At 31.2% G+C, this 72,089-nt stretch overlaps 2 protein-coding genes across 2 annotated transcripts; both read left to right on the top strand.

Moving 5' to 3' along the window:
- Positions 1 to 13,754: 13,754 nt before the first annotated feature.
- Positions 13,755 to 15,602, top strand: LOC125069908. Its single transcript, XM_047679519.1, has 2 exons — positions 13,755 to 13,972; positions 14,125 to 15,602. Exons 1-2 carry the CDS (start codon positions 13,886 to 13,888, stop codon positions 14,488 to 14,490), a joined length of 453 nt encoding a protein of 150 aa, XP_047535475.1. The 5' UTR covers positions 13,755 to 13,885; the 3' UTR covers positions 14,491 to 15,602.
- Positions 15,603 to 57,993: 42,391 nt separating this feature from the next.
- Positions 57,994 to 58,796, top strand: LOC125069980 (enhancer of split malpha protein-like). The gene has a single exon (XM_047679631.1). It carries the CDS (start codon positions 58,047 to 58,049, stop codon positions 58,518 to 58,520), a length of 474 nt encoding a protein of 157 aa, XP_047535587.1. The 5' UTR covers positions 57,994 to 58,046; the 3' UTR covers positions 58,521 to 58,796.
- The last annotated feature ends 13,293 nt before the right edge of the window (positions 58,797 to 72,089 follow it).

Below are 72,089 nucleotides of genomic sequence, written 5' to 3'. Positions count from 1 at the left end.
ACACTAAACATATAATTTATTTAGTCTTGAATCTAAACTAAATAAATTCTATTTTTAGCGTAAGTTATATAATCATTTATTTAAAGCTTTTATTCAATAAAAATATAAAGTTTCATACCTTAACATATACTTAACATTTTAGTTTCAAACTTTGTTATAGATATAGTTTTTTTAAGTTTACCTAAGTAAGTAACTAAACAAAAAAAACTAACCATCAATTTTTTTTTCACGACTTATAAATTCTTTACACTCAATTGCATAATGTATTTTATATAAAAAACATAAAAAAGGCCTTGACCAAATTTTGTTCGAGTAGTGCCCTAGTGCCTTCCACACAAGGAATACAAATGCGAAACCACGAACAATAACAATGAAACACCTGTGACGGTTTTATTTTTTGTCAACTAAAAAATTTTAGCCCCGATTTTACCTAATACATTTTTTGCTACACTATTGTAAAATGAAATGGGCAAATTTATTCATATAACAGATTATATTAAATAACAGATAAAAAATATCTACCTCCCTTTTTTGATGTAGGTTTTATTTAAATTTTATTATAAAATAAATAAAAGGATATTATTTAAAATTATTTATAGTTTTAAATTTTATTATTCGGTAAATAATCTGATAAATGATAAAGTTGGAATCGTTTTCCTGAAACCAAATTCTTTATTTTAAATTTTATATTCACAAATATATAATCTGTGTTTTATTTTAAAATTAGCCACTTGACTATGTACTTATAAAATTAAATAGGTGTAAGTATATTACCGTCAAACGTGTTTTATTACAAAAGTATAAGGTACCTACTTCTAAAGTATAACCCTTGTTTATTTGGTTGTTTACCCAAATAAACAAGAGTTATAGAATATATATTATATATATATAAACATATTATATATATTTATATAATATATATAAATATACAATATATTATTTATATGTAAACATATTCGAATTAAAAAATATTTTGCATACAATAATACTTACGTACCAATGCACTATTTATTGTTCACTTGCCCTCATTTATTTAAGGTCTGCAGAGGTTATTTATCCCCAATTTTCCTATAATGATTTCAAACATGATGTTAGCTATATCTGCAGGTACATATTTATAACTAAACTTTCTAAACATAAACAAAATATCATGACTCATCGAAGACCAAGAAGTTCAACCGGTCCACGTTTTAACTATTAACTTCTTAATAAATCTCATGAATCGTCAGTAAGGTATTATGATTCATAGTGAGTTGATTGATATTGAAAAAGTAAAAGGCGTTATATTAAAAAAAAAACATACAAAGAGGTCATTACCCAAGAAATGTGTAACGGAACATTAACACAAACAAATTATACTTGAATATGAATTACGAATGACAAAATATACTATATTAAGCGGAAACCCATTTATCGCGAATATATTTCAATATAAAAAAGAATGACCACAGCAATATAACCTTATTTATAAGAAAACTACACCACAACTTTGGTACTTACATTATTATTTAATAATGAAAGACATAGTACCTTAAAAAAACAGCACTAAAGTAAAAGTCGTTTAAATAAAATTTTAAAATAATAATATTTAAAAGACAATTTAAAGAATGCACACAAATATAAAAAAAAATCACGAGCCAAGAAAACTTTTACTCAAATATCAATCAAGAACGTGCATAAAAATATTTATTTATAGGTAGTAAAAACAGAACGCATCTGTCAAAAATCGTGCCAGAAGATGAGAAACGAGGTGTAATAATGCTATAATTTTAAAAATGGAAGGAAAGTTACTTAAAATGCAAAGGGAAAAAACGCAAAAAGTCGCAAAAGCGATGCTACACCGTGGGAGAAATAGGCAGGTGCACGCAGCGGGAAACAACGAGACACCGTATCGTAGTTTTTGCGGTCATATTGATTTTTAATTAACGCTGAACTTGTTTAAAAAAAATAATATAAGCAGACTAACTCGGTAATCGTGTAATGCGACTTATTAACCGGAACTGTTTGAGCAATCACTTGTCAAGCGTTCATTATAGCTTTCTATTTAGGAGGGTTGTTTATGTGTACCTTAAACATAATTATAATTACAATTATATACAATTCGCAATTCATAAAATAAGAAATTGATAATTTTACATATTAAAAAAGTACTCGCTAATTATAGAAAACCTTTTTTAACATTGCATAGAAAAATAAAAAAAGATAAAGTTCAAAAATGAATACAATACATACAGCTTATTATTATTTAAATAATACTTACATACAGTAATAATTTAATGCTCATCATTGACATTAAATTTAAAATAAAATAAGACGAACCGACCCAACAAGTACTTGTAGCTCGTATGTATCTAATTAAAACGGACAAACAAACATATTCAAGGCCACAACATTCACATGTATGTTTTGTTCCAACAATATCTCCACCGGTACATACAACGGTACTCAACGATGCAATTTATTCCGTACTTATTTGGCCTACTAATATATTGTAAACACCCGACCAGCCATACCAGTTGCGAACAATTTCGTTTTATTTTCTATCTACTCTTTTACTATTTGCCACGCTGTGCGTAAATACTTATTCTCTTTTTAATATAACGGGGACACGTTAATGTTACAGTAAGTTTATATTTTTTATCGCTCATCGTATAAATACACGCATGATGTTTTTCTTATATGGAAATTACTATTTATTTACTCCTGCAATAATACTATAAATATATACTTATAAGCAAAGGAAAATATTAAATTAAAAAGATTGTATTATTTATTGACACTTATTAAAAACTTCACGTAGTAACTGAGATTTACTGTTTCGGGATTAATTGACTTATATCAATAAATCATAATTTAAATGGATTGTGTTATCAATCACGGGTGTGCTAGAGCACGTATTCCGTAAAGCGTTTGAACCGTGCCACAATGCATTTGACGCGTGACAGGCGATAGAGTAGAGGATGCACACATTGCTAACTCTATAATCAATATGTAATTTGTATGCATAACACGCACGAACCCGACCGCGCCCGACTTCGGCCGAAGACGATCGAATGCAATCGTGGGAAAACGCGGCAGGTGTTACCGATCCGAAACACTTCTTACTGAGTAAACACTCAGCGTGTACAATATTATAACCGCCTCGAAGCGTCTGTGTAAATGGAAAACATATTTTGTGTGCTTAATGATACTGCTTACTTTTTTGGTACGCCTCGGTTATCAGACGACAGGCTTTTTTTGCGACGCTTTTGAGATACTAAATGTGGCGTGTTTTATTTTTGTTGAATTTATTGAGTCACCCTTAATTGGTGCGCTTAAATGAAGTGAAGCCGAGAAGATCGATGCGTGACCTTTTCTGTCCCTGAGGTTATGTGGATTATTTATTTTGCATAATGAGGAGAAATAAATTAAGCGTTCACGCGTAATCTATCTTATTAAAAAATGCATATAATTGTCCTTTAGTTGGCGTTTGAAAAATATCGCAATTAAAACAGATTAGATAAGGGTTTCATTTCAGGCGAAAATAATTGCTATGTTTATTTAAGTTCTAATTAATTCTAAATTATTGTATGTAATATATTTTATTAGATGAAATAAAAATGACATAAACTTCCGATATAGCTAGTAAATATTTAAATCAAGATGGCGATTCGGTTAGTAAACATAAATTCCAGGAATATTCATTACCTATCCATAAAACAGCTGAATGACACCCACGTACGCCTACATAGTTGTAAACGCATCTCACATCACCGTTGTGGTAGATTTTATCTCAAAATAAATAAAAGTATTTTAACAATTACCTTCAATGTTAAACGTCAATATAAGAATTATATTAATAGTTATATTTTTAATTTAAAAGTTTCTTAAGTTTTTAATCGTCCATTACCTACTAGAGATGATAATCGCGTTTATCGAATCATAAATAGATTCGTCTATTATTATTTTTATTTAAAGTTAATTAATCGAATAATTAAGGGCTTCCATTCGAATTATATAACTAAGTCTTCTTTTTTATATTAATCGAATATTGACACGGTTACCTATTTATAATATTCATACAAATGTTTTCAGTGTAGGTGTATTTGTTGCTATTATATACCAACGAATATATAGTAATAATTACGGTTAATAGTTCGATGATAAGATTGCAAATACTAGAATATAAATATGTGTTTATATATGAGTTAAAATATATTAAATTAATAGAATAAATATGAAAAAAAAAAACATATACATATTATACAATAATTCGATAAAATGTAAATAACCATATAATAAATTATTTTGAAATAATGTTATTAACAATGCTAAGGACATTAAACTACTATTATTGATATAATGGTTAAAGCCCCAAAAAGTTTGTATACTATAATCAGCGATTGCTAGCAAACAGTAGGTAGGTATATTTTTTACATTTCTACGATATATTAAGTAACATACACAAACTTGAATTTATAATAGAAAAGCGAATAGTAAAAGCAAGAGCCTGTAGTGTCACTAAGTTAAGGACTCTTCTCCTATGATGAGAAGGTTTGTTCTTATCCCACCACGATGCTCTAATATGGGTTGGTAGTTCACATCACACACGTAGCATATTATATACGTGAAAAATGCAAGTTCCCTCGCGATGTTGATTCTGAGCACAAGATGAATTAAAATTAAAAATTAAGGTCATTAAAATTCAATATTGCATTGATCCGCAATTAACATTTGAAATTCACACGATATAACCACTGGCCCACTGGGCCAACTCGGATCTTTTTAAGGTACATCTACGCTTAAAGATTAAGACAATCATATCACGAACAGCTAGCTATTATTCCACCCAGGTGTTTCATGTAATGATTACTTATTATTTTCATACGCACGAGGTGGTTGCAGGAGCCCTTATTAAACGTGAACCAGATATATAGTAAAATCTGAAAATGTAATACAAGGAGTATTACATATACACTAAATAAATGTGCGCGTCTTACTTGTACTATCTTACGAATACCTTAATATGGGCGAGCATCAAGCTATTGTTCAATTTGATAGACGATGGGTCTTAATTGAGAAAGAGAGAGAGTTTTCTCCTATTTAATTTCGCCAAAATTTGATAATTATAGATTTTCATATTTATAATTTTTACTAATAAAAAAAAAAAACACTTCTTACACTGTACAAATATTCGCTCATTTAGGTCATTCTCATCTATAAATTAACGCAAATAGACCAGACCACGGAACTCGTAAAATATTTTCGACAATGAAAACAAAAATCAAATTAATTTTATACGTATATTTTATATCATACGACTAGGATTAAGGATATGTTATTCAGTGAAATCAAAATACTTGCACCAATATTTAGCGAATGTAAATTGATCACGAACTAATATTTTTTTGTAGAAGTAACTACATGTAATCATAGTTTACAAACACAAGTAGAAAACATTAAGGTAGAAATAACAGAAATATAGGATTTTAAAGGCTCCATAATAATGGACGTATGAGTAATTACGAACGATTCAATATGAAAAAAAAAAAGAAATAATTACACAGAAATCTCCCGTGCAATGTAATTCCGATTTGCTATGTGCTACGCAAATTAAAATGGACGACGTTTTATTATTTAAAAACTTTTATTCTGTCATTATTATTAAAATGACATTTAAGATACTACCTATAATCACTCTAGGTTACTTTAGTAGCTTTGAGCTTTTTGTAGTTAAATTTAGTTCAAACGAAACCTACTTAAACGTTTAGCATACATTTATTGTACTTGTTGAGTATGAAAGTAAAACATAAGTATTATACACGATCTCAAAACTATACTTCTCTTTCTCTCAAATATATTTGTAAGTTTACGTTATTTCCAAAATTACGACTGATATAATATTATTACTCCGGTAGTCTATATAGTTTAAGTAGGTATACAAAATGTCTAAGTGTAAATTATAGTTTTATGTACACTTATATAATTTAGCTTTGCACACAAAACAAAGTAATATTTATTTGCATTTACAATATTAGTTGAGGTAACTATTAAAAACCTCAACAAACATTATTTTTATTATATTTTCACAATTAGTACGAAATCCTATCGAAATATAGAATTAATTAAATAAAATCAAAGAGATACAAATCTCAAGTATGAGGCTATAACTGCAGAGACAAAAGGCGACAACATATTTGCAGTACAAAAATAATTAGCTAAATATAAATTAAATAACAAAATTCTATTTATACTGGTTTATAGTAACTTGTTCTGGGTTTATAGTATTAATTTTAAAAAATCTGAGTCTTTCACATTACATTAGCATTAGCAGCCCGTAAATGTCCCACTGCTGGGATAAAGGCCTCCTCTCCCTTTGAGGAGAAGGTTTGGAGCATATTCCACCACGCTGCTCCAATGCGGGTTGGCGGAATACACATGTGGCAGAATTTCGTTGAAATTAGACACATGCAGGTTTCCTCACGATGTTTTCCTTCACCGCCGAGCACGAGATGAATTATAAACACAAATTAAGCACATGAAAATTCAGTGGTGCCTGCCTGGGTTTGAACCCGAAATCATCGGTTAAGATGCACGCGTTCTAACCACTGTTTAACAAATAACGACGAAGTATAAAGACTGGTTAAAATAATAGTGTAATCTGATGTAATGTTAGTTTTTTCTAAATTTAAATAATATACTTACAAACTGTTTTTATAAAGAACATTAAAAAATGTGTCACAATTTCGTAACTTCAAAAGAAGCTCCGTCCTCTGTGAAAAAAGATTTCTCTTGAAGTGTACAGTCAGCGATAATAAAATGTTTCTTTTTATTATTAATGTTCGTATTTACGTGTAGGATTTATGTGTCATAACTATCTATAGATACAAAAATACAGCGTCTTATAATCATTCTTATATTTATTAATATTTTTGCAAATTGAAGGCAATTGTTAATGAACATATTTTTATAATAAAATGTTATATCAAATACTTTATATTTCTCTAAACTTGGGAACTTTACACGATCAATAAAGTTAAAGAAAGGTTACTTACTCATTAATTTGATAAGTTATCACAATAGAAATCAAATAAGTAGTAAGATGGTTTAATTTTTAAGAAAATAGTTACTGATATAATATGTCCCGTCGTATCCATATTAACCACAAGATTCAGTCTAATAAAACAATGAGAAAATATTAAATTCACAACCTACATAAGATTTACATTTAGTTGGTATATTTCTGACTGAGCTCATTGACGATATAATTTGACGGAATATAAATGTGCTCTTAATGTTTTGTTGACTGTACCATCTCACATAACCGCTGATTACCGCCCTTCAGAACGCTACGCCCACAATAATATTTAACAACGCGTTCGTAATTACTACCCGAAGTGACATTTCGCCCGGGGCATATATCTGACATACGATTTAATTGAGGCGTTCTTGCCACTGTTTTCCGAATACGGTTGCAACTGACGTTGAAATGAAAGTAGCCACGATTGCGATTATTATTTCAATGAGATAATTATTTTCATGAATACAAGTAAAAATTTTTTCTCATTACATTTTCAGGTCACGAAATATTACCCCAAGGCACGATATCCACTAAAGCGGAGACGGGTGGAAATGAAGGAAGATGTTTTATTTTTCCAACAAGAGACTCACACAATAAATTCATAATTAACGTTCAAAACAAGTATTAAAATTGTTTTCTTTAATACCGATAAATAGTTAGAAAATAATCAAAGCTTCCATATAATATAATAATAATTATATCACTATAGAATATTATGAATATATGTTTATTATGGAATATATGTACGTTATGTTAATTAATCAAAATAGTGAAAACCAATGACCTACAGCCGCTGACGTCACTAACGGCCATAAACCACGAGTGCTGCTAAACCCAACGAACTGGAATATATACGTATTCATATAAAATTATGTGGACAGGTAACACCGGAACAAGTGACGCGATATGGCAAAGGTCAATTGATTGTCTGTTACTATCCATATGCTGAATAATTGAATATAATAGGGATGGCGTGTGACTCGACCCTCGTAACTTAAGGTGTGAAATGTGCCGAAATCACCGTTCAGTAAAGTTTAATTGGCGGCACTTTTGTTCTTTTATTTTTATTCACTTGTCACAAAAATGGTAAACACAATTACTTCAGTAATAAAAGATTTACAAAAGGTTGTCTTAAAATGCATTCCAAATCTAAATTGAAAAATGATTATGAATGTTTTTATTTTAATTATCTATGTTGTTACATGAAAATATAAAATTACTTTATTTTGGTACGTTTTTAGTTAAATTGAATTTTGAGGTAAATACTATAGGTATTTGTTTTTTTTTTAACGTAAATGTTAAAATAATTCATGTTATATCAAGATTATATAACACGGGAAGTTCTACTCGGTCAGACTTTGATGAAAGGTTATTAAGCAGTCTATTTCACAAAATGTAGACACAACTAATATTATATATTTCTCTATTGTAAATGTTAATTTGTTAAATTTATATTATACGTGCAAATGTAATGAATTCAGATTCTGCCTTAACATAAGTAAAATAATTATATTGAGTTCTTTATGAAGTAATGATGGGCGTTATAAACTTTGCATGATTTCTCTCTTAATATATTTATTTTAAACAGGTGATAATTAAATATCGCAAAAAACTAACATTGACAAATTGTCGGCGAGAGTAATTGATATAAAATCAATTTTGTAGCACTCGTCCCGTAACCGCTCCCTGCTTCTTGTTTTATAAGAATTTACAATGACATTTTTACAATTTGATTGATTAATTTTGTTATTGAATTCGCCATTAAAGTAATTTAACATGCGACACCGGTTGCGCGAGGAGGCGGTCGAGAAATATAATTATAGATATTATCACGATTCCTTAATCTCTCAGAGACATCATAGAATAAAGACTGAAGCCAGCTAAGTGATTAATATTTTATTATCCCAAGTATTTTATAATAGGTTTTGCATGTAAAGTTATCAGGACTTAATCGATTAGCTTCAAGAAACGTCCATCAAGGCACCCTCGGCTCATCGATCGAGTCGCGGTGCGGTATCATTAAGATAAAATTAATTGGGCTCCACCGGTCTTCCGCGTCCCCGTCGAGATGAAAAAAGTGCACACACGTGGTCACTACCGTTCATTTACGAACGCGAATTATGCGTAGTACGGCAGGTGGCAGGTGGCGGCGATCATGGGAACTCGGGGTTGAGTCGAGTTCCCACGGCCGCGTCATTCACCACACCGCACCTGCGCCCCTTAACGGGGATGCTACACACACGACTGCCACGCGAAGGAAAGCGTCGATTAGAAGTTGTTCGCGTGTGTGCGCTCTGTGCTCGCGCCTCGCGTGTGCGTACGCATGCGATCTACGCGTGCGTATACTCGTGCGTCCGCGTGTGCGTGCGCGATGCGCGCATACGGGCTCCGATTTCAGGATTTATTTAACTAAGTGTCCGTAAAAGGGCTGTTTACGTTTCTGCATTTCGAGTCTATGGTTGTGTATGTAACACCTTAGATTTATGCATGTTTGTGCTATTTTAATTATAATTGACATCGATAATAGATCAACGATTTGTTGTTTCTTTTTTATTAATACTAAAATACTTTAACTACCTTTACAGTAATTTCTCATTTAGTTCACACTTGCAATTTCCATTTTAAAAAAAATATTCGACGCATTTGCTATAAACACGCTCAGTATCATTACCTGATGGGAATTACTAATTAGTGCTTTGCAATATAGTTTTATAAAATAAGAGTATTTACTTTTAGAACCTGTTTATAATTTTGTACGAGATTTAGACTTATATTTACATACATCCATTGAGCTAACAATACAAGTGTGATAACATTTATAACAATGAGCAATGAGTAGCATTGTAACAGACACGCACGCATACAAATAGAGGGACTAGTTCAAGCATAATAGACAAGATAATCAAAATGAGCAGTGCGTGCGGTCATCGGATACATTCAGACCAAGCACGCTTAAATAATTGTATAATTTTACTCACCCTAAGCCCGTACAAAGGTATTTTGGACTTTTCACCAATGACAAGCTTATAATAATTACAAAATAGCTTCAAAAATATATTTCAATTATTGTATTGTAATAAAATTTATACAATATATTTGTGTTGACTGTTGATTTCCTTTATATAATGAATGATAATCAATTTAGTCGAAACAAGTAATTCGAGGTTATTGTTTTTTGTTTTTTAATAAAATGACATAAAACAAAACAACTGTAAGTATAGTTAGGTAATTATATAAAAACAGCTCCTTTTGATATTCATCAATATATTATATACAAAATAAAATGCAAATACCTATACATCCACCAATTTAAGCATTTAATATATTCAAGCATCAATTTATAATAAGTGGCTATTAGCCCGCATCTACACTGCTGGAATGCATGCATTGTCGTCGTCGTCGACGCGTGGCGTGCGTACGCGCACTTATCTATGCACGTGATTGTTTTATTCAACCCTTTCCTGCTCCTACCAATATTGTTATGAAGTTATAAACTACCTATTGTTGCTAAGTGCATACATATTATACATTGTTATTTTTTTATATTGCGCTATTCTGTACTAATAAGAAAAGATAAAATAAATTTAATTTCAAATGATAATTACACGGATTTGTAAAAAAAATCTGTGTTATAGAAATTTATAGAAATTAATATATTACTGTATTCTAAATTCAAAATATCTATTATCGAAATGGGGCGACTAGATTACAATACAACAAAACATTTCCTATTTTCATCACCCCGAAACACAATAAATACATACACACTTTCATAATTGACGCCTCGAAATACCCCAAACTTAAGTCAACAATACAGAAACTCTACGCGTGTAGTGCACGCTCCACGCACACTACAACAAAACTTCTATTCATACAGGGCCATAGACTATAAAACATAATGTATACTTTGATACGTAACGTTCCGAATACAAAGTCCCATTTGTAACCCTACCCTGTGGGGACGCGGCAAAAAGGTTAAGATTTTATATTCTTTTTTCGTAAGCTAAAGGCTGCACGTGGTCGGGTTGTGGTCTAACTTTTTTTTCTTTTAATGAAAGTATTATGTTGAGTAAAATTCTTCAGTGGAGAGCGCAAGGGGATCAGTTACGACAGCTTTCGACGTCGGTATCAATTTTAGAGGACTGATGTAGCGTCATTAAATTATTTAATTAATTACGAAACAAGAGTGTTACTTTCGATATTATTAATTAACTGAAATTTAAATAAGTTTTTTACACGAACATTTTCCAATAAGAGTGGTCAGATGATCAAAGTTTTTTTTTTATAATTAACATAGAAAACTATATAGCGTAGATTAGAAATAATAATTAATTAGTATTTGATAGTATGGTTTATCTTTTAAAGTGGAATAGTAATAAAAATATGGTATTCATTTATTCTAATAATTTATATAATTTAATTTTAACTTTACCTGTATAACACAACAATCACAATAAAAATAAAGATGATTAATTTGTAATCGTACATTACATAATTTTTAAGATTTAACATTTATAAGAAAAAACAAAGTTTACAATAATGACTCGAAAAAAGGCTTTAATGCGTTTCGCGCACTTTTTTCTAACAAGACATATTGGAAAAAATTAAATACAATATGTATATATGTATGTAATATGTTAAAAATGATCTCTTATCTATTTCTCTATGGGTCGAAAAACATTGGATAGTGTTGAATGAGATCCCCTTAAATTATTTATACCTATATCTAGATAGAATGTCGCACTATAAAAGAAACAAACCAAAGGAGCCAACTTTATTATCTTTGTGTGCGTGACAGCTTCGGTTTGCACTCGCCATCATAGAACTTTACTAATGTGCGTGTGTCTTAACTTAGTGGTCTGTGTGACCACTTAACTTAGTGGTCTGGAGTTACCAACTATTTTAGAGAGTTGACAGTCTATCTAGACATATTGATAATCAAAGGAGATTCCGTGCATTGATACCCGGGTACTAAAAAATTAGAACTCTTAACTTTCAATTTTAACAGAAGAAACTGTTTTATCCTTTCTTGACTTTGAACATATTTGACTTCCTGATATTATTAATGTGGAAGCTTCTGGATGTTTGTTGCAAAATCACTCTAAGACGACTCACTGGGCAGCTTGTAATAAAATATTTCGAAGTCAATATGCGATAATTATTTAAATTTATAAAATAAATGCTTACACCACTAAACTAAATGAAGATTTGCTAGCAATTTGTTAAGATTAATTAAGTATACATATAGCATAACACAATTTGTCGCATTGGTTGGCTTATACAAACTTAAATATCAGTACTACCTACTAATATGATTTTATTTAAAAATATTATTCATATTTTGCTGTTTGCCAGTCCTCCACCCCTTAGGGCGTTATATTTCCTATAACATTCATCAATAATATTTATTCAAATCGGTATAGTTGCTTCTGAAATTAGCGTTTTGTTGTTAACGACACAAGCTCTTCAGCTCTATAATACATATGATATTATGTATTATAGATTACAATTATACTACCGTTTTAGGTCAAAATTTGATTTACATACAAGCTTATATATTTTGTGAATTGGTTACTATTATATTTAAATACGAACGCCGCGTAATATATTACTGACATACCTTATGCCATTTCCAAGTGGCGTCATTACTTAAGTGTGAAATTATGTTAACCACTTCGACGCTCCGAACCAACCAGACCAGTACTTTATTTTCAACTTTTTTCTAATATCTGGTCGACGCTTAATAAAGTACGCCTTTTTCTGACATAACATAGTAGAGATAGTATTTCAACCAATTAGATTTTCTATCTTTAGTTTACTCTCCATGTTCAAGCGTACCATATATGGTATCATTTTCCTGTTTGATGTCGATATGACGCAAAACAATATTAAAATTAAGGACAAATGCTAAAATAATGATATCATTCGAAATAATATTTCCGTTAAATATAACTTCAACAACTTATAAGATACAAAATAATAATTTTTAAATGAATTATCATTAAGTGAAATCTAGTATTAAAATAATTCATCAGTGTATCCTTAGCAAGTGACCGGAGGAAATGATTTATCAGGGTGTAGTACGTGATTTGCGAGCGCCGCGGAGCCGATGTAATCGCAGGAAGCGACACCGGCGCGGGCGCAGACGCTATGATCAATCTGCAGCGGAACTTATCTATCCACTGCTGCTAGCCAGCTGCTAGCCGTGATTCATAATAGTGCGATAGCCTTGTTTATTCTACACCGAGTTGCCTTCGGCAACCTGAAATGCCCGGCTCATGCAAATATATGCAAGTCACGATTGCGATGCAGGGAAGTAGAGACATATCATAAAACAACATTGGAATTAATAATTTCGCTAACGATAATTATAATCAAAGAAGAAATGAATCATCACACTACTCTAGGCATGTGGGAATGTCAATCACGAGACGATTAAAAAAATTATTAAGGAAATAACAAAAAGCTCATGAATCTAAAAGGCTTGCCTGCCTCTTGGAATGATTAAGAAGGAATTATAAACGCAATCTAGTCTGTAACTATTCTAAGTCGGCACATTAAAGCCTCTATTCGTAGAAGTCTTCGTAAAAACCAGTCTGTAGGCGCGCGCTACTGCTCGCGTGCTGAGCGCGCGCCTCCCGCTCCGGGACGCACGCGCGGGCGCACACGTAGCGGGGACCCGGTATATAAAGCCCGCCGCCCTTCCTGATTCAATCATTCCCTTCGTACGCTCCGTGTGTGCATGTCGCTTGCTATCACGCAACCTTGTAAATACGTAGTCGTAGTTCGTCGGATTAAGTTTATCATAGTCATAATTAATTAAAAATGTGTCTCGCTAAGGAAGATTCACCATCGCCGCAAAAGGAGGTTCAGTCACCTCGTTCCCCTTGGATGAAGCTCTTAAATCGTCAGGTATAAATCACATATTTTTTTTTTTAGATTCATCATTCATTTCTAGTTATTTTGTATATGTACTCATATTGTTGAAGTTTCTTTTGATTTTTCTTCATTTGACCAAAGTATAATTTATAATAAGTGGTTAATATTTGTTTCATTTATTACAGAGCTCAAAACCAAGACTTCCACGAAAAGTGACAAGCTCCACGCGAGTGAATCTAAACAAGTGCTGGTCGAAGCTTGGAGAGTTGATCTCTAACTCTTCACCTCGCACTGACCTGCCATCGCATAAGACTGTCTATCCCGAAGAACCCGTTTTAGTGCCGTTCTCCGAATACTTCTATCCCGTGGACCCGGTCAAACCGGTTCCGGTCGAAGACAACGAAAACGCCGAAAATCAGAATATCCTCAACTCTAGCCGGTTTGAACTAATCTCCGAAGAAGAGATCAGTGACAACATGGCCAATGAAGTCCGGGAAATCTGCTATTCGGCGACCAAAACGAGCTGCTTTGTATGTAAGCTTTGCTACTAACTCGTGCGTCTGCAAAATCACTTTCGTCTTCCAGTAATTTTTCAAGCAGTTTTAATTTTGGTACTAATGCAGTGAAAACAAAATCGTGTCTTCCAATATTAGATTTAGTGAGTGCTTTGACAGCACATCCATGTCTTCCATTAGTCTTAGTGACGCGTAATTCTTGTACATCTTCACTCAAGTTGATATTGTGATTTCAGTTTATGTGATTCTAGATATAAGCCATAGATATATTCGAGTTGATATTTAACAGAAAAAGATGTACTAGAATTTCACGTAAATTAGTGTTTGATATTGTGACCATATAAATTGTCCGTCATGTTTTGGTAGACAGCTTTAATGTCAACTGCACTGTAATTATCAATGCACCGATTTCCACCTAACTTCTTAACTTTGCTCCTTGAAGTTCATATTTTCAATTATGATATATCTATCGAATGTCTTCCATTAGTTTGTAAGGATTTCGCCTGTGATATGAAAAGTACATGAATTGAAGCTTTAATTAGAATAGGAAAAATATAGATTATATAAAACTATTAGAGAGTTCGGAACACTAAGTTCAATCGAAATAAATTGTATTTAAACTGGATTCGACATCTTCCATTGTAATTTGGATTCATGTTTTAATACCAAATATTGCATCAAATGTATTCCTTCGATTGACTTTAGTGTTATCACCTATTGTAGAAGATAAAATATATGAATCACAAGAGCTTTAATAGAATTAAGTTAGTTAAGGAGAAACATTATAATTTTCTATACTTATCTTTCTTTTCGCTTGTTTATTGTCTTCGATGTTTTCAAACGTGTATTCGTGCAAAAGTGGGCCGAACGTGCCAATCTTAATCTAAGATCTTCCGTAGTAGTAACTATTACTTTAAGGCTTGGTAAGTTAACTGTAAGTTTAGGCTTTAATTTTTATTTTGTCTTATTCTTTAGAAAATTTTGTCGATTTTTCCCTCGTATCAATTACTAAGTTAAGTTTATCTTTTTATTATTCTTACTTCTATTCTTGTAGTTTAGTTTAAGATTAGTATATAAACCATTTTGTAGACTGATTGTTAAGTAACTTCATGACTTTCGTTTGATCTCCGAATCTTAATAAAGATACTTATTATTATAATAAAACATATTTTTATTCCAATGTCTATATCCCATGCTATCATAAGTACATGAACTGATCTAATTAAATACATTATTAAATATTCCCGTCTCTCAAAAATCTTATGAAATATTATGATAATCAACAACAAAAGTATAGTAAAATATTTCATAATAACTTACAGAAAAATGCAATTCGTTAACCAAGGACTTAAGAATTATTAATAAGAATCAAAACCTACTAAGGTATTTTCAATTGTACGGAAGGCAATAAAAAATGAAGCCAATTTCGTTAAAATTGACAAACATCACAACTCAGATTGATATCATTAAAGGCACGACAAAATGCGTACTATTATTCCATGATGGGCAACGCATCGACATTACTCTAAGTTGGACACAGATCATATGTCTATATGACTATATCATGTCTCATATCAGCTTATATCATTAGTAATGTTTAGGGTTAAAGACCCTAAAGAAGATCTTGACATTTGCAATCTTTGCGTAACGTGACCATATCCTAACAATAACAAAACAGGAATTAATTGGTAATTCAAAACGGTCTTTATAAAATGTTCAACAAGTCTATACTAAAAAAAAATAAAGCTCTAGAGTCACTAGTCTGAGTTACAAAAACTTTTTTATTGTTTATCCAATTAATTGTGGGTTCATATTATTTAATATTTTACTACAAACTGCGGATGCGAAGTAGTTGTGAAAAATCCAAGGTAAGTATATAATGCTTGTCCTCGAAAGAAAGCCATAACGTTTTAGACAATCAAGTGTTTTAAATCATGTTGATTTACATATCTGGTTATTTTTTTTATAAAAATGTTAGATAGGCGGGCTAGACAGCTAGTTCGCCTGACGATAAGTGGTCACCACTGCCCATAGACGTTGGCGCCATAAGAAATATTAACTATTCCTTACATCGCCAATGCGACACCAACTCTGGAATTAAGATGTTATGTCCCTTGTGCCTATAATTACACTGGCTTACTTACCCTTCAAACCAGAATACCTAATATTGCTGCTTGGTGGCATCATAAAATATATGATGAGTTATGAGAATAAATTGATTTTTAAGTTTTTCTATTGCTAAAAATATATAATAGAATATTTTTACTTATTACTTTTAAAAACTTACTGTGACAACATCTATAATAATTTGCTTATCTCGTATTGTACATAAACAATTATAGTACGTATTATATATTCTCACTTTGTATTTATATGCTGTTATTTTTCTCATTTTATGTATCGTCTTTACAATTGCGCTCATTATGCATACATTGTTGCCGTTGCTTGAATAATATTGATATAAATCAGTCGTATCCAACATATATTTACACAGAGTACACAAGAATAAACTGTACTATAGAATAAACAGAGGACATTACGTTACATATGTATAATAATAAGCCTGAGTAAAAACATAGTCTGGAAGCTGCCAGTTTTAAACTCACATCCATCCTGCGGTTAGACTAATTATGGTCGTGTCAGATTCGCTATTCTTATCACAGATATTCTTGTACAATATCATATTCGATACACAGTTCACTAGTTTCCAAAAAGACCATCACGACCGAAATCCACGAGGGAGATCACATCATCGTTATATTTTATTATATAATAAGCATTTTGTTTTAAAATATTTCTATTAAATGCTCAGTTAGATTATAAAATGACCTACGTACGTAAGTAACGTACGTAGGACATTTTCGTATATTATTATATACATACGTCATATTTTGTACCTACCCATAGTTTTTTGCTAAACTAAACTACGTTTTCAAATAAAATTTAATTGTAATTTATATTTCTCTGTATATTTTGAACACATATTCATAAATTTTAACCGATCATTATTAAGAAAATCAATTTTATCGCTAATCTTACAGTGTATATATTTAAACATAAAACATACAATTCGAAATAATCTACTTAAACATCGTAATATAACTTGTTTTTTGTTTTTTGTTTCATCTATAATCACCGCAAGACAGATTTTGTTATATAATTAGTTTGATAAAACTTAGACCCCAAACGTGTAAATGTTTCAACACGTCAATCACAGAAACACTCCGATATGTTTAACTTAAACCCCTTTTTTAAGCTTGGCACTACTTAAACTTGAACTCAACGCAACGACCCGAAGGCCGTAAACATTAAGATTAAGTAGTTGGTTGTGAACTAATTATGTGAAAATGTATACTGTTATAATTAAAATTGAAAACGGTTGTAACCCCCGAGCTCAACTTCTATGATAAGATAAATTGTGTTTTCCTGTAAATTAAAAGTACACCAATTTGTATAAAATACATAATACAATATGTTTTTATAGTTACAACAATATGTAAATATTTCTTGTACGCCAACCTAATTAACATAATATGTATGTAAATAATAAACATGTATAAATAAAGAATATAAAAATGAACCGAGATGGCCCAGTTGGAACGCGTGCATCTTAACCGATGATTTGGGGTTCATACCCAGGCAAGCACCAACAAATTTTCATTTGCTTAAATTGTGTTTATAATTCATCTCGTTCTCGGCAGTAAAGGAAAAAATCGTGAGGAAACCTGCACGTGCCTAATTTAAACGAAATTCTGCCACACGTGAATTCCAGCAACCCGCATTGGAGCAGCGTGTTGGATTATGCTCCAAACCTTCTCCTCAAAGGGAGAGGATGCCTTAGCCCAGCAGCGGGAAACAGAAAGTTGTTAAGTCCAGTCCGTGTCTATCAAATATAAACATGACATAAAAAAAAAAAAAAAATGTGATAGCGACAGTATTAAATAATTACTTACACAATATTTTCTTTATGATTGAAGGATGTGACATAAAAGCTAATTCACTTTTAATTATTCAATATGAACTAACGGTCAGAATATCAATTTATTTCCGTTGAATCCTTTCCTGCTTAACGATCACTTAACAAATGGCGTCAACAAAACAATGAATGTTTTTTTAACTGACAGTAATACAAAAAAGTATTTACTTACACAAAACAAGGCTTTATATCGATCTCAAATTAATTGGACCAAGCAAACGTATATACATTTATGCCACACATTCAAAACTGTTTGTAAGAAACATATATTCAGTCTGGCCATAATACATAGTATAATATAAAGAAATAATAGATATCGGCATTACGTGTCAAGAAATATTATAAGATACGTGACATTCTATAAAAGTTCTGGATGTCCATTTAAAGGGTATAATGCAACGCGGGCAAACGTTTAAGAATGATAAATCGGTTATATTTCTAAACGCGATTCGTTCCAATCCTGCGATATCGGACGGGACAAAAGTGTACGATACCTTAGCTCATGTCAATGTCGGTCACAAAGGTAGTTTTAAACATAGCCAAGTCCCGCAGGATGCGGTAATAGGGTACCGTGAAATCGGGGCGCTGTGTCGAATCGCAGAAAAATTTCGGTTTTTCGGTTATTTCTTAGGGATTTGTACGGGCTTTCTTCGCCGATTCGTAACGCTAAACGGGTGTCAGTATTACAAACACATGCTCTTTGATTTAGCCTAGTACTGTATTCAGAAATCCGCAACGGCTTTTCGATTTCGCGACAGATTTCACGGCTTGCGACGCGTTACATTGATGTTGACTTACCTTCCGTCACAGCTGCTAGATGCCTATTTTATGGATTTGACCATAAGAAATATATACGACATCTAAGCAATGACAATAAATGACTTTTGCGAGATAATTTATGGATTTCTAATCTTGGAAATGACTTCGTATATACCTCTTTATAAATATACCTACGTACATAAACGTGGCTTTGAACTATTGCGGTATTCTAAATCAGATACAAAAAAATATAAATAAAGGCATGAATTAAAGGTTCAGTTGGTTTTAGCGTTTGCCGTTAGCCTGCTTGAATAGGTATCACGCAGTCATCATATATGTATACCTTCGCCGAGCTGTTATGCTTAGTATTATTATGCTGCGGTTTGAAAGGTGAGTGAGCCAGTTTAACTACACAAGGGTCATAACATCTTTAATTCCATGGTTGAAACGATTGAAACGGTAATGATTTCTTATGGTACCAATGAACAGTGGTTAGCACTTGGCCATATTAAAGATATAAAAAGGTAATTTTGCTCTCAAACGTCATGAGGATATGACGATTTTCCTATACCATTGAGCATTTTAGCCTGTGCTGAGGTCCGTGTGTCTCCTTAAAAATTATTTGGCAATTGCCTCTTATAAACAAGTAATTCACGGTTATGATTTTTCTTCTAAGAAATCATCCTTGCTTATCAAGAATTAATCTCGAGACCTCTCCCTAAGATCTACACGTCTTTTTATATATAATTAAAAAATTATAAGAGTGAACTCAAAAAAAAAATATCTCGAAATAATTATAATTCAATAATTTATTATATTATACTGTATGAATACTTTATTTATTTATGAAGGTTATTTACTTATTAAGTAATATTGGATATAGAAAAATGTTTTATTGTTACATGTTGTACCAAATTAATCTCATAATGAAAAAAATACTGTTTATGGTGAAATTTAAAGAACAATTCAAAATAGGTTCATAAGTCATTTTGAATCATAATAAATTGAATTAAATGTAAATCTATAAACGCAAGAACCAGCATGAAATTCATTAATTAAATTTAACTGTTCCGTGTAGGCTTTTTTTTTTACTTGAATTTGAAAAATATCGTTGAATTAAAACATTTGCAGAAAAAAATTGAATAAATGTGGTAGTTCATGCAGATTAGCGGTAACGTAAAAACATACAATCACAGCTTTGTGTAACACTGTAGTGATTATACAAATACTCAGTGCCAGAGCTTAAGGTTTCCGCAGCAACGGTTTCCATTATAGCACACCGCATCTTTCAAGTCCATACAGCTGTGAAAACCAATAGAACTCGCCACTTGCCTTGTTAAAATTCACAACTCGGAACGTTTTGTGCAAAACAGCATCGCGTAAAACAAATAAGTCTCGCGTGAAATTCGTATCCTTACTTAAACCTCCACCAAAAACTGATAGATGAAAAAATATTTTATCCACTATTTTCAACCGTATATTAATGGCAGTAAAGGCTATTTCTTTTTTTTCAGAGTTGTGATTTTAGCGTGGTATTTGTACCAAGAGTTCACGCATCAATATTTCGTCAACAAGAGGTGATCAACAAAGTGCCGCTTTTAACAGTTATTGAGGTATTTTCGGTAAAAAGACCTTTTAAGGGTGCGAATGAGGCTTTCATCCTGTTTGGTTTCGAGAAGAACATGTTAATTTTGACCCAAAGATATCCAGACGGGCGTGAATTTAAACACTATGTCGACGTAAATAAAAAAAAAATACTCAATTTATTAAATGTCTACATTTACCAACTATACATTACTGCTGTTTATATTGTTAATAAAATATTTATCCAGTGCTATTTGCATTTTATCATTCGTCGTTTTACTATAATTATGCACTTATTAAATATAATGTTCTCATGACAATCTGTATAAATAATTATATATTCATAGTTTTTATAAAAAAAAAGTATAAAAAATTGTGATCTGTAAACAAGATGTTGTTAAACAACATTAAGTATGTATTAAGTTTTAACTGAACACATAATTTATAAATTTAATCTTTATACGTACAATTCAACGAAATCTTAATACATCTATGTACATAGTCCGCATTACATGATCCAAATATTATATTCATTATAACAATATCTCAATATCGATCCAGCTACTAGCGATCAGGCTATCGATCCTGGGTTCAAATCCCAGGTGGAATTTAATACAGGCTCAAGATCAAAATGAAAATATTCTTTATTAAATTAGACTATTATAATCACTTTTGAATCGTAAACTTTTTTTTGTTACAGGTTTAAAATTAAATATAACACCGATAGATTTAACCAAGAAGATATAAAGTGTCATATAAGTGATGTATAAGTTTAAGTAAGAAGTATAAGAATATGTAATTTATATATAATACAATTGTTTATCCTACCTGTTAATTAATAATTAATACTTACGAAATGAATTTCATCATATTCATAGTTACATAAGATTTTCTGTGTAGATTTTTCAGTAAGATTGCAACTGCTGACCACTTGACTCCGCTCATGGTATCTCGACTGAATCCAATAACTCTTTATTGACCCGACCCGAACTCAAGACCTTGGGATTTGCGATAAGCTAGCTACCTCGTACCTTGTACTATGAAACAGAAATATGCCTTACTATTTAATAATGTATGAGCAAAAAATCATGCAAGTTTTTCAATTATTACGTATTAACACTTGATACTTAAAAATATTTTACGGCAATACTCGACTCAAGTAACTGTGGCTTTTAACATCATTGAAGTATCCGTTTCCACTTCATTATGGAACTGATAATAGTTGAGGAAGTGACTTTTAGTGTTAGTTACTAACACAAGTTTACAACTTACTAAGTGACCAAAAGAAAAATGTAAAAAATTAGGAACTATATAAGAATAGAGTCGACATTCTCATTCTACCATTTATATTTTTCTTAATTACGTTATTACGCACGGTATTCCGTGTCATTAAAATTCAATTATTGATTTTTTTTCTTACATTTCCATGCACAGAAGGCGTTATGTTTGCAAAAGTATTTGCTAATAACATGTAACACCATTACATTTGAAATACGAAGATATCAAAAAAGTATTTAACGGTCACTGTATTTGTACTTCATTTTTTTAACAGCAGATAGTATATTAAATATAAAAATATTAATATTAAATTCGAGTTTATATATGTATATATATATATATATATATATATATATATATATATATATATATATATATATTCTCGAATTAATGTATACACATAAATTCGAGTATATACATATATACATTCAAAAGTAGGACAAAATACCGTCAGAATTAGAGTGTGATTTTTTATCACCCTAAAATATATAAATATTTTCACTTGCAATACAAATGTTAAGGTTAAATAAAACTTATGTAACACTTCGGTCATTCGAGCAGAAACGAGGCATGGAAATGACATTTTGCAAGTCGCACTTCGTAAGGACACGGTAATGAAAGGCCAGGAAATCGTTACTTAAAACACATAATTAGTTACTTAAGTAACACTCTTATACTTCCGATTGTTCGTAGGGTGTGTATTAGATATAAAAATAAAGGATAAATCAATTATCGTAGACATTTTATGTATAGCTAAATCTTGAAGTATAATAATAAATCTATATAACATCCCATATACACACTTACACAAATAAGTAAAGATTTCAAATATCCAATAAATAATATTCCAATTTGAGGCAAAGTCGCTGAAAAGTTCTTTAATAAATCCTTAATATTTAAATAAAAAAATACAAATAATTTTAAATAGATGAATTTAGTGTACACTTTTATAGTATTAAAACGAAATAAAATATTTGATATTATTCTTTTAAAATTTTACCTCCAAACTCTCAAAAGTATGGTAACATTATAATGGTATTTTATCTTGAACTTAACGCAATCGGAAATAGCGACAACACCGCCATTAGTGGCAAATCAGAAACACGTGACGCTAAAATGTTAAAATAAAAAAATCACATCCCAGTTTGTTTTTATAAAACATGGCTACAAGTGGAAAGAATACAATCTGCACGTGTAGCGGCAATTTTGTGCGGTTTTAAATTACAGCACATTCCTTTTTTAAACGGAAACTGCAAATTTTTGGGTGCTGACAAAAAGAACGGTAGAAAATTTTTACAGTTAACTTCAGTGCTAAGTAAGATGAGTGCTATGAATAATTTTTGCTACCTAGGTATATAAATAAATATATTTGATAAAGAAAAGGCTGCCTCGACTGGTAATAGGAGGACTGATCATTTTTCGTTCAGAACTAGTAGTGCACTACGTGGCATTCCATAGTTAGTATGTGCTCATGATTTTTGCACGACCTATTTTTTGTTGACGTGTATTTAAGTTCTTAAAATAATTATTTTTTATATAAATCAAATGTGAATAAAACACGTTAAAATAAAATTAGATAAAACTAACTAACTTATACATGTATATGTAAATATTAAAACATAAAAACTAGAAATATATCTATAAAGAGTTCAAATATGTACTGAATCAACAAGGTGGCTTTCGTTTTTTTAACCTAAACCTTAAAAAATTACGTCAATTGAGATTGAGTTGAAACTTATCTATTTTTGCTTTAAAAAAATAAAGCAACGATGCGGTCATTTTAAAAAGATGAAAATGATAAAAAACCTTCAAAAATCAAGCCATTCAAAAACATCTTTGGTTAAAATGTTCCTTATCTATCTTTACAAAACTCGAATCCTTATTTTTTCGATCCATTGTAATATAATACCGACTGACCGAGATTTAAAAAATTGAAAAAGTTGCCGAAAAAATTTAATTGTATTGCGAAATTCGGCCGAATAGCCTTGGGGCAGAATCGACACAGGAAATGACAGGGCGGCAAAAACTCAATAGAAGCCTACGAAACGTCTACGGTTTGATGGATCGACCTAACACAATCATTCGCTACGACGTCACTAAAACGATTTAAAGTGCCCCTTAGGATGAAGTGATATTATTCAATTACATGCTCGTGCAAACTGGACTTTATGGACCCGATACATATTTAATGGAGATTAAGCTCTAACGCCATGATATTTTGATTCATAATTGGTAAGCCGATATTTTGGTTTTATACCATTCTGTTATTGCAACGTTATCTACAAAAATACACTGGCAAAGGAATTTAAACTGTAGACAATTAATATAAAGTCGTTTTTATGTATAATGTAATAGTAGTTATGACGTTATAGAAATTATGCATCAGTGTAACCAAATAGTTGGAACACGTGTTTGATGGCCACTAGAAAACCATTGGAGCTTGTTTACTGGAATCGTGATAACAGCGACCCTTTTATAAGCGTGGGTTGGCGTAATTTGACGTGATTTATTTATACGCAAGGCGCATAAAACTAAATCCTAATTTAATCAAGTACTGTTTCTAAATAAAATATAGAAGTGAATTAAAAAATTAAGTACTGGTATGTTGTATAGACATATGAAGCGTTTTTTGTAAATAAGGAAATAAATAAATTTATTTATGTATAAATCTTTATCGTATATCATTGAAAAAAAACTGAAATTCAACATCCAGCCATCATATGAAACCGCTCGAATCTCTATTCACGTACCTTATTCTATAATCTTTAAAAACTTTTGAAGATACGGACAAAAAGAATTAAAAAGTGGGCGTAACTTTTACTGTCATTTCAGTTTCGAGTATAATAGTCGGCGGCATCGTTCGTGTCGGGCTATTATCTAAAAAAAAAATTAAAAAAAAATCCTGCCCGCCTTAACAATCGAAATCTTAAAAGGAAGCGTAGCCTTGCGAATCTGGGCAATAAATTCCTATTGATTGAATTTCGGACTCACGCTGCGCTATAGGGGCTCATTATAGTCTCGATAATTTTACATTTTTTTGTCCCCGCAACGTACATTTAACATTTATTTTTTATCAAATATCATAACAGTTTTGATTGTGTCTTTTGAGTATTTTAGAGATAGGAAGACATTTTTAAAATGTTTATTACAGTTAAATAACAGCATTAAAGTAAACTCCCATTGCTGGGCTAAGACCTCCTCTCTCTTTGAATAGAAGTTTAAGAGCTAGCTCCACCACGCTGTGCCAATGCACGCGTTCCTCGGCATCTTCACTAAATCTATTAAAATGCAATATCTTGACTAAGACTTTTGATATTGCTACTGCTGGACCACCCTCAACCAAGGTGCGTCATATCCCCAGTTCTCCGCCATCCACATAAAGTAGGGTCTCGTCCTTGTTTAGTTTCTGATGGGCAATACTCAGACCTATTTTCTTTATTTTTTGCGCGCGAAAACTCGACATGTAGAGCTAATTAACATGTTACAACTATTGCAAATAATTCTAAAACTGAATGCATGAGTATTATATTCAAATATAACTCAAATTTAAAACATGCAAAACCCAATTTAATGAAGTGTATCAATGAACAACGAAAGACTTCCGTGATTCATCTTCAAGGATATCTACTTCGTCGGACTTGTGAATGAGCTGCGTGTGCGCAATCGATTACACAACGGCATTTCAAACTGAATAGCGGACGTAATATTTAAGGCTTCATGGACTATGCAAAATTTCTTCAAAACTTTTTATCCTTCAAAGCGGATAATTCGTGTTTCCTTATTATCTCTCGTTTTTGTACAATATGAAGTATTATGAATGATATTTTTTTTCTACCGATTTGATACGGACTCGTTGCTAATAATGCTTTGAAGAGATTCCTTTTGTAATTGTAATTCAAGTATAATAGTATAAGTATTGAATGTTCTCGTAACAGGAGTAAAAACTTGATTAAAATTTCGTAAAATATTCGTAAAATTAACTTTAATAGATTGCGGAGCTTTAAGCCTTTGTGTTTAAAGTATTACTATGAACGCAACTTATGTACTTAAATTTTATGTTCAATGTTATATATTGCAGGTATAAATATACCTTATATAGGTAAATAAAAATTATTTTTATATCTAAATTATTTTCATGTGTACGTATTATAGCAAGAAAAAAACATGAAAAATTTGAGGTTTCGTAGGACACCCAATTGCAACGAAGTTCAAACCTATCGATGTATATTATTTATTAATAAAAATTGTAAAATAATATTATGTCGCTCGAAAAAATTCACTTGCATAAAGTGCAATTTTCGAGTCATATTCCCTCCCACCAGTCTATTAGTCTTCTATATGTGACACACACTGTAGTTAAATATCTATCTATATTGACGGTCGAAGTCTTATATTTATTTTTTATTTTAATCAAGCTCCCTTACGCCAATTGCTCCAGACAATGTCATTCCAATTATTACATTTTCAGTCCCTAATATTACTGCAGTTAACTTTTTCACATTTACAATAATAATATGATCAAATCTATCAATAACATATCAAAATATATTTAAAAAAACCGTTTCATCGCTTCGATACACTTTGTTTATTTATCGAACACCAAAATCCGACAAATCTTAACTAAACACGGACGAAATTCGTGACGTTATTTGCTGCCGCCATTTTGTTCCATAAACAAACAACCGTTTTGTTTGCAAAGATAACAAGAGTCAGTCCGAATCAACAAAACAAATATATGCCGAACACTTAAGGACGAGGCTGTTTAGATTATACGGAAGACCCTTAACTGGTATAAGATCTTAATATTTTTTCAATTATAAGATTATAAATCCTTTTTATAAGATGACTTAGGACCATGAGTATTTTATTAGATTATCTATTGTAATCATTGTTGGCCAATTTCGTCTTGAGTTGACATCGATAATACTTTTATTATTTATAACGTACCTTTAATATAATTTTATTATATATTTTTTTTATTTAATAGATGAATATATGTACAATAAAATGAACAATCTAATAGTGGTGACCAGTGGCTAGGAGTTCCTAGACACTGTAAGCAATATTGACCATTCCTTGTCATTGCCATTAATACGCCGTCAATAGTGGAAACTAAGATGGCTCCCGCTTGATATTTAGTCTAAGAATAATATTTTAGAGTATAATTAATGGTTCATATATAGACAGACGAGCTTGCATAGAGGTGTGCTTGTAAATAAATATCGTATATAAAATTAGTGAAGAGTTACTACCAAGTTTCTAGTTGCTCTCGATAGAATAAAAGTTCAGAAACGGTTGAATTTTTATGTTCAGTTTAACCTTGAGTTAATACACATTTGAGCAAAGTATATATGTATGTAACATATAATATAAGTATGGCTTTTGATTTTTTTTTTTAGAATGTAGGTCTGTATATTTAAATATATTACTATAACCGTAATAAATATCTTAAAGTAAATTAAAAATACGCATAAATTTAAATCAATATGTATTCCTTATAGAATTAATTACTTAAACGAATTACCACAAAATTTACCGATCCATAATTCAATTAGGTGGCATAAATAGGGCTGACAGATTCCTAAGGGCCCATTCAGAGTGCACGTGCGACAACAATCAACTAACCCGCTGCGGGTCGCGCGAGGTTTCACAATACTGTCAAAGTATTGAACTTAGGTGTGACGGCTTCGGATAATAGCTCAGTGAGCGGTCATTTGACGTCTTTCGTACGCTTTGATTGCAATGTTGTAAGGAAATGGAAAAAGCCTTTTTGAAGGACAAAGAAAGAATTAATATGATTATGAAATGTATTCTTGATGGTTAAAGTATCATTATCAGAATTATTTTAATGAATTAGCTCGAATTGTACTACAAAATTAGTTATATAAAGACAATATTCTCACTATGAAACGTTTATTTTAGATCGTGTAAAAGATTATTCTACATGTCATATAAAGTAATTTACATCATAGACATTAACAAACACATACTAATATTATAGAATACATAATTAAAACATTACTCATAGTTCGTTTTGATGCTGATCAAATTTGAACTCTAGCTCAAGCGATTTAAGGTTCGCAATTAATTGTAATATGGTTACAGCTAATGACCGCAATATTGGACCTGCCTCAACAATTTGTAGAGTAAACCGTACTATCTACACAGGATGCTATCAGCAGTTGAGCGACTTATCTTTGCCTACTTGGTACTGATCGTGTGCTGTTTGACACCGTAAAGGGTGTTTGGTTTTAAAGTATCAAATAAATGCGAGTTAGGTGATGTCTTTCGCTTGAAACACACACTCGCTAAATTCAAACATTGGACTTTGAAATTAGTTATTTGGCTCTAGATAATTTTGAAACGACGTAATTTGAATTTGATTGAGTCGACATAAATTCTTTTTTTAAAATAAATAAAATTTAAATATTTTTTTCAATTCTCGTGTTAAATGGCTTCATGCATGTGGGGAAATAGTCACATTCCTTTTAAATTAAACATTAAATTTCAAGGTTAAATTTGAGTCCAACGTTTCTAGATTATGCAACGTTACAAAGTGAAATATTACGGATGCAAATGACGTTTTATCAGGTGGTCTGAGTTGATAATTTATGAGTATATTTTTGTTTTAAATTCGTGAACGCAATTATTCATATAACAAAAGGAAATAATAAATACAATATTAAATAAGCTACGGAACACCGACTTGACGTGATTTTTGAATCGACGGATTTAATCGATTTTAATGTGTGTAATGACGTCACACGATATGTTTTAAAACTGCCATTAAAAACTAGTATATACATGAACAACTAATATAATGTTGCCAATTATTACGAGTATTGCCAAAAAAAGCGATAAACTTTAATTTTAATTACGAAGCAATGCAATATTTTTGTGGCATTCTCTTTGCATTTCCTCAATGCAAAATCTTTGACAGTTTACATAATCTTAACTATACAGAATTGCATCAATTGTAATTATTTTCTTTTTTGTGTTAATACTTAGTGATTTGCTTTTGGATTAATGACGTTTTTAGAAACATATTTATATATTATAAGCTATTCTTTCGAACACGTTTGTGTGTAAGATACTACAATACACGAGACTTAATTTTAACATGATTGTAAAACATATCTATACTAACATTATAAATTCGAAAGTCTGTCTATCTGTTGCGATTAATCGGCCAAACTACTGAATCGAATTTGATGAAATTCGGAAGATTTTTATGCCTAATGACGAACTGACGAACAACCCCTAAAGCGCGAGCGAAGTCGCGGACGACGAGACATATGGATATCATTTATCAGAGATTATTACAAGTGTGAGTGACTGTCTGATTCCTTAAAACCAGTTAATACTAACACTTTTTATAAAAGTCAAGAAAGAACAGCTTCCTCAATTACTCTTAAAGATTATAACAGCTCAGAAACTCAACATGAACGAACCTTACACATCAATTATAATGTTCTATTGTCGTATTAAGAAATAATTCCAGCAATGCAAAATCTTAAGTAGAATTTACGAGACATCACCAATCTCATGCTGTTAAGTTGTTTATGTATAAAATAGAGCGCGTGTTAAATTGAATAAAATATTAGAGCATGGGGAATACAATGAAGCATTTGAACGAAGTGGCGAGGTGGTAAGGTGGTGCGGTGGTCTCGCCTCCCGCGGTGATGATCGTGGACGTGCAAACATAGTCGCCTTTGCTCGCTAAATTTCTTGTTAAGGTTCGGTTTCGTCGATGGCAAGACATCTTAAATATACAAGCAAACTACTTAAATCTTGTTTTCAATTTAATTTAATATCATTATTATTTATGTTCATATATACCTGTACAATTTCTTTTTTATTTATTTTATTGTTATGAGAATAATTGTGTGACTTTATAACCATTATTTTTTAAATAAAATGAATATCGTCCCTGTTGTAGTGCAAAACAAAAATTTTATTTAAAAAAAAATTAAAAAGCCTTATTAACAACTTAATAAATAGACACGAAATTTATTTTTTAAATGTCTATTTTACGAAACCGTACCTTAAACTCGTCCTCGTGACTCGCAAGAAAATGCTAACTGTCCCACAGGGGCTTTGTTTCTTTCATTCGTAAGGCAAATATTGGGCCAGGCTTATTCAGAGTTTGCAAACACACCTCGACTGGGTGGCCGCTAACAATGCGCTTCTTAGAAATTCCGTGACAACACTCCAAATATAGTGATTATACCCTAATTGTCTACGCACCTGGACTCTTATTTAGTTCTTAACACGAACGACATGTTTAAGGAAGGATGGAGTTGTTTAATTGATGACCACTCATTGTGCTTGTAGGACAAGTCGCGAACAATTTTAGCGAATGACATCTGCGCATATGGGTTTAAAGTGCCCACGGGGTGCCTCGAAAACAATTGACAGGAGAACATAATTATGTTAATTTGTAAATTAAGTTGTAGACGAAATGGAAAATGAAAAAACATAAAAAAAAATTGTTTAACGTATAATTAATGAGATCTTATAGTTAACAGATGTGTTTTATGGAATTTATTATTTGAGCACATTTTTTCTTAGTAGGTTAATATTTATTTATTTGAATACTTTATTGACCAACCCAAAGTAAATGGGATAAAAGGCGGACATAATGCCTGAAGGTATTCTCTGCCAGTCAACCTTTAGGTCAAACAGAAAACCGTGAAGGCGGTAATTAATAATTAATTAACAATATATAACAGTATATGTACATACTTATATATAAAAAATATATATACAGAACATAACAACAGAAGTCATAAGAGCTAGGGGCTTTCTGACAATATGTGCTCACGTAGACGAGTTTTAAAAGTAAATTTAGAGGTAGCTTTTCTAATATGTTCGGGTACTTTGTTCCATAATCGGACAGCTTGAACAGAGTAGGAATTAGAGACGAAACCGTAATATTATTCATTTACTAAAATAAACATTTTTAGTTAACGACTGTACTATTGGCTAGTAGGTACTATGCAATGGTATAACTAATAGAAGTGAAGGTACTACATCGATGGTCTATTTAAACCCTAGTCCAAACCAATGAAAAATTATTTGAATTACTATTAAAAAATCTCAATATAAATTTCCCGGTGTGGAAGGAGTAGACTGGATTGGAGATTACATTACCAGACTTCTTATTCAAGCCCGTAATTTCAATTCAAAAATCCATTAATTAAAGCAACTCATCAAAACGGTCTAACCCTATTAACATTACAATAATATTCATGTATTGAAATAGTATATGATTTCCAATTGTTGTATCTCGATAATAAACTTCCGAAAAGCATATACTCGGAAATCAATCGGAATTGATCTCAATTATCTTACAGAAATTGAAAGACATCGACTTGCTGATAACTCAAATTAATTTTATTAAAATTTTAATTCAAAGGTCAAAAATAATGTAAATCATCTTTTAACTCGGAGTACGCGGCGCGCGCCAGTAAATCTCCCAGTCGGCGTAATTTTATCCGACATCTACAACAGTTATAGTCATACTCTCAAAACTGTTGAACAATGAACCAAAAAATATATAGATAGCAAAAGTATGTTAGAAGGGGTTACTAAAATCACTAGCCACTATATAAGCCTTTAAATTAATAAATGGTCACAGAAAATATTAATAAAATTAAATACATTAATTAATAATAAATCATCTTTAACAAATGCTTTCAAAATAATAGCAATTAAAACCACGAACGTTTAAATGTTTATCAAACTAAACCTACTTCAAGTAAATTAATATTTAAAAATTGTCGAACAACTATACATGTAGCATAGATATTCATACACAATATTTGTTGCCTCAATCACAATGAATACAAACCTCTTCTGTATACGACTAACAGTAACAAGAAATATTTAATTCTTACCTTAAAATCTCAACAATGAAATCGGCCTATCCTTTGGCCAATGTTTGGTTAGCTGCACGCGTATTGTCGACTCGGAAATCAATTTACGATAATTGTCATTTATTATGAAATAAATATGATCCTTTATCCTTCACTCTTTTGTCAATGCCTCCAAAAGACGATCACGTTTTCGTCATTCTCATTCAATTCGGTACATTCAGCAGAAAATAATTTTTATATTTTGTGCAGAAATTCGTCCATGCGTGCAAGAATGGTTTTCTTGTATGACGTTTGACAATAATTATATCTAAGGTCCATACCTCGAGGGATATTAGACGGAACGAGAATTGTGAAATGATGTCAAAGAATGTTTTCTCAGCTTATAAGCAGATGTTGATAACAAGCTCTTACATTCAATTTAACATCATTTATTAAATTATTTCTGATAATATTACATGGATCCAATGAACTGGATGAGCTTAGTCATCATTCATTGTATTACATTCAAATTACCGAAAATGATTACCTTTATATTTTATTATAAAATATATACATTTTAGTAAAATACTTGGTGGTAGGGTTTTGTGCAAGCCCGTCTAGGTACACCAGATCGCACCATAACAGATAAATATATGGGTCCATGGTTATGGTTATTGTTTCTTACGGAATGACGGCGATGGGGGTGATAAGCACTTACCACCGGGTGGTCATTAAAGGATTTCAAAATGGTTTCTCGTCATAAAATATTAAGCTTAGTTTATTCAATTAAAAAAGACTACCAATATTTATTTTCTATGATATCATTTTCACTCTATATTTATGTACAATATAATAAGTAGGATCTATAAAAAAAAAATCGTAATTGAACATTTGATTACATAAGAAATTTTATCATATAGCCCTTAAATATATACATATTAGAATGAGTAACAGTTCTTCATAAATCATGACCGTGTGGAATAACAGCAAGAATGCTAGCAGCATTTCCACGTTGAATCGCAAATCGATAAGAGATATAAAAAAATTGATAAAAGTTCTATTACATTGACGTTATAAGAATTTGCGCTAATTTCTATTTAAAAAATTCACGTATACCTATCGTATTGAAAGTTCTTCTACTTATTTAGTTAAAAATCTTCTGAACTCAAGCATTCATGTAAAGTATATTTTTATAACACCGTCTTAACATTAACATTATGCATGTAATACAATGGGACAAAACTATTTATCAAGTCTATTATATGAAATAGATAATAAAGTATCGAAACATTCTATAAAATTCTTCAGTTGAATGCTCAACCGTGCTAAAATTGGCTTTTAAAGCGAATTTGTCTCCATTTTAAGTACTAAAAGGGCCATTAAATAGCTCTTTGTCCGCCATTGATTTGTAGTTGGTGAAGTTTGGTTATACATGGTGTAGTGATAACCTTTTATATATTATCAACATTATTTGAGTAAAAACTTTTTGTCTTCTCTATAAAGCTGTTTTAAATAAAATATTATATGGAGAAAATTTATTGGAATTAATAACCTTTAAATACACCCGATACAAAAACAATATATTTGATCGATTTTCTTTAAATTCAAGTGTGTAATTAAATATATATATATATCTGTTATTTTAAATTAAGATTAATTTTAGCACCCTGTACCTGCAACCATTGACAAGCATGATCATCAAACGATTAAACTCAACAAAGGTTCTAATAATGACAATAATAGACAACTCATAAGTCAAACATTATTCCTTTGCTTCGAGAAATTCTTTCAGTAGATGATATTTAGCGTAAACACGATGATATTGGATAATGACTTTACTATTATGTTTAAAACACCTTGGATGTCTGAAAGTATCTCTTTATATTTTTACTTTATTAGAGCCTGTCATTGGAAATATACTCTCAGAAAACTTACAATGAGCAAAAAAATTAAACAATTTACAGGCTATGAGATGTTAGCAAATATATTTGATATTTGATTTCACTTTGAGTGGTGGCATTGTAAGTATTTTCACTTGAATCAATTTAAGCTGATGAGTGGTTGGAATGCGTGAATCTTAACCGATGATTTCAGGTTCAAACCCAGGCAAGCACCGCCGAATTTTCATGTACTTAATTTGAGTTTATAATTCATCTCGTGCTCGGCGGTGAAGTAATACATCGTAAGGAAACCTGCATGTGTCTAATTTCAACGAAATTCTGCCACATGTGTATTCCATCAACCCCCATTGGAGCAACGTGGTGGAATATGCTCCGAAACCTTCTCCTCGAGGAGAGGAGGCCTTAGCCCAGCAGTGGGAAATTTACAGGCTGTTAATGTAAGCTGATGAAACTATGCTCGATATTCTTGGCTTTCTGCACCCGTCGTCATGACGTCACTACCTTACTCCGCGTATCATCATTTCACATTGCCAGTTAGCTACGACTCCGAACTAGGTCTATGAAATATTATTTAATATCACCGACTTAATTACGTCAATATTCATAATTATATCATTATAAATCTCACAACATTTTTAAGTCAAAAGTTAAAAGAGCCTATTTGAATATATATTTTTATACTAACTAAGCTATCTAATCTCCACATTGATGAATAACATCGTATAACTTAATAATTATCGATAATTATTTTTTTCAGGGTTACAAAAGAATAAATCTCTTAAGCTCAACAACAAAACGTAACGATTTTTTATTTGGTGATACTTGAATGTTAATCCAAAGAATGAGATTTCATCGAAATTCGTTAAACATTTTAGCATGAATTGCAAACGAAAATGAGCGGCAAACCTACAGACGTTATCAACCGGAACAAAATTACGCTCCGAATAGAGTGAGAAATGGTCCGTGTTTTAATCACAATAATTTTTTTTTTTTAATATTAAATTTTTCTAGGCACATTTTATTATTCATCAAATTATTTTATATTTTCATAAAATCTCTGTTGACATACATTACACATACTGATTTTTGAAGAATTGGTGAATCACAGAAATCTTAATCTAATTCAAATGTATTTTGCAATTTCAATTTCTTGCCTCAACTAGTTTGATTTTTGTTTTTTAAAGTAGGCCGAGGGGAAATGGGATACCTGATGATATGTGGTCACCACCGCCCATACACATTGGCACCGTAAGAAAAATTAACCATTCCTTACATTGCCAATGCGCCACCAACCGAAATTATACTGTTATAAATTATAAAGTTATACTGACTAACTCATTCTTCAACTGTATAACAATAATACCAAGGTTTGCTGTTAGGCGGTAGAATATCTGACGAGTGGGTGGTAACAAAGCCCAACCCCAATAAAGAGATCGCAATCCACGATGTGACTTTTTAAAGTTTCTCAATCTAACTTAGCCGGATATAAACGTAATTAATACTAATTAATATTTGTAGTTATATTCTTCATAATAGTTTCTCATAACCACAGCTGAATATTATTTTGAAATACATTCGTGTGTTCCTTTTATTTTTCAGGTTAGTCTTATATTGTGCTTGCGCCATTAAAGTGAACAGTTTCTATGATTTTGAAAAATTGTAATAAATACTCTGAAAAGCATACGATACAAAAATTACGCGCTTACAGCATAGATCGTCATTTCACAATTTTTATAGCGGTGGTTCTTCACACACAGTTCTCTCCCCTCCAGTATGATTACTTTTCTTTGGTATTTATTCGTTACTCTACAATAAATATAAAATGTTAATTGTTAAACTGACTTAAAAAAATGACATTTATAACAATGCTGGCTTATAGAACTTTTAACCATGGGAAGCATAAATCTAATAAATAAAATATATAAAATATTAAAATATCTTTAAACACTTGTTAAACACACAGAGATTTAACTTATGTATTCATAACTGTTTCATATTATAAAACGTTTAATTAAGATATTTCTTATCTTCTTGTGCATTAATAAAAAAAATTATAACATCAATCTACTAATGCTCATGAAAAACATTTGTGAAGTCCAATTTGGCTGGCGTGAATAGGCGTCCACGTGTAGCATTGATTCAGTACCATTGTGTGTACCCGTATAGGATTAGTCCCTTCAAGATCCCTGATAACATCTCCTTTCAAACTACAAGATCAGATAAGAACACCGAGCCCCTTTGTCTACTACAAAACTTGAGGACCCAATACGAAAATTGAGTGCTGTTTTTTTTTTAATTTGTTTTCGACGTCTGACAGAATTTGTGTCAATCATTACGTTTTTGTATTTAACGGTACTGGTCCGTCTGGTGATTCAGGGTTCGTGGAGGATAAAAGTGTCCTGCTGTTAGTAAGAATTACTCTTGGTGCCCTAAATGTGCTGAATCATAGATCAAACGATAACACTTTTTTCGTACGAGTATTTTTTAGATAACTTATTTTGATCGAAAAATTAATCCCATATTTACAGTTACTTTATATGTATATTGTATTACATATTATATAAAATGTTACTTATTATATACAGTATAATAACATATTAATCACATGAAGATTCAGTGGTGCCTGCCTTGGTTCGAACCCGCAATCACCGCAATCCTCATTTAGATGCACGCGTTCTAACCACTTGGCCATCTCTCTTTGGTCTATTTAATTTCCATAAGTTTGATGTTATAATTCAATTAATGTTTATAATTCATCTCTAGCTTGGTGGTGAAGAACAACATCGTGAAATTTGCATGTATCTAATTTCAATGAAATTCTGCCATATGTATATCACTATGTGTATCTATCAACTTGCATTGGAGCAACGTTATGGAATTAGCTCCATACCATCCCCTGAAAGAGAGAAGAGGCCTAGTTACAGCAGCGGGACGTTTATTTTCCACTTTAAAATGATATGAAAAAATCGATTTTAGTTGCAAGTACTAAAAAATGCTAATATTTGTATATAAGAATTTCATTAATCGTAAAAAATCTATTATTAACCAAATCCTTATGTATTACATTATGTTAACCTACAATTTTTACAACGACACTAGCAAAAACACAAGTCACGTCAATGCTTAGAAATAAACGTTTTAAAACTATCTAAAATACAAATAGGTACTCATTTCAAGGACACAATAAGTGTCGGTTGTTAAATATTTTGTCCGGCAACACCTTCAAACTTCTTAGAAAAGCCGCTTTTATGACAAAAGGAAGTCTTGACCAAACAATTTAGCAGTACCGCCTTGCGCCGTTGCTTTCTACCAGGCGTGATAAGGCGGGGCACTTGAAACCTAGGGCGGAGACATGGTTATTTGGTTTGTAACAATTAGCTTGATTAATAATGTAGGCGGACATTTACACTCGAATCAATGGAAAAATCGTTGAAGCTAATGTGTGTTAACATCTGCTTAAAGATAATCAATTTATTTTAATTTATAACAGTCAGATCAGTTTGTATAATATGTTATGCTAAAGTCAATCAGACGATATATTTTTATATTTTAGCTATATTAATAAACGGCTAAATTATGATCTTATTTAGTAACTAACTATAAATATTTTTCATTTAAGATTATTAAGATTAAAACAGTATTGAAACAAACTATGTACGGGTTACAAACAAATAAATTACGAATGAAACTTGTAATCTTTTATTTAATTTAAATCTAAACATTATGTTAAGATTTAATAAAAAAAATATAAACAATAATTACAAATAAAGATAGATTTTGAAAAGTTTAGTTAGTTAGTTTAGTTTTTTTTTTTAATCTAAATATATTTTGGAAATTATATTCGCTCATTTTAAATGCAAAGGCAAATTAAATATTGACCAACACCTGCCTTCATGTAACGATGTTATAAACGTATACTTAAGTCGGCAAAACTTTGAGACGTCTCCAACTAGCCAGGCGTGATAGGGCGGGGCACTCGAAACCTAGGCGGGGTTGCTTTTCATACCACGTCTGCGAAAAATTCCCCTAATTTGTAAGATTAATTATGTAGGCGGACAATATCTATTCTGTATCCTATAAAGGTATATTCTTGAAATTCTATTTTGTATCTTATGTAGAATGAGAATACAAAAAACGGCCCAAAAATTACCTTAAGCAAATATAAGATTTCATAGTTTTGATGACTAATTTGACTCAATTTTTGTACATAAAATATATCGATAATAAACAAATTAATAAGAAAACCCAGAATTAATAGCGTTTAACTTATTCAATAGCCTTAAAAATTATTAGAATAGTTATTGTTCGTAAACCTTTAATACATATAGAATTTCATAATTACAATAACATAAGCACCCTCATAACTGATCGTCTAAATATTGAAAATAGAATTAAATGCATTAGTTTCATACAATATGTTCGGAACAAAATAAAATCTAACATCACAATGGAATGTATTTATCGTGGCTCATATTATAAATGTGTAAAACCATTTAAGTAGCGAAGTATCAATAGATGAATGTTTCTTTATGTTATGGTGAACCAACTTGGCCGTGATGTTTCACGCGCATTTTATTTTAAAGCTTTATTCTGAAAATATTTTACTCGTAACCTATAAATGAAACTGAACTTTGTCTACTATATATAAGGTTTATAATTACGTAAATCTCATCTTATACATTATGCGGAACGTACATTTAATATTGCACTGTTTGGTTTGTTAAATAGAGTTGAAATTAAATTATTTTATGGATTTGTAAGTTTTCATCCCTGTGTCATAAGAAGGCTTTTATGAGGCAGCTAAAGGTCCATGTATTGTTGATAATCATTGAAGCAAACACTTGTTATTTTAAGAGATCATCCACCCTTAAAGCTTTACATTGAGTTTCTATTCAATAAGGAATATAATGTATTATTTATAGCACACACTTGGAAGGCATATTCGGGGCCAATGTGACCATTGTAGTTTCAGATATACGACACAAGGAAATTGTAATGTCGGTACATCATCAATCAGTGCACACGTTTATTCCTTAACAATACAATTTTAAAATTACACAGATATAGATGATAGTTGTTTTACTTTAATGTATATTCGTTATTGATATTAAAAACAGTGTAGATATATCATTATGATTGATATTTAAAAATCGAAAACAATACGAAATATTATTACTATTTTTCACATAAAATTACATACAACGATTAAATTACTAAACATCGTTTCATAAAAAAAGTTCTAAAATATAGTATTTTTTTTTATCTCGAACTGTAATTATTATTGAGCCAAGCGGCCTCAATTTTTTTTTATTCATTTATTTTTTTCCACAAAATGTTGAATCGAATTTGAAACGTCAACTATATAAATGGCTTCAGCAAAAAAAATCCAGCCTAAAAGTTTATAAATGGAATAGCCTTTTCGAATACGTTATTATGCTATTTGTTATTTATTAATGTCGTCACGATAGGACAAAAAAGCTTTTGGGGGCGAAAAAATGGCTGACATCGCGGACGCTAATCTGTCAGTCTCAGTCTTTGTTAGAAAGGGTCGATAGTAATACATACTTAGTAACCATTAAATAAATTCAAATCAAAAAACTTCCAACAAAAAAATGTCCGCAGGCAAACCACTTTTAAATATTTGTTCGCATATGGCTTCCGGCTATTTCGAGTGGGTTATGCCAAAAAATACTAGACCCTTTTTTTAGTACTTAAAAGAAAATGTGATTTATGATTGATAAAACGCATAGAAATATGACTCATTTTATAAATTGGTTATGGTGTTTGAAATACACCTTTATTTAAAAGTTGTCCTCCAAAACTTTTGAAGGAGTTTAAGTATTTAAGCGGATTATGTATGACAAAATGTGACCATAAAATAATATTAATTCCTGTTCTGATTTTTATACATAGTACTGGCCAAAAAAATAGAGAAATATGTTTCTTATTGTAAATACTTGACAACTTGCATTCCTTGGAAAGATATAATATGTATCATATATACCAATATTATATTAAAGTCTTAGCATACCTCATCTAATTGAGATAAATATTCGGAAACAGCAAGTTCAAAGTCACCTATTAAAAAAAAATTCTACACTGTAAAATTGTTCTTACCTACCGACACAAAAAGTTCATATTGATATTAAAGGTCGGTGCGAAATTCCTATAACCCTCACTAATTGCAGATAACCATAAATTGACTCATACATAACTCAGGAAACTTAGAGAAATATTACAAGCAAGCGCGAAAGTCAGGTAGCTCATGAAATTCTATTTATTTTAGATAAAACCATAGGTTTGGCAAAGCAGTAGTATTACACGATAACATATATTCGTTAATTCATATGAATACAAAGCGACAAATATACGTCGTTTATTTTAAAATTAATATAACACTAAACAAACAGGCTCTGACAGAAATTTATACTTATACATATATCAGCATAGTCACCGATTTGATTTTTGCTTGTGGCAATACTGTGTTCCTCCTGATAACATCGATTTGCGAATTAATTGTATCAAATTTAGTACGAAAATATATTTTTTTAACATAAATGGTTTATCGTATATCGTATTGTCTTATATGGACCAATATGAGTTCAGTACAGTAATTTCCACGAAATTTCTAGAAATAAAGTGTCATGGTTTGTCAAAACGCAAGACTATCACTCGATTATCTATGTATTAAAAACAATTTACAAATGAATTATTAAACATGCAATATATTTAAAAGGGCAATAAAAAAAAACAAAAAAACCATCCTTAGTAGTCAACAAGGAGAACAGGAGTTGTGGTACTCATACAAAGCGAAATAAGGTAGCGAAACTAATAGACGAATCGTAAACGGTTATTTGCAGCCCCATTGACGATCTAAGACCATGAAACAGAAACAAGGCTATTCAAAATCACGTAGGTTCGTCGTCAAAGGATGCGAAACCATTCAAGAACCGTAAAATGGGTGCTTTTCCGAAGGACTAAAGGGAAAGGACTTTACTACAACATTGTATTGTACTGTTCCTTGTACGCCGTATTCTTTAAAACTGACAAAGAATTCCGTAAGCTGTAAAAACAATCCTAAAGGCTTGGGTTCCGAACATAATCCTTTACAAAGTGCACCGCCGCGCCGTGCACGTTCTATTTTCAAAACAGTAGAAAATCCTTTTTTGATATCAATTTGCCGCCTGAATTACTTCATTCTGTTCCGTTTTTTAATTGATTATAAAAAAATACATTTTGTATTGGATTCGCACCTTTAGAATCGGAATTTATGATGTAGACTCGGTAAAACTATTTTTTCTTTAAGGCAGCTTGTCAAGTTTTCAGTAACAGTGCAATTTTAATAATTGTAAAGTCTTGACAATTATATTTTATAAATTTTATATTATATACAATAAATTTTCAAAACAAACAACAATGACATATAAAATATTATTGCGTAACACAATACTATATAGAGAGAATAGGAGTGCGTAACTGTCTGACACATTTTTTACGCAAACAATCGGAAAGACGGAACATAACGCACTAAATCGGAATGCACAATCGGACCACGCCCACAAGTGCACTATTCTCTTCTAACAATTAGAAGAATCATACAACGGTTTCTGGAATTTCGCATCTGTGCTCCCACAAAGAATTTCCTGTTCGGATTAATGAGATACGGGTCTAATATCGCCCGGGGGCACGTTATCTCAATGTATCGCGGATTCAATTCGCAAGCGTAGATGATAAACGAAATTCATATGTATATATACAGATAACACATACATATATTTTATCTAACTGTTATTTGCGCTCTTCGCTAAACGGAATTTTAATTTGAATAATCTGCAAAGAATGAAAGTACCCTTGCTATTATCTAACGACATAATCATAGTACATGCCAATTTATTTTCAAGTCCTTCCACGCAGTGATTTTGATTGAATGAGAAAACATACTGACAATGAAAGGAACAATATCAAACACAAAATCTTTCGTATTATAATTTAAGTAATATAACTTTTACAATTTATTATACTCTTAATTAATCTTAATCTCTGCAAGGAGTTAACATGAAAAAGGTTAAAATCACTTTTATTTTAATTATACTTGAATATTTTTAACTTTATTTAACATTTTTTTTATAACGTGCTGAAAATGCTGAAAGGATCTCAATACACAATATACAAGATATACAAAACATTTTTTTTATCAAAAATATTTTAATCAAACATTACACATGGAATGATGGTTTTAAGTTCGACCTTGAATTTTCCTCTAATCATGTTTCACTAAAAATATATTAGCAATGAAATTTTAACACATATTCAAAATCTTTTATCACCAATTTTTAATTACTTTTGAATAGTAATGCATTAATTTATTTAGATAATGCCTCCCCAATTCGTTTCGACTTAGAGCACTCGTGGAGCCTTCACAAAACTTCACGGCCTAATTATGAAAAATAAGACATAGTTTACAATCTCCGGCTTCTATTTAACACGTGCTGGAGTATTTTTTCTAACAACATTCCCGTAAATATTAATTTCGAACGAAATAGACTTGCAAAAAACACTAATTGCTTTTTGTATAGCAGCTCGTCAAATGTTTTTGCGGCGCGGTTCATAGGTTCTGTGTCGAGTAAATGTGGGCTTTGTCAGAGAAAAGTGTCAAATTACGTGGCACGAGATGGGAGATAAGCAGTAGGGGTGACTGGGATTTGTTATATTTATACAAGTGCCTTTGAAGATAAATATTTGAGTTACTAAATTATGATCTCGATATAATGAATAATAATTTATAATGATAGATCTCGATAAAGACGTACATATTATGCATGAATAGACTCTTATCTTTATGCTATTTAAAAAACACAATTCATATAAACTTTAACAGACTTATCCACTTTTAACTTTTAAAAAATGAAAAAAGTCTCCGAAGGTTCCACTTAACGTAACGTAAATTATAAACTATATCAAAATTAATAGCTCCTCTGTTTATTATAAATTATTAAAATGAAATTATTAGTTAATAAATTGAGATTTATGTGGCAACCCTATTGCTGTGCAGAGATCATGTTTTTTGCGCGCATCCATTTTTAGTTTTTCGTAAAGATTTTGCTCTTAGATAATAAATCACTGTCTATTACAAAACTGTGTATGTAACATTAAAATAGTGGAGGAAAATACATCTACCCCTATTGAAAATAAAGTTTGATTTCCTTTACAATATTTTCATTTTATATCGCTTTAAGTTTTATTTCATAATGCAATAGGCAACTAAACGGAAAGGAGCGGTAGATAAAACGCCGACAAGTTGGAGAAATATTTCCAAAATATTTGTAAGTGAGGCGGCGGCCCCCGGGCGGTCGCTGGTGTACGCAACATGCTGGAATCTCTTACGTATGCTTCAAATATTTCGTATTAATTATCGATAATTATGACTTTCATACAGGGTTATTTGTTTTGCAAAATCTTATTACATTTTTAATAGTATTATACATGGCTTTAAATAAAGATTTTTATATTACTAATAAATTAAGCTTAAACAAAAAACTTTACAAAATCAATCAAAGGAAAATATCGAAACTAAAACGCGCAAGTAGGTATAGAAGTAATTAACTCAAACAATTAACACAATAAGACATAATCAAGCCCAAATATAACAACCAATCCGTTCAGGTTACGAACTAACATATGGCTCAAAACTACTTTATTAAAACGTAAAAGATTATGTTGTGTAACAAAGAAACACAATTTTGATAGTGAGCTGGTATATTCTTAGAGAAAATTAAATCAAGCGTAAATTTAACTTGGATGAAATAAATCTGGAATTGTTAAGGCATACATACAATTCTCTTTCTTGGTAGTTTGTAGTCATTGTAACTTTACACCGCGAATGGACCGGTAGAGATCGTCGCTGAGATAACTCGGGCTTAGGATTCACCTTTGGAATCTTTTATTGAACCTTTACTAATGTTTATTATACCCGTTGAAAGGAAAAGGTGTCCGAGAATACGAATAATATGTGTATTATATAACACTACATACTTACAATGATTTGCATTTTCAATATTCTATTGAAAGCGTTTTGTTTGATGACAATGTACATGAATATTTTTATGAAATTTCATGAAAGTTCCAAATTTAAATATAATTATTGTAACGATATGTTATATGTATGTATTTAAATAGAGGCTAAATAACGCTTTCAGTGATACAGATATATATCTGATATGATGGAAAAACAACCGTGAATACAATATATAAAAAAAAGATGTAAGTTAACAAAAAGTTTAATCCATTTGCATGATAAAGTTATACAACATTTAATCCCTAACAATACAAATATTATGTCGTCATTGTCGTTAGATGTTCGATAAACATGTTCCTTGGCAAATGTTTGCAAAATGGTAATATTGATAAACATCGTAAGATCGCGTAATCCTCGATGAATGCGCCTGCGCATACGCGTCAAGTGTAGCGTGACGAGATTATTATATTGTGCAAAAATAATGCCTAGCCAGCTTACATCTTTATTCTATGGAAGTGTGATTCTATTTTATTATCACGGAGAATAAATTCTTTGAAATCTGTGCTCATTCTTACATCTGAATTATTTAATATGTCAAGACAGAGGTAAAGATACCTCTGTCTTGACATATTTCAATAATTCAGTTTTAATACTTACAAAGAATTTTAGACAATAAATAAAATTGATTTTCTGATAAGAATATATTAAACTACCAGTATAATTATAATATAGGTATTCATTAATGAAAGCGTCATTTAACTAAAAACGGAGCAACGGACGACGATTTGCAAGTTCTTTTGTTCAAATAATAACTTCTATTATAATCATTTTCAAAATTAATTTAATAATTTATTTGAGTCTTTCAAAAAAAAAAAATCCAATGGCATAGTCATGCTGAACTTTATTAAGACACAAACATGATTTACCGAAATGTCCTGATCGATCAGGACAAATCTAACGATAGAATTCAATAAAAATGAATGTTTTATCATTAAACATAATAATTATCATTATATTCACGTATGATTATCGAATTAATCATAATCTTTAATATGCTATCAATTTTTTTTATCATTATAGTATTTTTTAAACACGCCTCAATAAATATTATTGTCATAATATATTTTATTATTGCATCGAATAAAATAAAACCGGCGCTCTTATGCTAAAAATAAATTGAATCTAATTGTACGTGTTCAAACAATTAAAAGTAGTCCGTAACGCCATAACGCGATAATTTCTAAGCCAATCAAAGAACATAACAGAAAGTCGCTCACCGAGATGTAAGATAAGAACCATTACTTGTCTACAAACCGGTGATCAGATATCTGTGATACCATCACTGTCGCCTCAATACGGTGCAACCAACACCAGTATAGATTGAGATAAGAAAGAAATAGTAGCGTTAAATAACCATTTGTTATCTTTAACTGTGTTATGGGATTTACAAACAATCATTCCTAACTTCATAGAATATAAATACGGCGGCATCGGCGTGATTTAACATTTACATTACGAAGTAATGAAATAATAATAGTTTTAATACACTATCGTAAATCGTAATCAAAGTTAGGTGATGAGAACCTTTTTTTAGAATTGAATGGAACACGTAGATTTAGACCTATGATATTAAATTCAAATACTTTTTAGATAATATTTACATTTTCTACATTTACAGGGAGAATATAAAATAGAACTAGAATCCAATGAAAATCTTGCATGTGTTATACTCCAGCCTTCTAGGTACTAATATATTCACTGTTCTGTAGATGAAACTCGGTCGGAATCGCGAGTTAACAAAGGCAAATTAACGCGGATTCATTCTAGACATAATTCTATGCAGGCGTGATTTGTATTAATAAATATTTTAAAATTTTAAAAAATATTTTATAAAGTTTCTCGGTGTTTAGAACGCGTGCATTTTAACCGATGATTTCGGGTTCAAACCCAGGCAAGCTCCACTGAATTTCATGTGCTTAATTTATGTTTATAGTTCATCTCGTGCTCGGCGGTGAAGGAAAACATCGTGAGATAACCTGCATGTGTCTAATTTCAACGAAATTCTGCCACGTGTGTATTCCACTAACCCGTTTTGTCATGTTTAAATAATAAATATCAATTGTATAATTGTCAATAAAATGAACATTATTAAAAAAATATATTTACAAAACAAAGTTTTTATCAAATTACAAAAATCATTACTAAATTAAGTCATCCTAAAATCTTTCGCAACTCATTAATTACGTGAATCATTCACACGAGACGCAAGACGCGACTTAAACAAACACGCCTGCACGACGGATCTCAGCAGTCATCAAATAAATGAAAGCCGTTAAAACTAAATTACAAAACCCGAGAACTTGGCTTATAAACTAATTAAATGAAGGTTAAGTTGAATGTTTCTGTCATCGTTAAATGTGTCAACGCAATTCCCCACGGGGGTTATATTCGTATGTCATTGACGAAAGATCACCATCTATGTCTATACATAATTGATGTTTAATGAGATCATCTCCGGGTATATAGTATATTTAAATATTTATTTATCCCAATTATAAAACATATAAATTAAAAAAATCGTCTTTGATAGAAAAATTGCTGAAAATTAAATAGAAAATGATATTGGAATTAAATCAAGTAATATTTAACTCTATACACTTATAAAAGTATTATAATTATCCAATATAAAAGCAAAACTATGTTTTGAATGTTGTAAATTTCACGTAAAAATCTCAAATATGGCATATTATTAAAAATTAAATCATATGAGATACTAACATAACATTAGCTATGATAAACAAACTTTACTTTGAATATAATTTAAAGTTAGTAACACAAAAATATAAAATTTTAAACCATAAATATTTTATTTTATTTAAATAAGTTGAAAAAATAAATCTATTGTATGATTAATGTGATAATATTTGATTCCATTAAAAATATAGAGTCAGTTTAACTGATTTCATAACATATTTAATGAATATTAAAATTCCTACCTCGTTCATGATATTGTGTTAATAAAATCTAAAGTCTATTGTCTATACACGGAATAGTTGCATACGAAATGAGCTATGCACTTCATTGAAACGGAGCCCTGCATTTGTAAACAAAAGGGTAACGCCACACGTGCCGATCATGCGATAACATTGTTACGTGGAGATAGTTCCTTAGGGAGTGTTGTTGTATTTTGATACTTAGGGTTGCGCTTGTGTCTTAACAAATTGAAAGGAGAGTTTAATCAATAAAAAAAATATATATTTAACACTTTTTATATCAAAGAAACAATCTACTCATAATATATATATAGCTAAATTGTATTATTACTAAGTATTATAGAAAGTAATGATAGTCAGTTTTATTTTTACTCGTCAACTTAATGGGATGCATTCCTGGTTTTTGAACCGCGTTATTAAAGTATTATATTAAATGATCATAAATTACGAAAATCCTTTCTACTTGTCAAGGAGCAACGACTCCCAAAGATATCATCACGGAATCAAATCATCTAACACGCAATGTCTAAAGGGCGTATTATCTCTTGAAAAGGAGCGGAGAAAAAACCGTGCGCAACCCCGACCCGGCTATTATCTTTGAACACCGAAGTCATTTTAGCCATAATAAGATAACATTAAGGAACGACAAACTCAGTGGTTCTCAAACTATTCAATAAAATGCGTGTAAATATCGTAATTGTTTTTATAGATTATATTATTTAATTTAACTTTATTAAAATAATCGATTAAACTACATACTTATTTTAGTATTATGATGAATATTTTAATTCAACACCATTCTTAAAAAAAACATGAAGACTGCTTATATAAACATATATAATATATATTATTACATAAATGATACGACGATTATTGTATTACTCTTTAAATATAAAACTAACACAAAGTTTGAGAGCCGTCCCTCCTGTAGAGCGCGTCAGCGGACCTGTCGCTCTCGAAGGGAACAGGTATAGTTTTTTCTTATTCGTTTCTGCGCACGTGTGCCGCCGCCCCTTAATTACCGACGCATACCATAAACAGATCTTTACGCTCCCTTAAATAAATCTTCGAAGGTATTTTTTCTTGTTTTCTTAGGCCCGTAATATTCAAGGTCTCGTGGCCCGTTCAGCCAACGGTCCGATACCAATGATCGATGATGACTCTTTGTTTTCACAGGCTTAAGAACTATTTATTATGGAATGGTGTTTGAATACACGTGGCGGTTTGGTTACTACGAACCATTTGATCTGGTAATTATAGGAAGTATAAATTATATTAATGTACCTTTATAGAATACTATGATTCTGTAATCATGATTTAAATCAATTTCTTATTTGAATTAATTTTATAAAACTTTAGCACAATAATCATAGTTACATCTATGTCTAAAGTACATAGATAATTGTTTTTTTCTATTATATTTTTTATTTGTCGTCTTTGCGTCCGACACGTTGAATTTCAATTCAAAAATAACTAGCAAATAATTTTTCTTACAGATTGGTCCAAATACGGTCTCACTATAAAGTTTATTTCCATACGAACCAAGTCGCTTTCAAAGAAATTTGAATACTTACAATCTATAGACATATATAACAGGATTATCTCATGAACTACCTTCTAAAATTAAATTCGTTTATGAAAATCGAGAATCTAAAAGCTAACAACTAATCTTCCTATACACAAAAGAACGTGCGTTTGACATTATTCAAAAATTTGTTATCTAAAGATCGTAAAGCTTAGACTACGACCTCAACCTCCCTCGACGCGAGATATGCAGGGTTTATTACGGTGTTAAGCGATATTTTATTATCAAAACGATAAACTCCGCCGCTATACATATTTATCTTTCGGAATCTTTTTTATTCGACACTTTATCACAATTATTTAGGGTCGCGATAAAACGCTAAAAGTCCTTCGTATTATCTTCCATTAATGTTCAGATTTTGGGTTTATGTAAAGAAGGGTTGGGAGGAAACGTAAAAAATGAGGATGTTTCGATAAACATTTTTTTTCTATTTTAAATAAATTTAAAAATTTAAATCACTTTTATTTTTTCATACGGGTCTGGGTATATCGGAGTAGAAGCAATTTAATAAGGAGAAACCCAGTATTACTTTGAGTTAATTATGTGTTAAATCTTCTTAGATAAGATTATTTACTTTAATTTTAATAATAAATTTATACTATAAATAAACTTATCTTTTAATAGTCTTTAAAGCTATACAATAAAACTAAAATAAAATTGATATCAATTTTATCGTTTTTATTATTATAATACCGATAAGTTTTAATTTTTTAATTCATTTCTCATCATCTTGTAAAATGATAATATTAAGATTTAATTTTGTTTCATATACTTGTATAGTTTGATTTAGTTTGAATATTTAATTCAAGTATCTGCAATAACCATATAAACTAATACCAGTTCTTAAAATAAGCTTAAGTTATTTTTTTATGTCTACATACGTTCCCTTTGATTTGGTTAGCAATAAATAAATGATACGCGCATTATAAACGACGTACCAAAAAAGTTCTCTACTATAAAGGGCCGCACGGGCCGAATTTACTATAGCAATTTACAATCATTAAGACAAATCAACTCCAATGATGCTAATCATCGGTAATTAGGTGCTCTGAGCCTCAAAAAAGGTGTTACACCCTGGAATTTTAAACCTGGTACATTAAAACCTCATATATGGTTAAGCTAAAGTATCGTTTACAGCCCACATTATCATTTAGTTTAAAAAAAAATCGGTATAACGGAATATTAAAATTTTCGTTTAAGGAGTATTTCTGAAGCCGCATGGTTTCTCTTACATATTAATTTTAAATGCTACAGGGACTTAATGATACGTTTATATAATATCAGTTTTCACGTATTTAATACTGGCTGCTACACGCGGTTTGCCTCACGTTTAGGACCTCTCATATGTTATATATAACCTTTCACAATGAATCGACAATTGCGATTAAGCAGAACTTGATATATTTTTAATCTGACTTGTGTAGTAAGTCCTAAGATAAGAGCTCTTAAAGAAACAAAAACAAATTCATCTATACAATACATGTACTTTGCAAATTATTAATTAAGTGTATAAGTCGATGAAAGTAAGAAAAATAAAACCTTTTTAATGGCCCATTTTCCTAGGAGAAGGTTTGAAGCTTATTACAAGTATATATTCGATATTGTCTAACTAGTGGGCAAATAAAATACCTATCATCTTATACATATGATATACGTATATGTACGGATACGTACGGTACATGTACAGATTAACTTATATATACATTGTATATTTTCTAGTTATCCGTCGAGACATGATGATCGCTCTGGCTCTTTAGGTTATTTAAATGCCTAAAAACTAAACACTTAAAAAACGCGCCTTCCTAAGTTTTAACCCGACTTTTAACCCTTTTCGACTTTTACTTATCTCCGTGTTCATATTGTTGTTTTTGCCACTCTAATCAGTGGTAATATATTCTTATAAATGTATAACTAATTAGTATTATAAAGTGTAGGGTTACTTTACTTTTCGAGTGTATCTTTTTTTTCCTTAATTCACCAATTGTCCTAATTCCTAAGATCATACATCTCAATAACTTTGTTCTAACTCTTTTTAATAAGACAGTCTAGCTAGAGTGTGGTGTAAACCATTTATTTTCATGACCATACACATCCAACCACTAAATCCCTTGTGCCTATAATTATACTGTGTTACTCAACCTTCAAACAAGAACCCAACCAGACAAAGTATTGCTGTTTGACGGTTCAATATTTTGAGAGTGGGAGGTACCCAACTCGACGGCTTGCATAAAGCCCTACCACTGATAAACCTCATATTATACTTTTTTTTAATTATCTAATGGCTTCAACGTCCAGAATTTGATTGTGAATCAACTTCTTTCACTACAGTAGTTATACTTAAAAAAAGTTATAAAGATTATTATTAATAAAAACGATCCTTTTTTACATTAATTCCTTAACAACCGATCAAAACCATTCTACTGATTGATTGCTGGTTAAGGCGTTTGAAAGGGGTTAAATTGAACAAAAGGGTTGATATAAACAACCCTTAACTGACGTGTTAATTCCGTAATAAATAACATTGTAATTCTGTTTTGGTTTAAATTGAAAACGATCGATTCGACTACCAAAACCATAATACCCTCGTTAATTATATATTTATGAAACATTATATTCGAAATATGAAACTAAACATTTGAAACCTTCTAAATTAAAACAATCACTGCAGCTCTGAATGAATAAATGAACGTCAATGTCACTTGATTATCTAAAGATATCTAAATCATACAAAACACTTAAGGCATCGATTAAGGACTCTATTTCATTGTACTACATATTAAAATGCAATTAACCCTTTTTTACACCTTCTATCATGTTTAGTAATTCTTAATAATGTGCCGTTACCGTTTTACTATAGGTATTATTGTTATAAATAAAATATTGAAGTAATTCAGTCAAGTATCATTGATGGTATCGTGATATGAGTCGTGAATCATAATCAAGGAATGCGGGTTCGAACCCGCTACAGCATCACTGATTTTTCAAGTAAATATTTGTTGTTATAATTCATCTCGTGCTGTGAAACGTTGATAATATTGGAGCAACGTTATGGAACAAGCACTAAGTTTTTGTCCCCAAACAGGAGAGAAGGATTCGCCATACAAGATATTATTTAGCATACCTAAGAATAATTTTCAAAATCAAAACGTAGAATAATTGTAGAGTCATATGATGATTGTAGAGATTACTCTACGGTAATAAAATTATAAATACTGTAAATGTATGGATTCATAAAATGATAACTATGGGAATAAGGCCTATATTTATGATATAATAATCTTCATTGCGCAATCATTTAATCTACATTTGGTTTTATGTTTAATTTTTTTCTTATTATAATAAGTATGAGCATTTCGTTTAAAATTTAGTAATGACACATGTGAGACACGTACAAATTAAAACCACTCTAACATAGTTATTATATGTATTTTATAATTATTTATATGTATATTTTTGGCTTTATGATGTGCATTTTGCAACTGCTTAACTTTTTATTTTAATAATAAATAAGATTGTATAATAAATAATAAACAAAAAACTGGGAGTGGACTGCATAAACATATATCGCAAACCCGCAGTGGAAACCGATCCAAACCTTACATTCGAAGAAAGGATATAATAAAAATAATTATATACCAATTATAGTTTATTTGAGAGTCAGATTTTGTGATTATTTTTTTAAACTATTTTATGTAAAAATTTAAAAAAATATATTTTCATATAACGAATTTCATCACGAGTGTGGTAAAACGGACAAAATCTTGCTTTCGGCAAAATGTGATTTCGCATTGTATCTATGATCATGTGAACCTAACCCTAATAAAATTATCGACCATTCTTCGATGGTCAATAATAATAAAAACCAAAATTATTTTGTAAAGTAACGATGTCAATAATACATATGTATCTATATTTTAGGTACTATCGTTGAAAAGATCTCACGATACAAAGTCCCAGATATTTTTCATTTCACTTACCACTACATACAAGGAACGCGAAGTACAAATATGGTCCAAGCCCGTATGTACGTTATAAACAAAGATCGCGTGCGACCTAACATGGAGTGCGCCGGGACACTATTAGCTTCAATTACATGCGCCCGCGCCGGCACGCGCATGCGACGAGAGACACGCGGCAAACACACGAGTTTAGAAACAAACCATACCCAACTTTAAATAAAGACAATTGTCAAAATTATACTTAAATTAATTTTATGTCTGAGGAAAGTTACGATTTGTTTAATAAGTTTTAAATATACCTACTTTTACATAAAAAGCTTTTTGATTTCTTGCATTTGTCCTTTTATTTCTATGTTTCTTAAATCATATTTCATATAATCTATCTTTATCTTGCATTTCTTTAAGTTAAATAATATTATATTTTTTAACTTTTAAATTTGGAGGCTTTTCAATAAGCGATGTAATAAATAATTTAATTTTTCCTTCATTTTCAAAGTCATTATTATCTGCGTTCTCAAGACTCGTAATGCTAATCTGTAAAAACAAATACAAAACTCATTACAGACCACGGTCATAAATTTTAAGATACTTGTGATATTTTGACTAAAATAATTATAATTAACTACCTACATCAAAACAGCGTATCAAGCATATAAGTCTATTTACAACATTGAAAGAGTATATGATTTCTTACAAAATAACACAACTGGATAACCTATTTCAGCTTTATAAGAGACTATGTGCGATTTTAGGCTAGTAATAGGTACATATACGTACAAATACGCAGTGCTTTTAAATGTCGACATTATAATATCAATCTAACGATATGTCCTAAAAAGTAGGCTTAACACTAAATTTAATTCTGTAAAATAAAGATTTCAATTTACTTAGTAGAGCCTACTTCGCTTTAGTTAAAAATATTTAAGTTATGTAATATTAAATAAAGCACGATTGTCAATTATTTTACATTTATGTTTTCCATGACCTTATATTTCGATTAATCTTGTCCTTTTTAGGTGCGAGATGTTTATTTCGGAACTTGTGCTAGATTATTGTCTATCAATGAACAAGTGTTATGCTTCTATGTTAATTAAAAACAAGCAATATGATAGTGTCTTACACCACAATATATACAGTCTTAGATTAAGGTTTCTTAATGCCTGTGAACCTATTCATTATTGTATATCATTTATATATGTACGTATTAGTTAATAGGATTGAAACGAATGAATATTTTCTGTAAATGTGTATTTTTAGTATCGCAAACAGCTTCTAAATTGAGACCAGCATCACGCAATTAATCGTTTTAATTAATGAGTCTGTACTGTAACTCGCTAGAGTGTTACACTTCTCTTAATAGAGTTTATTTGTTGGAACAATTGGAATTGCGTGTGTCTAATTCCGTCCGAAATACACTTGAGTTGAATCTAGTTTCGTATCTAAGCATGTCATAATCTCTTGCTTTGTAAATTTGTATAAAAACATTCTTAAAAGTTCATCTATGTATATATATTTTTTTTCTTATTGGAAGAAAATTGGAAATTATGCATATGAATGTCGCACAAATCGAACGCGATTCGCTCACCTTTAACGAAAAAACATGTTTTTGATCATTCATTTCAAAAATGATTATTTAATTCTAAAAAAAAAACACTTTTTTTATGTTTTATAATCTTACAACAACAATTTTAATAAATATACAAAAAATATAGAGTAACGACATGTAGAGCCGTAAATGGCCTTATTTAATATTTATTACTGGTTTTAAATCGAATCGACGCAAGAGTAATCGAAAGAGTTCCTTCTAGCGTCATCAAAATTATATAACTAGTATTGAAGCAATCAGATACGATACCTATTAAGCATCCCACTATCGTAGCTCCTACGAATCACGGCGGTAATCTGAAATAAAGTCGATCCTACACAGGTTAAAAAGGCAATTTAATTTTTATTATACCGCTCAAACAGAGCGCGTCGAATCCTTAATTAAAACCAGGACTTAATAATCTTTTTCTACTGAAGATTACAAAAAGGGAGTAACTACTTTTTTTTTACTTCATTATTACTCACCATAAAACATTACTCCCAACTCATTTCAGAGTTATTCAAAATAAAATAGAACCTTAACGAGGGAGGTAGGTAGGGATGATTATCACCTCCCTTTACTTCGCTTAATGATCGTATCCTCATTAGACGAGATTTTGAAACGTGATTAAAGATAACTTAGACGATGGAAATGAGTGGCGCATAATCTTTTATGACTATAGACCATTTTTTTACCGAAAGGATAGCGACTTTCATATCAACGTACAATAATAAAAGACATAAAACATTTAATAAGATAAAGATCAATGTATCTTAAATTATATTAATTATCTTATTAAAACATACTATATTGATTCGACTATGGAAAATAGATTATTGATGATCATCAAATTTCTAATTTAAATCCAAATACAGTTATCACATCATTTATATAATTTAAGCGTGAATACTTGGTACTGTTATAGTTTAGAATAAAAAGAAATCTCATATCGCACTTGTGAAAGCCGACTTAGTGTGATAGGTATAGTATCTAACGTCTTTAAATATTATGGTAATAAAATCCATTTCGCTCATTTCATTTTCCATTTCATTCCCGATCTCATTTTCAATTTTACGATCGTGTTCTACGGTGATTTTTGAGTTCGTTCTTATAAAATAGCTCTACTTGCATATTTCAATATAAAGGTATTAATTAGGTATAATATGTTTTGTGACTTCTCCATATTGCAACAAGCTTATTGGTTTTACAATAGTTTCCAATATACGCAACAAATAAAACTTCATTTTTTAATTAAATTAGTTTTTTTTATTTAACAACGTCCAAAAATTCGACACGAATATTAATAATTCACAATGTAATCACATTTCTATACAAATGCAAAATCATCTGACCTTTTTTTATTTCAATCTAAAATGAGTTTACCTGCGATTCGGTTAATTTGTTCAACAACCCCTGAAATTCACCGCCCCCATATTCCTTTACCTTTGACAAACTTAAAAAGAAGAACAAAATATATTACAATATAATTTCTACCTTATACACATAGATATAAAGATTAGTTTAGATATACATGGCCAAAATTACGGCATGATTATTTTGGTAGAAAATCTTATACAGAATGAGGGTGATGCAACAAGTGCAGAAAGCGATTAGGGGTGATTTATACATTCCTTTTATTTTCCACCCTCGATTTTGTACTATGAAATCACGTAACTGAAATTCCCACACTCTTAGCACAATGGTGTTTTTTTTCTATGTCTAAAAGCGGTTAACGAAGTAAAAAGTCGTAATAATTAATTGCTTAATAAATTAATACTAAATATTTTATAATAATTACAATCTTATAGTATCTTTATAAATAATAACTTTATATAATTATATAAATTACTTATAGAATAAAGCATAATAAGATTTATTTAAAAAAATAATCATATTATTTTATAATCATAATTAAATATCACAGCTAATAAAATAAAAACTCTTCCCCTTAAGTTTTAATACCATTAAAATATGTGAAGTTATAAACGATATCTTATAACAATATGAATACAATTAATATATAAAAAAAAATCACAGACAATCACGACCCCAAAACGCGACAAGTGCAATCACAAACAAAGCTCACAATAGAGGGGGCACCCGACCCTTCCCAATCCCACACTTGTCACGCTGTGGGTACACGCCACTTTTTAAATATGACGCAAAGTGCAGCTCCCTTGAAATTTATTCGACCCCATTGTTCACATTGGCTAGGTATTCAGTTTTTGCATCTTCGGACGTGGGAATGACATCGAACGGTGATTAATTATTCCAATCTGTAAAAAGTACAATTTATATACATTACTTGTCTTACAAAATACTTTTTACCTATAATTATGTTTAAAGATTTAGAGGGCCTCTTCTAAAATGTTATAAAATCTTACCCAAATCTTATAACAGCCAAACTCCAAAGAGAATGTTAATGACAACGACCTAAATTATCGGACATGATACTCTAATTGGTATAATTATAATAAAAAACTTATACCCTTACATGATTGTTCCTAATAATCCCAAAATGCTTCTAATAGACATTTAATTACTGCCTCGGTCGAGTTCCACTGACCCCTTTTACACTTGTTTACATCTTCATCCCCTCGCCACCCTCTACAAACGCGATGAACCATCTAAATGGAATGTTTAATTCAAATACCCATACGATTTATTATAACCGAGTAGAACGGGATCGATCAACCGCTTGCCATCTGTCGTCGTTCCGAATCTCGAATCGCCGAAAAAAAGCTCAATGTGCGAGCAACCCTGGGAACCTAGGAACGGAGAGCATTCCCACGAACAACCCCTCAATTTTCAATAACCAAATTAGCCTTTGCGTTACCCTATTTCGGATATGAAGGAGTCGTGAATCTATTCATATCGATAAAAAATATTTGTGCTCTCACTCGTTTGAAGGTTCGATTCGTATCTTCATCCCCTTCGAATGCACGTGTTCAAAGATCGTATATTTAAACTGGCGTCGTATGTGTGCGCGGCTCGATCGCAGCACCTGCCGGCGCGCGCGCACCCCATTGGCTGATCGCCTACTATCACTGCTACACTGATTTCTTTTAAACTTTAGATTTTTTTGTAATACTTTGGACATGCATAGAAAAAATCTTACATGTTTGGACCGGTACGAGTCGAATATTTTGTGCGTAGGTGGTATCCTATGTCTAATGTTTCTTTTTATAAACAAAATGTTAATGAACTTGAAATTAAACATTCCTTATAAAATCTCAGATGTTGAGAGCTTATAACAATTCCAAAAACCCAACAAAATAAATAAAATATAATTAGTATATTCATACATGTACATCTTAATGGGAGAAAGTTACTCACCATAAAATTGAGTAATCCAATATTAATATAGTTGCCAATGTAATACGTTTACCCTAATAAAGGGTGCATCGTTGTATCGCCAGTGCAGCGAGGGGTAGTCACCCTATGACTTCGTGACCCCTTCCATTGACCTTAGCCTCGCGCCATGGTAATGAAGTAACGGTATCATCACCGAGGACGCGTGTTCAGCACGTGGACACTGAAGGACACTTACAGAACTGTTGTTATAAAACTATAGTTATTTATTTACAATGTTGTATAACAAGTGGCACTTCTTGTATGCGATATAAAGATACCTATATCAGGTTTACAAATTATATTTAAAACCTGCCTTTTTTTTATTTTATAACAAAAAAAATTTTTAATTATTTAAATTACATACAACAGACGAAGTAATATAGATGCCAATGTTATCTGTAAATGTACATAAAATCAATTAGAATTAAGTCTGAATTTAATAAACGACTACGACTTAGCTATATACATAAAACGTTTAATCTTTAATCTTTTTCAGTAGCAACACTTGTCTATGTTTAACAATTCAAACAAATATGATAAGCACTTGATGTTTACGAAAAATATAATAGTATCGAATAAACCACTTTACACCCACACATGTAGAGGGGAGCTTTTCACGCATGCGCGGCTTTTGTATCGGGGGCGGCCGGACGGGTATAAATAGGCGCGCGGCCCGATCAGCCCTACATTCCCGCTTGTAAACTCACTAGCAACACACGCTCTCTTCTCAACGTTAACTTTCCAAAATGTCTTACTACGCGAATAACGAGTACATCATTGCAACAAACAACTCGATCAATGAAAACAAATATAACAGTGAAAAGATGAAAAACAGTGGCTTCAAGGCTTTGCTGAAGCCTATCATGAAAATCATTAAGAAAACGACCAAGCGCGCTCCCGCCAAAACCGTCGACACGTGCTACGAAGACGAACAGAACTCGTGCAACGAGGCGCTTGAGCGCAAGATATACAACGAGATGGACTCGTGCCAGTCTGCTGCCTTCTTGGTCAGCAACCAAGACAATTCCTATGACCTTGTGCCGATCTCCCGCGAAGATTTCTACATCCCAGTTCACTTCGCTCGCACTGATGCCGGCACCTTCTTCTGGACAACTGTCTCCAAATCCGAAGCTGACTTCGCAACAACTGACTGCTACACCGAGTGCCAAACTGCTGAGCAACAGTACCCAGTCTTGCAAGACCGTTGGGTCCAAGCTTAAATGAAGAATCTAAACAACAATCAGTGTCTTCCGTGAAACCAGTGCTCGCTCCGTTGGTTTCGGCAACAGTCTGTGATGTTAGCTTTAATATAGTTCTATGGTGCCATATATGTAGGTTATGATAAAGATATCTCGCTCAATGGTCGTGATAACTCCAGGAAAGCTTTAATTGTATTTTCACTATAACTTGGTGTTGTGATATTTTGATAATGTATAAATTAAGGAATAAATATAGGGATCTTATGATTGTGATCATACTTAACTGAGCTTTAATTGTTTTAGGGATAGTAATTTATATATTTATACGTTTGTAACCAAGTCGATTGACTTTCGAAAATGTTGAAAATAAAATAATTATTGAAAAATATTACTCTCTTTCCTTAACCCAAACCCTTGATGAAACACAGACAAACAATACTAAATCAATTTTACTTTGTGTCTTCTGCTTGTTTAACGCTTTAAATTGTAATTTGAAACCAATAAGAATAACCATCTTTAACCGCTATAAAATATTAAGCGGCAACTCTGGAATCTGATGCAGTCAAAACTTGTCCGACGAGATATTAACGGGCGAGGCGATGGCGCGAGCCAACATACTTATCTTTGCTATGTATAATTCGACCCAACGCCAAGCCCAACGTTGGAGCGAACATAGATCATGTATACTTAGGCTTTCGTGGTGGTGCAAGTTTGCCTTTACATTGGTCAGACAAGTTGGAACAACATTTGTACCAATATAATGAGCTGACATAAGACTGGTCAGGCCATACTTGGCGGACAACATTTCGTGCGCACGCGCACGTGCAGGGCCCGAGGCGAATCTCGCTACTGGGTTTTAATGGTCGTCTTTTAGCCCGTGCTTTTCTTTTTGTTTCCATTTAGTTTAATAGCCGATTTAAAAGATTAACGACTTTAAAAAAAGTCAATCGGACCCGTATTGTATCAATTGAATTACTGTCACAGACATAATATTGCAATTCGTTAAAAATAAATAGTTATTAAATAAACTATACTTATAAAACACAAAAACTAGTTACAACACACTTAACAGTAGCTAAAGGAAAACAATTAAAACCTCATATCATACAAACCAGTAAAGCTTGTATCGCGTATGTAGAGTGATTAGCAATACATCAATATCAGCAAGCAATAAACAACATTAATTCAGAATCATCATTAAAAATCATTATTCATTAGCTAGAAAATACTATTCAGTTTTCGCATTCGGGTTAGGTATGACACTCTCAGAACCATAAACTGCAAGAAAAATATGCAAAAATCATCCCGTTAAGTAGCTTCGTAAGACAACTAGATCATGCAATTATATAATTTAGATTACTAGATCGTGCAATTATTTTTAAAGCATAACCAATATGATAACGTCATTCTCAAATAAATAGATGTATAATATCGATATCTCATATTAGTCATTAGCAAAATGATAACGGAATAAATTATATATTTTGATTATAATTAATAAAACCCATATCACGTTAGAGTATATAATACAAAAGATAATGAATTAACGTATACGTATAGTACCTACTTTAATAATAAGAAAATACAATGCCTCATAAAGTATGCAAATTCGCTATGATAATAGATAAACCTCTGTTTAAAAAATGGTTAGTCAAGTTAAAGTCATACTTGCAACGAAACGCCCAAAACAAACTGAACAAATCCCAACTCTTTAATGCTTTTAATTACGCTAATCAATCATTTACGCCACACCAAAAGGTTATTTTTTGGTTATTGTAACATAGAAGTAAGCATTTTATAGCACAATATGACCATAGTGTAAAATACTCGAAACTATCGTATTACCAAATTATTATTCTGCGATAATACGTAATCAAGCTATGGACCACTTTTTATTGTCACATAACTGACAATAAAAAGTGGTCCATAAAATAAATCATGCAAAATTACAAAACAGCACTGGAAAAGCTAGACGGGGTACAAGACAAGCACGTACTTTGTAAAAAGCAACCCCGGCACGTCCCAACATGTTTCAACCTGTTGCGAAGTTCACCTCAAGACAAGTTAAAACTCGCTCACAACTTTTAAATGACAAAAAATAAATACTTTTGCACAATGCTTGAATAATCGCTTCTACTGTTATTTTACTATGGATTGATAACAATAAGCGTCTATTTATTGTACGCACGTGCAAATACAAAAGCTACTTTCTTATTCAAAATTTGGTGTAAATGAATCTTGACTTACAGAAAATAGTTCATTATAATTTATCTTTGGATTTTGTAGAAAAAGTATTGCGCATTGCCGGAGAAAATATTAGTTTAAAAAATATATGATCTGACTACAGTGATAACCAAATCCAAAACATCTTTAAAACGTGAGAAGCTGAAAACTAAAAATGACACGTTAATTTGCATACTAAATTATTATAGCTGCAACTTTTACTCGACTAAAGTTATTATGTAGATTTGTATCGCTAAAACTTGATATGCTAATCGTACGCTATTGATTATAAGTCGTCGCCAGATAATACCGCTAGGCGCCCAGTTGTCATAATCAGCGAAACGTGTATAGTATACGTAGATAGCGGAGTGGTCCGGTATAATAATACCATACGCGGCGCTCACGACGATGGATCCGTGAGAAATTTCGGCAGATGTACAATTCCTTGATGCGGTACGACGAGTGAGCGCGTATCTTTTTTTTCTTCGAGCTTAATAATATAGAGTCCGCTTCGGTATCGACGACGTTTTGGGTCTCGTTCGTGACTCATCGGCGTATTGTTACCTCATGCACGTGTTCGATGCATCGGACGCTCGGGTTAGAAAGGATTTTTTGCAACCCTTATTCTTAATTCCGCAACTCTTGCAAAATTTGGGTTAAATTTTTTTTTTCGATACTAATTTCGAATTCGGCGTGCTCTGTACACGTGCATTGAAATTGTTACATTGGAATGTTATGAAAAAATATTGAATATCAAAGCTTAATCATACACGTGCAAGTACTCATTTTAATTTTGTATATACTTGAACAGGATTTAATTACTTTGTATTCGTAATCTAAAGTTAATTAAAGATTACTGAGACGGTGAGCTAATTATTTTTCGATTACAATAAAATTGTAATAATGAATCTCTCGATCAAATGAATGATATAAAAAGCAATGAGAGTAACATCACACGCAGAAAACATTATGGATTGGAATCGAGGTTTCTTATTATCTTCTTTTAATGCAGTTTTTTTTTTGTTTTTTTTTAGAATTTTTTTTATGTTCTTAACGGCAGCGAGAGTACGAGGAACATTTCTAAAAAAAAAATTTATTAATAAATAGTTTTTTTTTAAATATTGCGTATACCTCTCATTCATTTTTTTTCTTAGTTGTTTATTCTGGAATAAATCTCTTTAAGGGATAATCATACCTTTTATACGTAGTTATCTTAAGACTTCTATATCCAATTTATTTCTGAACGCATAATAAAGTGTTAAATATAAACTTCAATTTAAGGCGTTTGCGAGATATGCTTGCATATAAATTAACTTTTCTGTTATTATATTCCTGTAATGTAAGTATTATCTTACATAAATATTGTTAGTGTCATACATATTTGCTATTTTATTACACGAGGTACTGAATAATATAATTACTAAAATGTTCGTGAGTTAATTAACATTTTCAATTGAAACATTTAACACACATCAATGACGTCATAGACTAATATTCTCTTTACGTCATTATTTCAAATTAATTATTAACTTTATTCATGATAAATAAATAAATGCGATATTTATATAATTAAATAATCTTCATAAAATAGAACCTTAAGTACAAATTTCTCATAATGCGAAAGGCTTATATGCTATTTGAGTGACTAAGTGAGTGAGAGCTACTAATTTCGACTAAGTAATTAAGTTTAAAACGTCAATTGTTATATCGTCAAAATAGGACATACAGTACTTTAGGTTATAATTTAAAAACATAAGAACAATTTAAATCTTATTTTTGATTCCAAGAGGATCAGTAAGAAGTTAAAGCTAGTGTTTGTTATAGTCAAAATATATCTTTAGATTTAAAATTATAATCTTTTGTTTCAAAAAATTTTTACGGACTTACATAAACGACGACTTGATAATAAATCTAGGTATCACTTGACATTTAACGTTGTTGCAATACTTAATTCATAATTAACACACAGGATAAATATTTAATTGATCTTTAACCTTTGTAAAAGCTAAAAATCATTATCGTTATTTAAAGAATATTACTGGCTGAAAAATATTATACTGAAAAAAAAATTACAAGGTAAGGAAAGCGAGCATTGAAATAAAACAAATTGATAAGAATTTCATTCAAGATCACTCTTATCAATACTTCACACCTGAGCAATTGTTCTGTTGAGTTGATGAGATCATCGTGTGTATTCAGATGATAAATGCGATCAACGCAATGAGCTGGCACTATTATTATTAAGGCGACTTATTTTATTTTTTTTAATTTTCTTCACCGCGATCACTTTTGCGTGCGTTCCTTTATGATTTCCTTTTTGTATTATAAGGGTTGATAGTTTTTAATAGTCAATATTTATATATAATATGATTGCATTGTTAACATTGTATTTAATAACTACCTTAAGTAAGAAAAGTCTTAAACTTTACAAGCAATTTATACCATTCTTCAAAGAGTTCTTCAAAAACAATGCGTGTTAATTCCTAGAGTACTGCTGAAATGTGCTTCGACTATCGATGGCAGAGACTTTGAGCCTATTGATGACAAAGAATTATTTCTTATTTTAGAAAATTAATCACGAATTTATTAACTGCTTTTAGTAAGTAGTAAACTGTTTTGTTAAGACCAAAAAAAGATAATTATTATTCATTATGATTGATTCAGCCTTATCGTTTTTTCTTCCTGAAGAGATAAATATACTAAAAATAAAGAATAACGAAAATATTTCATTATAATTAACACCGAAAATTTAATGTTGGTTCATTTTTTTTTAAATGTAGCGTTTGACTCCTTAATTAAACTAAACAAACGTCGTGACTCATGCTTTCGGCTGTTCATAATATATTTACATTGAACAATTGAAAAAATTCAATATTATTTGCCTCGGGCTACATCATCGTGTATTTACGACATGTTATAGTGAATTGTGACGATTTTTTTATTTTTATGAGAGTCATAAGGAAAATCACAAATTTAAGAAAATAGATAGTGTATCTTTCCAATTTTATCATCTTAGGTTAAAATAGAAGATCGTTGACTTCCGTTGATTTATTTATGTATATTCATCGAAGCGTTAATAACACTAAATGTTTACTGCACTTATACACAAATCACAATTACAATATAGCATAATTCTGAATTGCTCTAGCACTATTGTAATTTTATAAGCATTTTTCTATAGTAAGCACCAAACACTTATCACTTTAACCACTAAAACTATGAATTATATGAAATTATCTTCTGCACTTTCTTAAATCAATAATTTTATTTCCACGAAACATGTACCGTTACTTCCTGTTAGAGATCACAAAAATAACTGAACCACTAACGGTATGAAGCCAAAAATTTATACAAGATTCACCCTCAAATTACTTGCAAAATCACGGTCTTTCCCACGGACCCCAATGCCTTAAACTTTGACCTAAAGATGTTATTGTTCATTGAACAATTGTCTCTTATACTTCCGACTCCCCTTAGCTTATCGTTCACCCCTTATCATTTAACGTGACTCACGATTAGTTCCAACTGTTGCCGCTAGATGGCAATGTTTCACAATAAAATAATTGTTTTTCAGTGATTTTATTTATTTTTGTTTTTAAACTAATAGCAACATTAACTAGATTGAATATTTTTTTTTAATTTAAAACAAATATTTAGTTATTAATTTAAAAGGTTTTAATTTATATCAAATGTTCTAATAAAGTATATTCTCAAATTAAAATAAGACCACTTGAAGGTTATAATAACTTATATAAATAATTCTTAATAGGACTTGAAGAGATTACAATAAAGCGAACTTGATTGCAATCATGTCCGTCAACGACTCGTGCGGCGCACGCGCTGCTATTCCAATAGTAGGTAATTATCCGAACAATACTTTAACGGTACTTGTCCTTTTTAAGAGCTTGCCCAATCTGTTTTTTAATTGTTAAATGATAGAAATAATGTTTAGTTTAAAACTTATGTGTATACATGCATAAACGTCGATATCGCAAAATACATTTACTTTGAATAATTTATATTTGTTTAATATTAAAAATGAATTATAGTTAAAAACTATTCAATACGACAATATTTTATACGATTTTTTTTATTTTGTATTTGTAAATTTTCGTACATTAATTGTATTTGAGCTCTAAAACAATTAAATCAAATTAAACCAACCTCATTCTGTTAGTATCTAAAGCAATTATTAAAAATTGAACCAAAAAAAAATCTTAAATGTCACTGTCAAAAAAATTGCTCGAGGCGACAACTACCAAAAGCATAATCATCATCAAAAGTTGATAATTCGAACAATTTCCAATTTCATAATTGGCATACAAGATAATGTATGACGGCGCGGACGCCCGGTGCTCGGGCCGTGGGAACTACGACAGTTGCGAGCGCGCCACCTGCCTTCCTATAAAACACTTCGAAAATTCTAATTTAGAACGATTTATCTGACCTTAATTTCTGTTATTTGATAAGTTTATATAAAGAATTTAGTTATAATAATGCAATAAATATTTTATATAAAAAAAACATATCAGTATCAAAATATTAAAATAAAATAGATTCCAAGCAAGGTCATATAATTTTCAGTTTCGTTTCATAATTGATAAAATTATGAAATAATAGTAATATTTTTAAATCACATTGCACCGAATAATCCTGATGGTAAGTAACATAACGTCAAGATTATACCGGTTTCCTTATCATTTACCAGATCGTCCATAGATCCGCTAAGTCCGAGCGTTTTTTGTGCACGCGTCGCCCTTCGCGCGTAAATGTTCCCGTTCGCGCCATATGTCGCGTGGACCGTGGGAACGTATACAGAAAATACGCAATGTGTGCTCGTGTTTTCTCGACTGTCAGAGCTCGGCTGCAGTGGGGCGACACGGAATATACAATTAACCTCCTTTATTATAGAGTTCTCTTTTCAAATTTCGACAGCTCTGTTTATTGATAAATAAAAATTTAAATATAAAACCTCTATAGAAAGATTTAAGGTCGGTTTTTGGATAGGCACGCCTGATACGTATCTTATATCCGCACATGCCCCATTGATTTAACGTAGACCAAGTATGCGTGAAAACATTGTTTGTCTAAAGAAACTTATTTGTATTTATGAGTTATTTAAAATTTTCGTTTAAAAATATATTTTTTTAACTAGAAAGTTAGACGGTAAAAAATTAACTAAGAAAATATATTTTCCGATATTATCATAAATGTATTTTTAGAATTAAATAATACATTGATATTTTACATCATAATTTATTGTAATATAAATAAAACGATTGAATTAACCCAAAATAGAAATGCTATAACATTTAATGATACATATAAATATTGATATGGCAAGAAAAAGAAAAAAAAATGCAGAGGGGAGACGAGCAACTGGCGCGAGCGAGCGTGGGAACGCGACCAGTTTTCAAATAGGTAAAGAACGCCTTAGAAAAGGTGCAATTCCTTTTTTTGTCCGAGACTTTTTATTTCTAATGGCAGCCGTATGTAGAAGAAGTGGTGAGTGAAATTGGAAATCGGAACCCAAGGAATTCGTTATTTGGAGATAAGATATTTAAACGCATTGCAAAAAGTTTAACAAAACGTGAGGTTTTTTTATTTTGTTTTTAATAAAACTGTATCTCATTTTTTACATTAAAATTTCAAGCAGAAAATTGCTTTGCAAAACTGTAAACAGTGGTGAGTTTATAAGTTGCTGTCTTTTTATAAGCTTATAAAGTTATTATTTACTACTTTTTAGGGTTTTGTAGCTTCAGTCATAAAATTTTATTCAGATATGTTTAGATAAAATTAATACTTCAACTACTAATGTTATGTATAACTATCGCTTAAAAAAATACGTCACGGTCATGTTTAAAAATGCCAATACGATTAACAAACAATATCATTTCAATCAATACATTTTCCACAAAGTATTCCACACTTAACCCTAGAATGCATCTGCCGTTACAAAAGAAGCCCCCGCATTATGCCAGCACGTATTTTTTCCTGACCTCGGCCTTTATGCCCAAGGGGCGAATCGTGGGAACGATCTTGCACAATCCACCGTTTCCTTGGCCATATGCGACAGAAAAAAGTGCAATTATTTATTCCCCCTCGAAGAAAAGGGGAGTTGTGAGAACGTGACCTAACAATGCGCTTCCTGGCTTTCGATACACAATCTCACTTCACTGCCGAAACGTAATTCTAACCCTTAGCGTACATACACAAAGATACCACATTCCGATAACCTGTGGCTTGTATTCGATGTTTTACAAATAATCTTAAATAGTTGTTACAAAAAATTACTTGTCAGTCTAATTTTAACTCAAATGACCTTTTGCATAGAGTTCAAACTATTTTGCAGAAGGTTTGCATGCGATGTTTACGAGTAACAAATGGATAGTTTCTTCGGTATAGCATGATGTACTTTGAATAGAATTACGCGTGACCTTTGGATGGGTGATTGTATGAAAACGATAATCGATCTTGCGCCGTTAGACGTACAATTCTATTGAAATGTTAAATGGTCGCACGTGAAGGTTTCAATTTACCAATTATTACTTATTTTAAATTTAATTGTCATTTGAGAAATCATTATGTCATAATAAATAATTATTATATTTATGAGTGAAATGTCATGAATGTTTATTCCATAGTGTTATATAAACAAATCAGTAATCTAATAATAATCTCAGTTCAATCATTATTCAATACGTATGTATATGCGTATGTTACGGCATAGGGACTGCAACAGTAGTTTAGAAGTTTCCATGTTAATTAACGGCACAAGATAAAGATAAGGTTTACAAGACAATGTCCTCTATCACGATGGTATGTGACACTATCACAATGTATTGAGCAAAATTGTGTTCAGTTGTTGAGATATAGTACATAACTAGACTTAAACCCTATATAACCTAACACGACAGTAATGAGCCTCACCTTTCTAGATGTATATATAATATATTCAAATATATGAGAAGTATTATAATTTCGGAATTTAAAAAATATACCATTAATTATATTATTATTCGGCCCGTGTCTGTCACACTTGACACTTCGGGGCTGGGGTACGTTGTGCAACTGGGCGTAATGATTATGATAGCTTTTAATGTAGAAATATATTTTATATATACTACGAGTATATCACAATGTTACATGCTAGTTTGTGTTTCATTTCTTGTTTAATATCCGTGTAGATTTCACGCAAGAGGGATTAGGGATTCCCAAGATTGCTTGCCTCCTTCTTCATAAAATAAATAAGCTGTTTTTGATAAAATATAATTTTCTTATGTTTTTAATGATGATGTTAATATTACTCTCTTTTATTGAAAAATACCCAAGCTGAAAAGCTCAACTTTATTTTTTTTTTCGTTTATTAGCTCAGAAATAGTGGAGAATAATTAATCTAAGATTTTATCAAAACGAAACAATGATATACATATGCTTATAGAGTCTCATTTATGCTAAACAGATACTAGAAAAAGGTTAATCTTACATTCAAACATTAGATATGGAAAATACCATGGATATTATTTTCATTAAAATGTGCTAAATATGTTAAATAAACAACTACATTCTCACATAACAATAAAATTGTGCATAAATTAAAAAAAAAACACTGTCATTTCGTTTTATCTGCGCCTCATATAACTTTCTACAAATTATGCCTATACCGTATTCTAAATATCAGTTGTAGTTCCCAATACACTTAAATCAATGACAATAAATATCTCAGATGGCTATAAAATAGTTACACATTGCGTAGGAAGCAAACTAGTTTCTTAAACAACATTTAAATCAGTTACTAAACGCGATTATTTCCAAACCTTAATTTATTTGGCGCAAAAAATACTCTGTTAAAATAATTCGAATCTCGAAATTTAAATTATAAAAACCTCTGAAACAATAAATTCTTTATTTTAAAACAACTAACGCAATTCGAGCAACTAAGTTCTGTCAACTATTTATCAACGGACAATTGCGGTTGAAGACGGTTTCATATCAGAGTAAGGCACAAGCTTAAAAGCATTACTCAATCCGAGAGAGTTACCATTTCCGCCACTTTCATTACCACGAAATCTTCAAACAGCGTTTTGCAATTGGAACGTGCTGTGCGGGCATTCGGGCACTTTATTTCATTGGCACGAGTGTCCGGAGTAGAATCACGCGCGGGGCGCGGGCGCGGGCGCGGGCCGGCGGCTCGAGCCCGCACCGTGGGAACGCTCTGCCTTTAACGTGTCGCACGTGCTCGAGACGCTACTACAATCGAAGCGAGACAGAGCGAGATGGAGAATGCAACCTTTAAACGCAAGATAAGGACACGCGAAGAAAGGAAAAAATGATACGACAATAAAATAACAACAACCGACGATAATAATTTGTGAGCGTTCGAATTCAAATACTTCGCTCGAAAACCGTGAAAAGGACGCTGCGTGTTTGGAGAATAAAACTGTAATGTAGAAGATGATTTATCGCGGAGGTGTTGCTGGCTGAGCTCGTTGCTACTGTTTATGCGTTGTTATTTTGCAACCGAGAGCCGGGTATTGTAATTTAGCGCTGCATTAAATCGAATGTAAGCCGTTTATTGATGTCGCATAAACTGCTCGACGAGAAAATAAAGTGCCGGTTTGGTCACTTATAAAAATATGCCGACGTAACGTAATCTTATGTTATAGTAAACGTAAAGGAGGTGTTTATAAAAAATGCCACCTCGGGCGACCTTTAGCTTGTCATGTGCGGGAGCATGTGACTTGAATCTCGGCGTCGGGATCAACTTTCACGGGTCGGGTTTCTTGCGAACGGGCACATTTGGCGACCACACTGACCCCGAAGGCGACCAAATGTCGCAAAAAGTCTGCCATTAAGGTTCTAAAATCAATCCGCCGTAAAATAACCGACCTGGAAATCCTACCCGTATGCCGTGATTCATAATTGAACGTAATTTATGATCTCGCATGCGTAAATGATGTGTAATTTTGAGTGTTTACTATACCTACTCTGAAACCAGTCAATTTACAATCAAAATAATTCTTCGATCTGTAACAGCACAGCAATGTTTTTTTTATTTCAGTTTGAAATAAATATACGAAAAAATTATTGCATATAAAAACTTTTTATGGAAGAATAGCTTTTTTTACTCTATGTATGTGTTTTCAAATCAAAACACATACATAGAGTAAAAATAGTATGTCAATTATAATATAACATCTCGCATATATATTAACCACTTTACATGAAATAAATATCAAGCCAAATAAAGTATAAGGTGACGTAACATAAGAGTTATTTTTTTTTAAATCTCTGAAACATAATCGTCCCATCCGGTCTTCGACAACCCGATTAATAGACTGACCTACATGGTGGACAATCTCTGTTCAAAGAAAAATAACACATTATGCAAATATGAACTTTAACACATGTATTTAAGACTTATATTAAATTATATTTAGATAGTCTCAAATGTATTGAGAGATGGATGGGATGAGCAATTTTTATTGTTAATTCAACTATAGGATTCATTGGGTTGAAATAAACCAAATAGCGAACATCCGGGGTGTCTATTGACGTAATGGCTAGTTCATTATCTTGTATTGCATTGTTAATAGGAAAATAACTTCTTCAGAAATAACCTTTATCTAACTTAAGGAGGCACGCAATGGCAAAGCATGAATCTCAATACATATTTAGAAGTGTTATTTGATACGCCAATAACAAAAAAATAGTGACAATATGGACTGGTTCATCTGAAAGAAAAAGTATTTTATTTTATACTAGAACGAAAACATAAAAAGGTATAACTATAGTAATTTACGCAGCATAACCTTTAGTTATCAAACAGCACCAAGAGACTGACCCACGCACTATAACAGATTATATGCTTTTTAAAGATATATATAGCTGATGGTACTGTTATTTCAATAAAAGAGTGTCAGTAAGGTTTTTTTAAAGTTTTTGATATTTTTATTTGAATCTATGAGAAGAACAATAAAAAAATTAAAAAAGTATTGCAAATTAATATATTTCAATTAAGCGCTTTTTATCCTTTTTGCCTCCCCATGCTACAGAGTATCCTCCACCAACCTGTGAGATATTATCAATTATCACTAATCACGACATGATTTTGTAACCAGAAATCAACCAAATGGAAACTTTTTAGAGCTGGCATTCTATCCACTTAACAATCTGTGCTTGATAAATATATATATATACCTAATCAAAATACATTCTTACTTTATTTTTATAACAAAATCTTATATCTTTAAATACCACATTTCAATAAAAAACAATGTCATAAAAATAAACTTACTTGGAAGCGATCTAATATAATATTTATTTCACAATCCGCGTATACATAATATTGATTCAATTTATACGATGAAAATTATTCTATAGAGGCGATTGAACTTTGATTTATCTATGTATAGAAATCGAGATATTAAAATCTTGTTTAAAAGAAATCTAGCCTTGATTTAGCTGGTTTATCCGCAATGCATATTCAAATAGACTTGCCAGATAAGGTTAGCTACTATTATACATAAATTGAATGTATTTCAATTCATAAAACGATATAGGATTCACAACATAAAAATGGTAAAAAAAATCAATCGTTATGACCATCATATTGTTTATATAAAAAAAAACTTCCTTACTAAAACTCAGTGTTCTTCTTCATACTAATACTTTTAAAAATTTTACATAAGAGAGACATTTGAATTAATATTTTAGCAAAATTAAATATTTATTAAGTCAAGGCGTCTCGTCGCATGTATATTTAAAGCTAAAAAAAGATTGAATTATTAATTTAATAAATGTATGTCTTTTTTTAGCTCACGGTTAATGTTGCTTGAATATAATTAATTAATTGTGTATTTAATTAAAGTAAATACAATTGTAATATAAACAAGCAATTGCACATGCGTTTTTCATATCATATATAATTTGATTTTTGTCACTAATGATCTGTATATTCTGGCAGCATTTTAAGAGTTTAATTAATATAACATTAATTGCGAGCTTTTAATTGTAACTTTTTTCAGAGCTACGCAGCTACGCGCTACGCAATCTATCCCTTAAACTGTCTCACTCTTGCTTGCTATCGCTAGCTCAGTCTCGCACGTGCAGTGCACGCGTGTCGTGCGTCTCACTCACACTTCCTGCGCGCGCGCCTCCCGCCCGTCAGCTCGACTGTGGGAAAAGACGGCAGGTGTTATGCGGGATCGTGAACAACCACGCATTACCATTCACATTATTCAACAATAAATAATAATAATAAGAAGCCGTGGAGCGAGTGGCGAGCACGCGCAGCTAACACATACTAATGGGTGACGGACGCTTGTGTGCGTGCGAAGCTCGAAGATTTAACTTTGTGTGTGTGTC

The sequence above is a fragment of the Vanessa atalanta genome, chromosome 16 (genome assembly GCF_905147765.1).
Source record: "Vanessa atalanta chromosome 16, ilVanAtal1.2, whole genome shotgun sequence".
NCBI lineage: Eukaryota > Metazoa > Arthropoda > Insecta > Lepidoptera > Nymphalidae > Vanessa > Vanessa atalanta.
Note: the sequence above shows the minus strand (reverse complement) of the source record. Positions and strands in the feature narration are given on the sequence as shown.

Coding starts and splice junctions, on each gene's coding strand:
- LOC125069908 (XM_047679519.1), top strand. CDS start 13,886: ATGTGTCTCGCTAAGGAAGATTCACCATCGCCGCAAAAGGAGGTTCAG. Junction 13,973..14,124: donor TGAAGCTCTTAAATCGTCAG/GTATAAATCACA, acceptor CATTTATTACAG/AGCTCAAAACCAAGACTTCC.
- LOC125069980 (XM_047679631.1), top strand. CDS start 58,047: ATGTCTTACTACGCGAATAACGAGTACATCATTGCAACAAACAACTCG.